Raw genomic sequence first — 72,089 nt, forward strand, 5'->3', positions numbered from 1 at the left:
AACATCACTATGGTATAATATATATAATGCAAATACTCTGAAAATGTGTCGACATGCACCAAATCTGTGTGGTCCTATTTTGCTTGGCCTGTAAAAGAGAAAACACATCTGGAAGGCTCATACATATTAAAATCCCCTAAAGTTTTGTGCTGTCTTTACCTGGCACATATCTCGAATGTCTTCTTGGGTGGCCACCCCTGGGTGTTGGATCAGGTTAATATATGACAGGTCCTCTGTCCATGGATTCCACCATGACATTAAAGACGGAGGTGCCCGGAGTTTGTCCCACTTCACCTGGACAGCATTGCCCTCTCTCCTGGAGTGAACAAACACAACAAATAATGATTTTAAATTAGACAGGTAGTGTGGTCTTTTGGTGACAGTTTGGAGCAAGTCATTTTCTGCCTCAGCAAAACTATACCTTGTGCACAAAGAATTATTGATGAGTTTTGTAAAGATTGGCTTGTATGGCACCGTAATTTCAATGCTATGCAACACCTCAGAATTGGAATGCTAACTGTGAGCCAGATCGTGCCTAAATATGTACCTGATCTCACAAGTTCTCTTTTCATTGATTGGACCCAAAAGTCTCAGAAACACACCAGAAACTTGTGCAAGTCTTTTCAGAAGAATAGAGGTTATAATATGTGCAAAAGGGGAAGGCAAATCCATATCATTGCCCATGGCTTTGGAATGAGATGTCTAACAAGCTCATTTAGGTGTGATGGGCAGTTATTCATAAACTGTTGGCAACATAGTATAGTGATTACAACAATATTTAATTATCAGTTGTGGCAAATTACTTTTGGCCTTCAAGGTTTTGGTGGATCCCATAGACTTGAGATCATGCAACAAAAAAGTTCATATTAACCAAGGGTTATTATAGGTTTTTAAGTACCTCCAGAGGGAACCCACAATACTCCAATTACCTCCTGGTGGAAATCCAATTCGAGACACATCGCTGAACTGTTTTAAAAAGTAGTTTGAACATCAGTCTACGCAAGCCGAGGCCAAGACTGCAAGGCTTTTACTCCCGCACACAATAGGCCTAGGTCTTTAGCTTGTAGAGCAGAGCTCCTAAACCAGGGTTCCTCCAGAGTTTGCTAGGAGTTCCTTGAGCAATAAGCAATTTGTGCCTCTCAGGTCCGTTTTAAGTGACACCAACGATGTTTTTGGTTATCTAGAAGGGTGACATTCTTCCTAATCTCCAGCAATGTAAGTTGCTTCCCAATTACCACCACACTAATATATTGTGAGCTGTTGATATATTAATTACAGTAAGGGTTCCCTGGTGACCTGAAGGTTTTTAAAGGGTTCTCCCATCATAAAAAGAGAAACACAGATGTAGAGTGCCATTGTCAGCAAGCTTTGTAAAAAGCCACGTACCCTTTCTTGATACTAATAACACCCTTTACCTCTGGATAAGAGTGCTTTATACAGCTTTTTATAGTGTATACAGTTAGCAGGCTACAGACTTTTAGTGGATTGGAATCATACCATTTAAACTCGGGATTGGACAATGTCACGATAAAAGCAGCTACAGAGGTAAGTGAGGGTTGGCTTGTTCTTCATAGTTTGGGCACTGGTGGCCCTTGTTTTGGTTTTGTTTTGTACTTACTTGTTAAGCGCCATCTTGGAGTAGGACAGAGGTCCCCATATCACTGTGTCAATGTAATTCAGAGGGATGCGAAATATACGGCAGCTGCCCATCTCTAGGAAGTTATAGTAGCAGATCAGAAGGGAGCGCTCACATAGGAAGGCAAGGACTTCACGTTCTGTACCCCAGTGGCTCATCCTGTAACAGACAGAAGATCAACGAGATAAACAAAAGACCACAAAAATACTGTTGCACTTATCTTTCCACTTACTACATACAGAAGAAGGGTCATCGTGGGTTAGTAGCTGCCCATGCCAAGACCTAGCCAATGGTATCCTTAAGCCTTTTGCCATAAGTCTGATACAAATGGAGTTATTATAGAGTTAAGGTAGCTTGGTTTTGGAGTCAGGGGGTATAGACGGTGCCTTTTGTGTGCAGTTTTGATGAATGATTTCTGGCAGACACAGTAGTCCATTGTCCATCTTAGCTACATATTTTTTTCCAGAGCACTGGAGCTTATTTATTCTTTATGACTTGGGAAAACGTCCATAATTACACAATATATGTTCTTTGAAGTACTATTCAGTATAAATAGCAATGCACATTTATTATTTATTATATATGTAACCCACTTATCAACACATGCACAGATGTGCAACTATGGCCCCTGGGGCCCTTAGTAATGTGGAACATGGGCATCCTGGGCTATTACACAATGGGTCCGATTTATTAAAGCTCTTCAAAGCTGGAGATGATACACGTTTATCAGTGAAGCTGGGTGACCCAAGTCATTTCAGCGAAGCTGGGTGACCCAAGTCACAAACGTTTTGAATCCTGGACCAGATCCATTCCAGGTTTGCTGGATCATCCAGCTTCACTGATGAAAGTGTATTCTCTCCAGCCTTGGAGACCTTTAATAAATCAAGCCCAATATGTCTACCCCAAACTCCAGATCTGAACTGAAGCATTCAGATTAAAGTTGAGATATAATCTGATCATGGCTTGTAAAAGGGGCAGTAGGGTGCTCGGTCAAGAGCTCCACAAGCAAGTGAGAGAAGATAGATTATCTCAGGTGAACCCTGGTGAACCAGCAAACATGGAAAATATTTGCTTCAGGATTAAAAACATTTACCAATTATTAGCAAATTATTTTTAGGAAATCCATGCTAGGTTTATTGGGTCACTCATGATTGTTTATCTTCTTCAGTCTTGGAGAGCTTTTATTATTTAGACCCCTTATGTCCCACTTGTTCTCCTTTATCAATCCTATTCATGGCACAGATACAACAGGGCTATAATGTTTGATGATACTCAAATTTACAAAAACCCAATACTTACTGAGCCAGGATCCAGGAGCTATGAACCTGCCCATCCTCATCTTCAGAGAAGAATCTGCTAACATTCTGCACCGCCTGCTGTACAACTGAAGGCTAAAAGGAGACAAAATAAGACATCACAATATTGGGGGTTTGGTATCCCATGGGCACAGAAAAAAAATCAGTGTGTAGATTACAACACCTAAAAGCTTTGCTTCAGGCACAAACTAATGCATTCGTGTCAACAGTGATAAAAATGTGTTTAAATGCAACTAATGAAATCACCGGCATCGGATTCAATCTCAGACCTTTGTAAGATCCTTAAGGCAGGAAAGGAAAGGGTGGGTCAAGGAGCCAATTACATGAGCTGTATAGAAATTCACTATTACAAAACATGCTGATAGGAGGAGATGATAAATGCGTTTAATGGCCATCTGCTAAACCTCATTGTCCAATCACAGGCTTGGGACAACCTAATTGTATGGCTTAACCACTAGAGAGAAATATTTAGGTCACCATCCTGGCTCTGCTGTGTGGCTGGAGTTCAGCCTTCCCCTAGGGGGACAGCAGTTGTGCATGGTAAATGGCATCCAGTGTTGTCATATGGGCCTTGATAAGAGTACATTGATAAGAGTCCATTGTTCAGTGTAAGCTCTGACAAGCATTGGCTTGGAACCTAATTAGGGGTTGCCAAGTGAGTTCTTGCCAGGGTTGAACAAGGTGTAAAGGAAGGCTATGTCATGGACAATGCAAAGATTTATTTGAAGACATCAGCAGATACTATATACTGGAAATAGCAATAGGCCGATGGACTTACAATGGTTCAACTGTCTTCTGTAACCCCTGTTGGAAACTCTGGATCAGGGTTAGGGGCTCCTTGAGCAATGAGAAGTTTGTGCCTCTCAGGTCAGTATAAGTGACACCAATGATCTTTTTGGCTATCTGTGAGGTGACATTCTTCCCAATGGCCAGCAATGTAAGAGGGATTCTTCCTACTGACTACCACACTAATATACTGTGAGCTATGGATATAGTAATTATAGCAGAGGTTCCCCGAAGACTTGAAAATTAGTTCAAGGGGTACCTTTATCCCTAAAAGGTTGAGAAACACTGCTCCAGATTGTTATTTTAGATAGGCTTATCACAGGATATGGACAAAAGTTTGTTGGCACCTAATCATCACACCTACCGTATATGAGCTTGTTGGACATCCCGTTCTAAAACCATGGACCTTTGTATGGAGTTGACTTCCCACCACCACCAACATCTTCAATACGTTTGGGGCTATACCATCCTCCACTCTTCAGGAAATGTTTGCAGGACCATTTACTGGAAACACCTAAATGTAATCATTTGAAGGGGGTCTACATTATTGTGACCATATATGTAGGTGTGATGGTCAGGTGCCCCATACATGTAGCCATTGAGTGTATATCAGATGGGTTGTTGAAGTGCTTGGATCTTTATATTAGAAAGGGTAATTATGTCTCATCCATGGAGACTTTGGCCTTCTGGTGAATTGTTGTATAATGTATGTAATAATGTATACAAAACAGACTCCACATAGTGGCAACAACACTGGGATATAAAAACATGGTGGTTAGTTCTGGTTACAGATATCCACCTGTAGGTTTTGTAGGTCCTAATAGCTTTCAGCACTGTCTATGGTTGTGACTTATCTATGCAATATACAAACCAAACGAAAAACAGCACAGATTGCCATTCACAAGGGCCACACATGGCAAACTATGTTACTCTAGCACACTTGACTGATTCCACCTGCACAATTATCACCCCTTTCAGTTGGTTGTTCTACAACTTTAGGTAATTGAAAGCAGTAATGGGTTTACTTTGTTTTCCCAATTACTAGTCAACTGTACCCAGGGGCAGTCATAGGAAGGAGCAATAATGGCCCCAGGCTCACCGCAGACAACAGGAAACCTCAGCAGGGGGCCCGAGTAAACTTGGCTGGGCAGCCCCAAGTCAGTTTTGGATGGGGGCCTACTGTTGGCTACGTCCACTACTGACTGTACCAATCACCAGACAAAAACAAAAAATATAGTTTCATGTTAATTGAGCAATAAATACCCATCAACATCCCCTGCACCCCCTGGCCCCAGAGGAGGATAAAACGTTATCACAACTTGTACATTTTGAGGCTTGGTGTCCCCTCTAAACTCTGCTGCCCCAAGAAGAGACCCAAGTGTGCCAGTAAGGCAAGAACATCCCCTTATGATGGCCCCATTCAGCAGGCTTACCCTGAATATAAAATACTCCTCAGGGGGGTTGCTTTTCTTTGTTTCAGGGTTGATGTATTGAGGGGTAAAAGATGCCCTGGGCTCCATGGTGTACATAGGGTGTGATGGTAGTTGGGGGTCCTTGGTGTCAGTGACTGATGAGGTTTCTGAAGACATGATGGGTCTTCTGATCTTGTTGACTGACCCAAAAATTCCACAGGTATTTGTCCTCTCCTGTTCTGTGGTTTATACCTTGTTTGGCCAGACTCTTTGCTTTTTTCCAGAGTGCTTTCACTTATATTCAATCATAGGCTTTCACCCATCCGTATTGTCCGTTCCTGAGAGTTGCAATATCTTGTTCCTAATTGTTGTCTCAGTCTTGGTGTCCCTTGATATTTGTTTGCTCTGTGCTCCTTCTTCCAGCATACAGCTGTCTCTTCTCACATTGACTGTCTTGTGTACATTGTAGTCTCTGTTCCCTTGGTCAACCTCTTTTGCACAGTTGATGTCTCTGCTGCTGTTCTATTGTTGACCTGCTCTCACTTTTCTACTGCTTGTAATGTACCTGTTATTTTCTCTTTTTGCACTCTCTTCTTGTTACTCTCTTATTTACTCCCAAATCAATCCGCTGTTTAAGTTCGCTGTCTCTTTTTTCTCCTCTTCCTTTGGCACTCTCTTGAGTTAGCTAGCAGTCTCTTTTCTTCTCTGTGTTGGTTACTCTCCTCTATGTGCTTGATGTTCCATATCTCTGCTCTGTTTGAGTTATTCCTTTGTTTACTAGCTGTTCTTTTACTTAAGCACCGTCCTATATCTGCTAGCTGTCTTTTTCCTCCTCTCCACGCTTGGCACTCTTTTCTTTCCGTTATCTCCTTCTACCTCCTTTTCATACCTGCTGTCTCTTTCCTCCTCTGCATTCAGCACTCTCCTGCACAGGCTTGCTGTCTCTTCCTCTGTGTCTGACAGGGGAAGCAGGAAATGATTGTAAGAAATGAAACTGGTTTATCCAGTACTGGTCATTCTCTGGTGTTTGCAATCTGTCTCTTAGAGACCTCACCCCCTGCTCGCATTCAATGCTCCATAAACGAGGAGCCATGTAATTGCAAACTATACATTTAATACACTCAGGAAAAAAACTTTTCAGCTACAAAACCAGTAGCTGGATGACGGCCAAAGCTTGGTTAGTGCACAGGGCCCTGGAGATAAGCACATTGATCCTCAAATGTCAACATTAAAGCCGTGTTAACACATTGGAACACTGCAAAAACGCTTTACAAAGACGTCATAACCAAAAACATCTGTGCACACTGAAGCCTTGTAAAGACGCCCCATAATTGTCGCCTGGAGCGATCATTTCAGGTGACAGTTTTTGTACAGAGGAGCTGACGGAGACATCCCGTTGTGACTACAATAGTCCTTGTGCTTAGTACACACTGTCGCTTGAAACGTTCTTGATTGATCGCGTGACAGTTTAGGAACAATGGCTGTACAAATACACCGCTTGGTTTTCTGTTAAGCAGCTCATTCTGTTCTTTGGAGAAGGGAAGGGGAGGACGGGGAGCGAGCTGACGGTTGTTAGTGCTTAGGTGCAGCAAATGACTAATGACGTCCTCAACGACGTTGAAGACACCTGTGCTAACATTAGATCACAAACTATGGTGTCTCCATAGACAATGGGCCTGGACAGTTTTGTTGAATATTGATACAGTGCCAAAAAAAATCTCCATTATTTTTTTGATAAAGAGAGGGGAAGGATAGAACCCACCATCATATTGCCGTCACAACCACTTTTTGTATCACAATCGATATTTAAATACAATTAGATCATTATGCTTGGCATGTACTTTAGATCAGTGTTTGCCAACTTTTTAGACGTCAGTGACCACTATTTTCATGGACTCCGAACTGCGCATGATCAGGTAGCCGTGTGTCTCTCAAAGGGGAGGAATTTTTCCCCAGAGTGACATCATGATGGCAGAACTTGTCCACTCTGCCATCGCAGGCCCAGTCCAGAGACACAACCCGTCCACCACCCTGAGCCTGTGATCTACACCGGAGACATGGCTTGCGGCTCTGGCCAGTGTGCCCCCCAGCGGGGTCCTTCTCCTGACCCGCTGGGGAGTGCACAGGCCAAAGCTGCGGACCTGCAAAATTGACGACCGCTCAGCTTTTTGACCTTTTTAACATGGGGGAACCATTGAAATAACTTTCAGGGAACCCCCTGCTATAATTACTATATACACAGCTCACAGTATATTGGTGTGGTGGTCAGTGGGAAGAATGTCACCCTTACAGATAGCAAAAAAATCATTGGTGTGACTTAAACTGACCTAGGAGTCACAAACTGCTCATTGTTCAAGGAACCCCCAGCAACCTTATAAGGGATCCATTGTCCCCTATTTGAGAAACATTGTTTTAGATGTTTATTTGGCCCTTCAACAAGTTTCCAGAACTCAGAAATCATATAACATTTGCACAACTCAAGGTTTCAGCAGAAATCTTATCAAAAATCGATTGGAACGTTTAACGGCTATCTTTGCACAATGAGGTACAGAGCAATACATCAGCCAATCCCCCACTATGCTCGGCTGATTAGAAGAACAACCTTTTCCAATCAATGTTCGATTTTTCCACCCCAAATTCCTTGAGAAAGGATTTAGTATTTATTAGAATTCTTTTTAGTTTATTATTTGTATTCATACCAACATCTAATCTAAAAAAATTGTTGCATAGTGTACGGCTAGCATTAAAGTTCAACATAAAAAGTCTGAAGCCAGGCAGAGATTTATTTCAGAAAGAGATAGGCGATGTCCCTTTAGCAATAAAACATACTCACCTGCCTGATCACCTTTTTCAACTGTCAATGTCATCCCGGCCTGGCCAACCAAGATGGCTGAAGATCAAAACATGGAAAAGAAGAGAAGATGGTGGCTCCTACAATGGTACAGGTACTGTACTGCTCACCACCACCCCATCCAAGAACCAGTATTATCTCCCCAGAGGCAGTGGTTCTTGGCAGGAAGAAGCAGAAAATTCACCGCCACCTCATGCCCAGTGAACATAGCTTTATCCCAAGCCCTGATGAAGAGGAAATGGGTTGTAAATCTACCTAAATTCTACCTAGACCAATCCTTACCACTTAAATTCTCATTACTGTATTCCACATAGGCCCATTCTATAAGGACGTGCAATGGACAATCCCAGTATCCTGGCTTAAGTAATCTATAGCAACCAATGAGATAACGAGTTTGGGCAACTGCCTTGTGTTGGCCTTGGTAAAAAAGCAAGGTGATATTATAATTTCATCTTCATAAAACTAAAACAAAAAAACATGCATGCATCTTCATCTATGTTGATTCATTTCCTTTTAGTAATTCCAGCATCCATCCCAACATCTCCGCTGTCTGCCAAAGCCTATTTTGAAATACGCCTATAAAGGATATACCAGGGGGGGGATGTAAATGAAAGCAATAACAGTTACCCTTTCCAATTAGCAGATTTGTAATTTAGCCCGATTGTTCTAGAAAGACGCCATCTGAAATGCCAGGACTTGGGTCCAGAAAGCGCATGCCATGATAGGCGATGCGGTGAGCAACATATTTGGTCAGCAGATTAAGTGGACGGCAAACAAAAACGATACATTCCTATTAGTTGTGATAGGACATATGCTGCTTAATTTAGTACACAAAAATGTTGAACTTGAAATGGACTTGGACCAAACCCATACTGGGCAAAGGCGTCATTATAATTGGAATGTAAAAGTGTAGGAATATCGGTTTAGTAAACTAAAAACTCACATATGGACTCTCTATGGAGTCTCTATACCACGTTTACTTCTTCTATGGACAGAATAATTTGAAAATTATAAATTATAATTCAGTTGGGGATCTATTAATCAATGCCTGCCCCTCCCAGAGGGAGCAGCTAATACCTTCACCTAGCAGCTCTGGTTCCTACTGACGATTGGGGTTTCTGGTTGTGTGATGTCAACTATGACATGGTGATTATGTCAAGGCTGGAGGCTTTATTAAAAAAGTGAGACTTTAGTGTGCAATGAAACACTGCCCCCTTTGGGCTACAGCAGGACCTGCAGTGATATGTAATTATTAGTGTAAATGTCAGATACCATTACATTATTAAAAAATAATAATTTAGAAGTTCCGGTGGCTGGATGCATAGTGGTTGCTTATAATTTACTAAAGTTCACTTGGCTACCATGTTCTTCTTTCCTTTCTTTACCTTCCATTCTCCTAAACTCCTGCATTACTCCATTTCACCTTAGAATTAAATTCAAGTTCTTGTGCTTTGCTTTCAAATCCCACCACAGTCCTTGCCCCACTTACCTTTCTGACCTGATAGAAAAATCCCCCCTAGCCCCTCTCTTCTCTCCTCCAATGACCTACTAATGACTTCCTGACTCATAACCTCATCACACGCACGGCTCCAAGACTTTTCAAGAGCTGCCCCGACTTTCTGGAATGGTCTTTCTCATCCTATTAGGCTTGCTCCTACTTTCTGCCTATTTAAAAGAGCGCTCAAAACCCATCTTTTCACACTTGCCTACCCGGCTTCTTCTGTCTCCTAAAACCCTGACTACTTCCCACCATTCCATATCCCCTCTCCTATTGTGTGCTATCTCCCCCACCTTCTAGATTGTAAGCTCTTCTGGGCAGGGTCCTCTCCTCCTCCTGTGTCACTATTTGTATCTGTCTGTCATTTGCATAATATCTCTCTCTAGCTGGGTTTCTTGCAATATGGCCAAAAAACTTTGCATTTTTTCCCCAATTTTCCAACAGACTCAGTTTGACTTTTTGCAGCACCTCTTTATTTGTACCTATTTAGTTGATTTTAAAGATCCTCTCTTAGCACCTATTTTTTTTTAATAAGGTAACATTTGTGATACATTTGTAGATCAACCAGACTCTTTTTTATTCTTGGAGATTGTTCTTTATCAGCTTTTTGTTTGGTCTTAACAATCTCCCCTGTGACATCATTTAGTTGTTTTTAGTTTATTATCTGTAATTTATTTCTGTATTTAGGAAGCCGCTGTTTCTGTCACCTGCAGCAGAAGAAACCCAGAATTGCCAAAACTATAAATAACTTTGTGGATTTGTAAGAAGCATGCAATGATGCTTCTAAATCCATGAGAAATTTGTGCTTTTATATCTGCGAGGAAATGGTCCGTTTTCAACTCAAATGCTAGACAAATCTCTAAAATTTCATGAGCCCTAACTAAATGGTTATTTTCCCTGCAGGACTTCGGAAACTGTGAGAACCGCTAACAGGGAGTCATTTTGTACAGATTTAAGAATGTTTTTGTAATGCTCTGGAGTAGGTTTGAACAATGCTGGAATCCAATCCCTCTTAGATTTATAAAGGAAGGCACTGTAATTTTATAACTAGCCAGTGAGTTGAACAGTTAGAACAAATTCATTCTTCATACATTATGTATTTACTTTTATTTTGATGTTTTGTGCTGCTTTGTATCATTTCTTCTGCTTTTTAAGGTGCCTGTTGCTTATCTGGATACCACTCATGCATATAAATGCTTCTTTGAAGTCTCCACCCCTGAGTTTCCTATTATTACCATGAAAAGGGATTAACCAGGAAAACAAAGGCAAAAGGAGAGATAGAGAAGGGAGAATTGTTTGTAAGAGAATGATGCTGTTGATAAGTTAAAGCGTACCCATACTCAGAATTTTAACTTTACATAAAAGGGTAGAGAACCTCTTTATAGTAGGTAGGGTAAAAAATCATTTATTTATTTATTTATTTTTTAAAGGTGCAGCACTGCTCCATAATTCTCAAGTGATTAGGCGGTCGAGAATGAATAGGAGCGCAAAGCCTCCCAGGATACCTACGTCAGGCATCTTGGGAGGCTCTTTGGCGCTCCTTCTAACCATGCCTGAGCATCTTGGGCATGCTCAGAAGGAGCCTTTTTGTTAAAAGAGAAAAATGTAATCTGCAAATTTTTTATTTATCCTACGTCACCCAATCTCGCCCCTGGGTCAGGTGACGTAGGATGAAGAACCCGGAAGAGAATACGAAGATGGCAGCACCAGAGCGCCAGCTCCAGGGCAGATGTCGGGACGACCACATGCCGTACACCCCCGGGGTGATTGGACTGCACTGTGGGATTGAAGGTAAGTGTATTTTTGTTTTTTTCATTTTTGATTATAGTTCCTCTTTAATGGTGCACTTCTGAATTTCACTATGCTTTTAAAAGTACCTAATGTAAAAAGCCAGGTTTCAAGTGTCACCAGTTGACTTACTTTTTCATACAGTTTATCAGAAAATGTATACACTGATTATTATTACACAGTATTTATATAGCACCAACACATTACGCAGTGCTGTACAAGGCCCATAGTGATATCACTAGCTGTCCCTCAAAGGGGCTCACAATCCTATTATAGTCATATGTCATTACCACAGTCTTAGGTCAATTTTGGGGGAACCAATTAACCTAACTGCATGTTTTGGAATGTGGGAGGAAACCAGATTACCCAGAGAAAACCCATGCAGACAGGGGGGAGGGGGGGACCTGCAAACTCCATGCAGATAGTGTCCTGACTGGGATTTGAACCTGGGCCCCAGCACTGCAAAGGCCAGAGTGCTAACCTCTGAGCCACCATGATCAGTCAAAACAATAAAACCACCTGACTTCTATGGTAAAGGTTCTCCTTATGTATTAAAACAGCTCTGGTCTATTGAGAAATGGACACCAGAAGACCTCCAAAGGTGTCCTGTTGTATCTGGTACTATGTCATAGCAGCACTGCCTTTAGGTCACATTGCCTCCATCACTACATTTTTCTTATAATGCATTCTGCTGCCATCTCTTACCCAGGTGCCAACACACCCAGCCATCCACATGATCAAAAAGAAAATTTGATTTATGTGATTTATCATACCAAGCCACCTTCTTCTTGGTCCAGTTCTGAAGCACACATTCTCATTTTCCAGCTTTAATGTCTCTATCATTACATACTTACCTTTCCTTTGTGCCCCCATGGTCAGCCACCTGGTATTTTTCAGTATGGAGGAGAATATGGCTCACCCCAATAATGGTACAAGGTGACTGGCCTGGTGCTTTCACATAGTGGTAGGTTGATCCCTTGCACTGTGTAAAAAAAAGGCTCCTCCCAAGGGTTGTCCCAAAAAATGTCCTTCATCCACACATAAATGGGGAATATGTCAAATGAACCAACCCGTTAGTTGGTTGTCAGTATCAAAGGATATTTTTAAAGTAAATCCAATGAAAATCTCAACTTTTACCCTCAATACTTCACAATTTTATTATTTTGCTTTGTTGACTTTCTTAAACATTTAACATGATTTCAATCATACTTTTAACAAATGACATACAAAATATAAAAAAGTCTTGTAGTGTATTGTTATGCTTTTTTCTTTCTCTGTGACTCCATCCTTTTCTTGTGCCATCATTCTGGTATTTTTGTGCCATGCTGTGCCATGACTTCAACACACAGACCGGTACTCAAATAACATTTTATTTATATTGTCTTTTGGCTCAATTTCCAGTGTATTTGTAGCGTGTCTGTGAGGGGGGAAAAGTGGTATCAAAGGAGGCTTGACAGGTAGAGGCAGTACGTTAGCTAAATGCCCCCCCCGATTCCCTTTGCCACCCCAACAAACATCTGGTATGCCTGAGAACAAAATATTTAAAGGGAGGGTCCATGTGCAACCATCTTGAAATCAGGGGTTGCTGATATAAAGGAGGTAAGCGTTATCGACCCTGTATGCTCTTCAAGAATTTGTCATTATGTTGCCTCACCTTTACAACCTCGTTCAGACAAGGAGGATCTACGGGTTTCAGTTGGGGCGAGAGGTGGGCTGCACAGAGATAGTCTCCGTTCTCCTAAAGCAGCCCAGGCCATGCCACCTTCATGTCCCTTTCTAGGGAGAGGTGAAGGTCTAGGGGTTGCCCGAACTCGGTGGGGTGTTCCAAGGGGTGATGGGCAGGGTGTATCATCAATAAAAGCAGTTATTTCATCTCGAAAGAAGGAATTATGGATGCCACTGCCCATTCCTGCAGATCCTCCAATGCCTCCTTGCAGGAATTGGTGCAGAGTGCTCAGACCATCATCTGAATCTCTTCTTGGGGGTGGGTGGCGGCTCCATGGTGGCAGGCCGTGACCCCGGCGGGGCGTGGATGGACTACTTCCACGCATTGATCCGGGCCCACCCCTGATGTCATCTGAGGAAGACCACCTGAGCAAAAGAGGTGTTGAGCGAGGGGGAAATAGGTCTATTTCATCATGTGACATCCTTCGTGAAAGGGGAACCTGTAGAAAAGAGTGCATTATATTAGTTTAATTGCTTTCATACTTGGGGCCCAAATTAGAGCTACGATCTACCTACTAAAGCACCTCGTCTTTGGGTTTTCTGAAATGATACCCATCAACCCAGAAGACTAGAAAAAAGATATGACTGCACGACATTGTGGTCTAGGCACGTGAACTTCTGCACTTACCATGTACTTGTTCAAAGTGTGACACATCAGTGTGGCTCCTGGCAATTAATCATTTACATCCCAGATGCATTTTAGGCCTTTTTTGCACCATATAGTCAGCAATCCTCATGAAATATACTATTATTGGAGTTTATTAGTTATTTATGTTTCAAAAATATCATATCAAATTTTTTTCTACATGGTGGGGCTACACTTATCTACCGGTATGTGCACCTTTACTACCTCATGATCTTCTTTTGTTTGCCTCTATTGTACATTATCTGACCAGCCTGACATTGCTGGGCCTGTGCTAGAATTGGATAGCCCCCGAGTACTAAGCATTACCTACACCCAGGGGCAGTTTTGGGTAGGTATGCAAACTGGGCATTTGACAAAAAAGCATGAATTCAATTTTGTGAATTTTGGGTATATCTTTGCTCAAGTACCCATTTTATCTAAAACCATCCCTGCCTCCATCATCACCTGCATGACGATTTTATTCTCAACAAGCATTTCCATTAGGTTGCACACACTATTTGTTTGGTCTCCACTGACCTTAGCACTTGAAAGCCATTTCTGTACATTGCTTTCTAATACAAATCATTTTTCATTGCTGCATATACTCAAAATAATGTCATCTTTAAGTACAGGATGCATAAGAGGTATGGGATGACCCCCTCGAAAGTTGAGCTTTGGGAAAAATCTCTTTCACATGTAGTCTAGGGCTAAAAAATATTGTTACTGCACTCTCCTGTCCTCCGCCAGAAACTGTATTAGATCCTTTGAACCCATCATCAAGCAGTGCAGTCAATGCACATTTATTTCTTAAGTACCAATTATTTGTTATTAGGTTTGATCTATTACTCAATAAGGATAAATGTATATTGATCAAAAGGTCTCAATAACGTTAAGTATGAACAATTTTCCAACCTGATTGGTTTAAAGATTTTACACAGAATAATGATCACTTTTGTTTGATCGACATGAAAATCAAGGAATTGATTTGCAGTTCATTTTATGAAATGACCGAATGGACCGCTCACTCAAAAGGCAAAACTGACCTTTGTATGGCCAATATAAAGGTGGCCAGATGCTTGCCAATGCTTTCCAAAGATTAAAGATTAGGCTTTATTAATAAAAATATTAATGAAAACTTGGGGACTCCCAATCATTGATTGATCGGGAATGCCAGTCCTAGATCACAGCTCTTCCAATGGAAAGGGTTCCCATTGGCAGCACCACTCGTAATCATAAGTGTGTTGGATTAAAAAGGGGCAGAGTAAAGTCAGGATGGTTGATGGGTGCATGGAAATTATGCCAGGTAAAGCATCAACATATTGATCATTTACCTAAATGTCCCTATTGAACAGTATAAAACCACCTATAGACTATTGAGCTGTTACTAGTATTTGGGTTTGTCTGCTCTACTAGATTGCTAAAAAAGCGAATAGCCCTATTTTTCTGTGCAGCCAAAGGTAGTCATAACCCTCGTTTATGGCCCCTGGCATTAAAGACATTGATCCAAACATTATATGAAGAAGATTTCTTTCTTGCTCTCAGTCCTGGTCTGCAGATGTGTCAATCAATATGATGAAATACAAGTACGTTTCAGTAGGGAAAGAAAATACCTCTTTTGACCAAAACGTTTTATTAAAAACACGAAATATGAATCATTGAACCAAGAATTAATTACTTTTATATTACAGAATTACACACAGTCATCTTAGAGGATATCACAGAAGCATTGGCTTCTGCTCAAATCCGATAAAATGATTGGGCTGATGTCACCAGATAAGCCAATACCTTTAATTAAAATGGCTAGAAAGTTGGTTTTAGAGCTCCAGCTATAAAACTGCCAAAGAAACTTTCAACCTGGTTGAAAAGTAATATAAGAGGTTGTATAAAATGTGATAAATGCACAGGGCACAGAAATACTAATAGAAAGCAGAAAACGAATACCATGATTTCCATTTCCACAAAAGAGGCTTTTTCCTATCAAACAATGAATATTTGCAATACAAAGGGGGCAATTTATGTTATACAAAGGCTGAGTTTCAAACCATTTGTGGGTCACGTGAAATGGATGTGGAGAACAGAATAAGAGACATTTTGGAAACATATGAATGAATATAGATAAACATCTTTTAGTGAAGCTTTATAAGGATTACTAAATTAAGGACTTTTTAGAGAAATAAAGTTATTGGAAAGAACTGGAGAGGAGGAAATGCTTTGAAAAATATGTCCCAGAAAGGAACAATTTTATAAAATGAATACAAGAAAGTGGACCTTCTACTAAAATGCCCGGTTCACTTATATGGCTGCCCCCACTCCCTGCTGTGAGAAGCTGCTAAGAAGACTTCTCTTACAGACCAACTGTCATCGAGCCAGCCCAGGGAAAGGTGACAACCACATGACTTTTTGTAGGATCTTGAGAAAGTTGAAAATTTCAAATCCCGTGGGAGCAAGCAGAATAAGATGAGTATTTGTATCTCTATCAAATGTATAATTTGTAAGAGATACTTATATAACAATCTCAGGAGAAGAGTGTTCGATCCCCGGGGCACTAGAGGCTAATTAACCTCTAGTGCCCGGGGGACGCAGAGAATTTCCAGGGCTGCATCATGCAATCCTGGAAGTCCACCTGTTCAGCGAGAGCTCGACCTCTCGGCGCATCAGAAGGCCGTTCTCGCTTACATTTTCGGTAAGCGAGAAAAGCCCGATTCGCTGTGAGATCGAACTTAATATTCTCGCTCACTCATTCCTATTTGTAATGCGTTAATTCCCAAAGTGTTTTTTTTTCTTTGTAGAGTTTTGATGGTTAGTTGGGAGGACAGTGGGTTGTACCTTCACCCCATATTAAAATTAAAATACCAAATTTAGGAGATAAAGCTGCTCCTAGCATCACCCCGTATGACCACACTGGGATCGCTAAACGCTATATATTCATACAAAGCCATTGGTTGCTCCTAGTCCTGCTCCCCAGGAACCACAGCTTGCTGTGTAGAGATGCAGTAACTCTGGTACCTGAAGTATTATTGGTGGTTTATGAATACAGTGCAGCCATGTACAATGATTCAGCCCTAGCAAGCAGTTTGAAGTGGGCCCCTATTGCCACTCCCAAACCCCATGTGGTAACAGAAGAGTTTGATATGCCTCTGTTGTCCTAAATGCTTTGTATAGATTGATTGTCATGCATTGCACTAATAATGGCCAACATTAGGCCCCACTTGTGAAATGAAGCAGCCATTCTGGATGCAGAGGTGGCCTAGGGGTGCCAACTTTAGAATTATTTTATCCACGATAAGGGAATCTCACCTGGTGTCGATGAACCTGCAGGTACTGGCTCCGGTCTGTGGGCAGTAGGACATGTCTCACCGGGAGGTACTTCCCGTCCCTCAGGTCTCCCCCCAGGTAGTGCGGAGGTCTCTTGATAGCAGCACCATTGGAATCAAAGCGGACTTCACACAATCGTCCATCTGAAAAGTCATCCCGAGCGCTGTCTGTGATGAATTAAATACAACAGTCAATCATTTTGCAACATCGACAAACAGATATGCGCATATCAGTAAAATGTTACAGCCAAGGATGGATTTAAAAAAAGGGAGATTCACTATAAAGTAATAAAAGGCTAAATGATCCATTTTCCAATGAACACCCATCGAATCACTCACTGTTGCTAGTTTTCAGCCCATGTGTTCTGATTCACTGCACATGTCAATTTCACATTCCTCAGAAAGAACTTTGCATGCTGCTAGACATGATCTGATCAAATTCCCGGAATCCACTAACTGCTAAGCTCATATAACTTCTGGCTACTGACCTTTATTTTACCCTCATCCAAAGCATTTCAGGAGTTTAAATTCACCACTTTTATCAAGGCTGATTTGCTTTTATGGCTGTTTGGTCGGTGAGGTCACCCTGAGTCCAGGGCATTGTGTATGGACCATGTTGGGAATGAATGTAACTTAAAGTCCTACTCTGAGCATTGACTTTCCTCTCCTAGTGATCCCCCCATCCCCATTTGGTGTTCTCAATGTGTATTTATTGGTTTATTTTTATAGATTCTTCTTCCAGATGTCTTTGGACAGGTAATGTGATATGTGGTATTTGCCCCCTGTTTCAGTAGGGAGTCCTCAGTGCTTTTCCTCCGCATCATTACATTGTAAGTGCCCATGATACCCCACATTCACAGTACGTACTCAGTCTCCTGGGCTGGGCATCATTCAAGATTGAGGGCATCTAGACATTGAGACAGAAGATGAATATTTCAGCCTATGTTGCTTTTTTATTTTCACAAATGCTGGGGGACTAATCCTTATTAAAAATATTAGCACAGAGGCTTTAAAATGTAGTCTACAGAATAGTAATGTTGGAAAAATGTGAGTCATACTAAGTTGCAGATTGCAAAGAGACACTAAAAAGCAACATTTATGCGAGGCAAGTGCCCTGCAATCAGGGTGTCAGTACTGCCATTGGTACAAAAGCAAATCACCCCTGAAGAAGGTGACGTTTGATTAACTCCTGAAATATGTTGGCTTTTGTAAACAATAAAGTGGAAATTTACACTGGGAATGTAAAATTCATCTCTTCTGGAGCTCCACGGACAATCTATATTTGGTACACCTGAAGCTCCATCTTACCATGGTGGTTTTGTTTTAGAAGAGGTCTTATCTATCAGGACCTCTATCAAGACACGTGTCAACTAATTTTGATGACTTGGCCCTGTCCCACCACCCCACACCGGACTTTAACCTACCTTCATCTCCCCCACTGTCAGACAACATGGAGGCACAGTGCTCCCACACGGTGCGCAGGTCAGCCCGATACCGTGCACAGGACCAGATGAAAGAAGGAAGTAGAAGAGTCTGTGCCATGGAGCACCATATGACGCACAGGACCATCCATGGAGGAGCGCTGTCATAGCGAAGACTTATAAAGCTTACCACCTACAGGGCAAAAAAAATAAATAATCAAACTCATGTGCCTTGTCTATCTAACTTGTGACAAAGGACCTGCACAGGAAATAGTTTTTGTTTTCAATATCAATCTTTCGAATGTCCCACTTTTATTGCTACACTATTATGAATTGGAAAATTCTAGTGGTTACAATGGACTGCGAAACTATTTTTACCTTTGGACCTGTGTTGATGGGCTTTTGAATCAGGTTGACATCAGATTGAGATGCTTCTGAGCTTATTTGGAGTTCGTTGACATTGTATTTTACCTGTAATTGACTTGTTTCTGACCTGCAATTACCTGTTTTAGAATTGAATGGGAATGTAAACCCCACTTGTACACAAACCATTTCTTTTATAATATAGGGGGAACACTCCTATATGTACAGATAGCACATACAGTATATATGGTTCATGATAATTAATATCAGGATTGTCCCTCACATATATGTAGATACCTAACCATTACACTTACCTGTATCATCAAAAGTAGGTGAACTATTCTCAAAATTCTGGTTATTCTAGTGTCATGGAATGTTACAGTGACAGCATATAAATTTATTTTTTGTTCTTTTAACCCTGTGACAAAATTTTAGGAAGAAATGGCTGGGCCCCTGTATACAAAACCGTTCCTATGGTTTTTCTCAAACTAAGTTCGTCCAGAGGTTACTAGGGGTTCCTTGAGCCATGAGCATTTTGGACATTCCAGGTCAGTTACCACTAACACCAATGATCTTTTAGACCGTCTATAGGGCTGATATTCTTCCCATTGGCCAGCAATGCAAAAATAAATCTTCTACTGATCACCATGCTGTGAGCTGTGGATGTAGTAACTATAGGAGTTTCTTTTGACCTGAAAGTTATTTTAAGGGCTCTTCCATCTTAAAAAGGATGATAAAGGCTGCCATTAGGACATAAGAGTTGATGAGTTTGGTGTAGGGGAACTCAAAGGTCCTGAACGAACCTGACCCCCACTCTACTGAACACCTTTGGGATGAATTGCAATGTCAACCATAAGCAAGGTCTTCTCATCTAACACCAATACCTGACCTTACAAATCTTTTTTTGGCTTAATGGAAACAAATTCCTACAGTAGTGATTTCTACGCATGTGGACCAGGCAGCTCTAGATTGGCAGTTCTCACGAAAAGTGCTGTCTAGGGATTTAGGTGCAAATATCTTACTTCATATGGTGGAGATACAGGGGTTGGAAGGAAGGATGGTAATAATTGCCTGGATGTGATCTTATAAAAAAAAAAAAAATATATAACATCAATATTTAGGTAAAACCCTGAACAAAGAGAGTGTTGGATCTGCCCCTGAGGAGCACCATGCCTCCAACCTTGGCTCTTAGGGGTGAGCACATTGAAACTCCCCAATAGCAATAAGCTTCAAGATTAATATTATTAATTATAATACTATTATGATTAATAGTATTAAACAGGATTTATATAGTGTCAACATATTACGCAGCATTGTGCAATAAATAGGGGTTGTATATGACAAACAGATACAGAGAGTGACGCAGGAGGAGGAGAGGACCCTGCCCAGAAGAGCTTACAATCTAAAAGGTGGAGGAAGTATCACACAATAGGAGGGGAGATATGAAATGGAGGGTAAGTAGTTAGGGTCTTAAGAGACAAAAAAAGACCGGTAGGCAAGTTTGAAAAGATAGGTTTTAAGGGCTTTTTCAAATGAGCAGAAAGTAGGAGCACGGTGAATAGGGCGAGGAAGACCATTACAGAGAGTCGGAGCAGCTCTAGAACAGTCTTGGAGCCGTGCGTGTGAGGAGGTTGTGAGTGAGAAAGTCATTAGTAGATCATTGGAGGAGCGAAGAGAGTGGCTAGGAGGGCATTTTTTTATCAGGTCAGAAAGGTAAGTGGAACAAGTACTTTGGAAGGATTTGAAGGCAAAGCACAGGAGCTTGAATTTGATTCTCCAGTGAAACGGAAGCCAATGAAAAGAACGACAAATAGATGGAGGAGAAGAGGAGCAGTGAAAAGGATAGATAAGTCTGGCTGCAGCATTCATTAGTAATCATTAGCAGAGGCAAATGAGTGCTGTACAGAAAGCTCTCTATTAAGAAGCCAGGTGGAAGGACTAGCGGGAGGCGTCCTGCTGCATCCTCCTTTATAGAAGACAGCAGCAGTTGGTTAGACAGATTCAGCAGGACAGATCATTTGACGACATCAATGCGACATCTAAAGACCCCAGATTGTTGCTCAAGACAATCAGAAGATCATCTTGTGTGATGAAGATTGAGCTTCTATATGTCACATAAGATTTCCAGATATTCCTTTGATTGCATTGTGTGGTTTGCATCAATCAGCACTGCTCAGCTATAGAAAAGCCATCACATTCAATGCCATAAAACATCCTTTATTATCGAAGTCTTTTTGACTTTTTAACATCATAAACCACAGCAATCAAAGTGCCACCTACCCACAATGAAAGGGCCCTAACCTAATTAAGGTAATGATATTGGAACCATCCAAATCATTCTAATGCTGTGAAGTGCGTGCTGGATTTATTAACAGAGACTTTTTTTTTTCTAAATGTAATTAAAAGAAAGCGTTGGATTTAAATTTCCCCTCGAGGCAGCGACGGATATTAAATCCTACCTGGAATTTGCTTGTAAACAAACAGGTTTATTAAATAAGGTTGCAGGGCCTACGTGCAGTCAGCAAACCTCAACTTTTACTTATATAAAGAATGTAAATATTAACACTTTGCGTACTTGTTCCGTTTTGGTCTGTAAAATATATCATTATATTTTGGTAAATTTTGTCACCCTAGGGCAAGAACTGTTATTAGAAGGATTTCCAAAGAATATGTTTTTAATGTATTGAGTCACGGCAGAGAGCCCCAGTTTAGACTTAATATCTAACTTTCATCCAAGTGTTATCATTCAAACCTTTATATTTCATACTGCTGCTATATAGAAACGCTATATTTAAAAGCTATAAAAACATAAGATCTATAAAATATGTAAGCTATATAAAAGCTATAAAAGATAAAAAGCTATAAAATATATAGGCTATATAAAATCTATAAAAATATAGAAAGCTATATAGAACTACTAGAAGTGTAGTAACGTGTAGAGGCTTTTACTGATGACACCTTGGAAATAAATCCAATGTCCTATGACTTTCTGGAAGTGAAATTGGGTGAGATAGACAATGCTTGATAAGGATTTAGGGCTAAGAGGTAAAAAGTGCAAGGTTCCCATTAATTTTTAAGGGTTTCTTAATGACAGATCCAATGCACCCCAGTGATTGTGCCAAATTGGGTCTTCACCATATGTGGTCAATGCATTGCTCAGGATTCCCTGTTCTAGCAATGTCCTGTCCCTAATATCTCTATTCTAATAATGTGATTTGGAATAGCAGCTGGTTAACAATGCTGGTTGTCAAATCAATCATGTGTACATTAAGACATGCATCATGATGCAGGTGAAGGAATCATCAATGCATCATCACATCAGAATGTATCATTGCATCTTAAAATGCGTGCCGACATTGAATACAAAGCCGTCAAATTGTCAGGATAACAGTCAGGCAACTAACATATTCAGAAGGAGTTTATTGATGGCACCAGCACTGGTATACCAAAGTATACCAGGGGACGGCCATACATGGAGGGGGCCCAGCAAGCAAAGACGGGCTGCCAGTGTTATCCTTACCTGCCAAGTGCTCCTGCACCACTCTGTGCTTCTACTGGCATCAGCGGCTGTTGCCCTCGTTTTATTTCTTCACTTTCCCCTCCACTGTTGTACTTGGGTAGCAGAGGAGGTGGGAAAGAGAAGATGTCAGGACAGTAGCCTGAAGCTGCTGATGCCAGCATAGACCGGAAGTGCTAAAGGAGCTCTTGGCAGGTAAGAAATATTGACAGCCCCTTTGGCAGTCACAGGTGATCATGGGCCGTGGGGATCAATGCAAAGTTTTGTTAGGGCCCCTTGATGTCTAGTAATGCCCCTGGGTTTTAGTTTATCCATATTAGTGTACAGGCCAGGTTCACTCTCTTATACCCATTTATTATCAACCTTATCAATATTATACTAAAAGTATGGGGCTCAGAGGTTAGCACTAGCTGGGTCCCAGGTTCGAATCTTGCCCAGGTGTTCGTAGGTTCACCCCGTGTTTGCGTGGGTTTCCTCCCACATTCCAAAAACATGCAGTTAGGTAATTAGCTTCCCTACAAAATTGCCCTTAGATTGTAATATTGACATATGACTATGGTAGAGACATTGGATTGTGAGCCCCTTTGGGGTACAGCTAGTGACATGAGTATGGACTTTGTACATGTAATATGTTGGCACTATATAAATAGTGTATAATAATATTACCCCACACCTATATAAAAGTTTGCAGCAAAATAACAGGTTCTCTTTGAAGCCTGACATTCGTAGGTATGATCCAGCCCTTGTAGACCTTCTCCGTTTCAGGTTTATATCCCCCTCTATGAAAGCTCCTACTGTGCCCACCGCTGTCCGCCCCTCAAGCTCACCGATCCTTACAGCAAAAGCATTTTCCTGATGCACCGACACGTTCCTATACGCTTCACAGCCCAGGACGCAGCTTGTTAAAGCCACGCTCCAGCAAGCATTCAGAAAGTGTCAAGGCCGCTTTAAAGGGCAGCTTTGCTCAGAGGACTATATGCACACTTGAAGAGCATGTGCTGAATCTGTCTTACCCATCACAAGATTTGTAAGGGAATCACTCTTTTGTGTACTAGCAGATGTTTTCTTAACCTATTAAGGCAAAGAAATAAAAAAATGTCTGAAAAATATAAAATATTGTAAAAGAAATTTGTTACATTTATCCAACACTTTTTAGCAATTTACCCCAGTATTCTAAGATGGTCTTAGGTAAAAAGGCTGCTGTTTACAGCTCTCAATAGCTAAATTTATATCATATAGACAAATGAATGAACATGACTCTAATGTGCTAATAACACACTGCAAAGGGAGAGATAGAAAAAGGCCTTAACAAAAATCAATATTTTATGTCAAGGATTGCAAAGTTGAAATCATTTAAAGCAAAGCTGTGGAACAGAGGTAGGCAAACTCCGGGCTTTAGGCCAGATACGGCCTAGACAGTAGTTTGTTCTGGCCAAACTCCCCCCTGGCCGTTCCAGCCTAATTCCAAATGGCAACCCGTGCCAGAACAAACTGCCGGAGCCGCATGCGGCTCTTGAGCCTTCGTGTTGTGCCTCCCTTCCCTATTTACCGCGGCTGGTGTTAACACTCCCGCCACTGGGGTAAATAGGGAACATTCCCTCTCCTTCGTATGCATTGCAGAGGAGAGGGATTTCCCTTCAGGGGGCAGTCCTGGTGGGAGCCGAACCATTAGGTGGGACTCAAGAGAGAGTCCGGCCTAGTGTGCTCCTGCCTACCCATGAAATGGCCTAATGGACAAAAAAGTTTGCTGACCTCTGCTCTAGAACATGGAGTTTGGGTCTCTCTATACCTTCCTTCCAAATCCCTCATGGCCCTCCCCACAGCCAGGAGGTAGCATAAAGCACAAAAATATATACCCTTTTCTAGCGATTTTCTACAATCTGATGTCACAGCACTTCCTCTTTTAAATACAGAGGTGGCAATGGGGCAGGCATTCTACCCTCCCATCCACCCCCAGGGGTGAAGTCGTAAAAAAAGAAGAGGGGGCACGTTAATAGTGAAGGCTATGCATGGCAAGTACGCATGCGCATCCTTGTTATGTAAACGCCTCATTCCTTAAAAAAGTAAGGGCACAGCGTGCCCACGCATGCCTGCCCCACTACACGGGCAGAATTACAGAATGCTGTTCAGCAGTCTTCTGCACATGTGCAATTCGCTTTACATTTTTGGTATTACCTAGACTAACTCCCTGCGCCCATGCGTGGGAGCTCTAACCTTGCCAATCAAAATGCAGCTCCTCCTTAGCCTTCACTTCTTCACTGACATTTTCACCCAGTCAACTTTGCGGTTCGGGATCTTTGGCCACTTTGATTGACCAGGCCAGAATGACTTTACTCCTGCACATGTGCACAGGGGTTCATTCATTCCAGGGAGCCAGATATGTTGGGATCACTCACATGCGCATAAACATTATAGAGATGATTGGGAACAGGTAGATATGTTTATTTTTTTGCAAAACGTGCATTGCTTGCTCCTTCTGCAATAAAGAACCTACAAGTTTGTGATTTTTAGATCAAATACATAAAAAAGGAACAAAAAAACAGCATATAAAATAAAAAGTATAAAATATATAAATTAAACTAAACTACCCAAAATACACTCCCTTAACCAAAAAAATATTCAAAATGAATTTCTTTTAAACGTCTAAATAAAAGAATAAAGAGATCTCTCGACTTTCTCTTAATAAGATAAATGGGATCTTTGTAAAATGCCCATGCCTACACAAAGCCCAACAACAACCCTGGTAAATATATTGAGGCGGCATGATGCACAGTAACCAATTATCATAGAAATAAGCACTATGCTTTTCTTTTTATTTCTTAAATGATTCCTGTTTAAGATTATACAGGTTGCCCAATAACAATTGCCCTCCCTTGTACCCTGTAAAGGAATACCTATTGAAGCGGAGTATTGGAAATGAGAAACCTAAAAACCTATTATGGCTGAGTCCGATGCATATATTATGCTGGGGAGTCAGCAAGCGGAGGTCTGTCTAGACACTGGCGCATTTGAAACACTTGACTGCACCTGCTCACCCAGCAAGACGGCCCGGAAAGGACCCTCAAATGGTGACAAATGCAGAACAAGCAGCAGGGGTATGACAAGTGTTTGCACATACAAGCTGCGGGAATCAGAATCGAAGCCAAGGCAATGCACATTTCCCCATTTTATGTCATTTTGAAGAGCCTGCAAGAACAGAAACAATTCCTGTTGATCTGCCAAAAATGCATTTAAGTGTTGTGAGAAATTTTTTAAACTGAGTGGTCGTAACCCTGTCCAATAAATTTTAATAAAATACCTAATCACACTCACTTTTTTAATATAAAAAGTATGGGCACTCATTGATTTGTAGTCCAAACTAAGAATGCAAAGGGCTTATTAAACATAAACTCTTTGAGATAACTCATGGGGCACCTCTGAATTATTATTTTTTTTTGTACTTATAAAACACATTAACAAAATGCTTTCAATGACATTTACCAGACCAAAATACTTATCAGTCCAGCAGGTGGAAACCATCAGATATTTGCCCCTTAACACCCTATCTGACTAATCTTTGGCATTCAACAGTGTTTTAGACACTTGTGTACCCCGCTGCATGCCGTGGTTCTTACCCCCCACCAATAGGTCACTATTGTGTCCCTGCAGAGCTGTAGTGACCTAGTGACCAATGGGTGGAACTGAAGAGGACACAATGAACTGAAGAGCAGGGGTCACAAGCAGGGACACAATGACATGGGGTGGCGGGAGATAAGGGGTTTTTCTGTAACGGGTCTAGACCTTGGTGTTTGCAATGCCGGGACTTTTAGACAAAGGGTAGGGGGCACATAAAGTTTATCTAGTATGGGGCCCAGAACTGTTAATGGCAAGCCTTGTCACAAGACATGATCCCACCTTCCTCCCAGCTCCTATTTATTGAATGTCAGGGGGTGCAGGAAGCTTAAACACTGTGCATTTGGGGCCCCCATTCCATATTTGCCCAGGGACTCATTTTGTCTAAATCCATCCCTGCACCTAGAAGGGTCGAATGTGAAAATATTTGGGCTGGTGAAGCTCTACAAGAGAATGAAGTTTGGATTTCCTGCCCACCAGACAGGTAAGTGTGATTTCTTGGCCATACAAAATGCATGGCAGTAACATTGTCATGAGTTGTATTTTATAAACTGCAGGTTATTTTTTTGTTTAAACTTGACCTCACATATTTGGATCTGTGTATACAATGTGACCAGACTTGGGGCACAAAATCACTTCATTAACTTGTCAGGCCGGTGTGTGGTTAAGGACCTGCAAGCTTTGGGCTTGTCTTGTGGGCAATAATTTGAGTTCATTCAGAACTCAATGTCAGGTGCAGTTGACCTGCATTGAACCTGTTTCAATCCACCTTTGTATATACCATGGTAAATGCTGCAGGTGCCAAACTATCAGGACAACCGCAGTAACCGGGAGAGGTTTTCTAATCTATCCAATTATCGTTTTTACCCTGACAATGGAAGACCACCCATCGACATAGATATCATCACCTTATTAGGCAACTACAGCTCCACATCTTAAACTAATTGCATCGGATTTGTCAAGCCCTGGCTACAACTAGTTATATTTTTCTCCACCGATAAAAATAGCCGACGTCCAGAGGGGCATCTGCTTACCAAGATAAAGCCTATTTATTCCCAAGGCCCAGGGCGGCATCAGTACAGAATATCGCTCTGTGTAGCAAAGGGCCCTGGGCTTATCATCACCATTCGTTGGGCTATCCTCGCTGTCACATGTCAGGCTGCGCCGCGTCTTTCGGTAATACTGCCGCAGTAATTAAACTGCATCTCCCAAGATGGTCACTGGGGTCAAAGATCTGCATCCACAGCAAGATTCATGCTGGCAGCCTGGGCGGGTGCAGAGAACAGCACGCGTCTGGTTAACCGATACACAGCGGCAGCTGCTTGCAAACTGCTAATTAAGTGAAACAGATTATTACGATAATTGTTAAAATAATTAAGGCAGTTGTGAGGTGGAAGAGGAGACAAAAAGGGAGAGGGAGGGCTAAGGGAGGGATATTCCACAGGTAGCAAAGGACAGGAATAGAACTTTAAGGCATATTTATAAAGAAGCAGCAATTGGATGGCCATATCTTTGTTCTTTACATAATATCAAATTTAGAATAATTTAGGGGATCATCAATTTTTATATGATGGTGATCCGTGATTGATCTCCATAATATAATTACCCAATACTGTAAATCAGATGCTACATTTGCTTGAATAGAGTAACTAATCTGCACTTTTGACAAGCCTATCAGTGGTCCTTTATTGTGGCACCATTGCCATCTAGGCAAAGGTGTGGATTGGGACATTTAAAACAATCACTTTTAAACTCCGTTGTGGCCTATAGCTTTTAACACCTCCAAGAGGGCAAAGTAGGACTGACAATTGAGCCGATTCTGATTTTAAATATTGTGATCACTAAAGAAAATGCAATTTGCATGTGATTTGCAAAAAAGTAAAATCTTCTGCATTTTTTTACCATCTTTATTGATCACTATCTTTCTTCCAGCCAGTTAGGTTGAAAAAAGACATAAGTCCATCCAGTTTATCCACTATAGAAATTAACATATCCCAGATAAAACCCTATGGACATAGTTGATCCAGAGGAAGGTAAAAAAACCCTGGTACAATTTGCTCCAACAGGGGAAAAAAATTCCTTGAGGCAAATTGATGTTCCCTTGATCTCTGATATCTTTACTTTATAGCCTTAATACCCAATATTATTCTGTGCTTCTAGGAAACATCCAGCTTTTTCTTAAATCAATTTATAGTAGTTGCTGAAACTACTTCCTGAGGGAGCCGATTTCACATTTTTACAGACCTTACAGTGAAGAATCCCTTCCTTATCCGGAGCTTAAACTTCTTTTCCTCCAGACGTAAAGAGCGCCCTCTTGTGCTTTGTAATGATCTTACAGTGAATAATGGGGAAGAGAGTTCTCTATATGGACCATTTATATATTTATACAGGGTGATCATATCCCCCCTTATAGGTCTCTTCTCAAGGGAGAATAGATTCAGTTCAGCTAATCTCTCCTCATAGCTGAGCTCCCTCATTCCTTCCTCTGCACACTCTCCAATTCCACAATGTCCTTTTTGTGAACTGGTGCCCAAATTATGCCTACTATTATAAATGCAAAAAACTGAAAAATCACATGGTTTGCTTTTAAATTGCCACATTTTGGTCTATGAAATATTATTATTGATCTTGGACTACAGAATATATAGGATCTATGTTGTAAACCATAGGAGAGTGGGAGGGTTTGAGTAGTTTAGCAAAACAAAATACCTGTATAGTGCTGATGCCAATCAATCTATACAAATGTTGACAGAAGAACACCGCACACCAAGCTGCAAAGCAATGTTCTTTTTTTGAAAAATATCAAGCAGGAACAAGCTTTATTTTGACACATCTGACGCTAGATACAGTACCTATATAATCTTCGAGAAGGTGCTGTGCCTAGTGTAAAACAAGTGAGAAGAAAGTTAGTTCCCTCTTGCTATTTTTTCATAAAGGAAGAATATTGCTTTGCTTGCTGTGCAGTATTTTTTTTTTTTTTTTGGTTAGCATGGGGAACGATAAAGCCATTCTTCATCGGATTAATGCAGTCCAGTTGTCACAATAGTTCCTAATATTTTTGATTTCCCGAGGTGGCATATTTCAGGGAACATGAACAGGTTGGAGGCACATTAGGAGATAAGAGTGAAGGTGGAAAGTCAGTGGAGAAGAAAAGAGTGGGAAGACAGAAGATAAAGAACATAAAGGCAGCCTGTGTAAGAGATGAGTGGGAGTTACGGGGGATAAACACAAGTAAAAGGTAGGCTGCAAAATACAATGTAGCAGAATATTCACAAAGGTGATATCTGTACAGAACCTGCACCAAATGAATTAAAGTGGATATGAGCTAAAAAAGGGAAGATTTGCTATGTTATAGGAAACATCTAGAAATATACGCTGTACAGCTGCAAAGAGAGGTCTACCAAATTTTATTGCTAAGTGATTGGGAGTGGGATTGGGTTTTGTCACTTCTGTACCGCCCAATATTCTGCTTGTTGGAGAGGAAGCTGTAACTGTGAACCTGCAGTGCAAGAATCTCTCTGCTTTTATCCTACTGATCTATCACCTCCACTGCTGCTTCATTATCCCACTATTCATCGGGTGAGGGGGGAGCACTTTCAAAACAAAGATCTGTTCCTCCACCAAGATAGCCACTTTCATACAGAATGCAGAAAAAGGCATATTAATTCAATGGATTTGATCAGCTTTAGAAGTCAATGGCTTCAATACTTTTCGAGATACTGACCCACACTTCTTGACTTCTTGTGCTCGGCAAAGCGGTAAATATGATGGGATAGCAGATAAGAAATCTTGCAAGCTGTGTATTTCACACATAAATTTTATTTTTTTGAACCCATTCATGGCATGAATAAATAATCCCTTTTTTGAGACTACTTGCATATGATGATAAAAGAGGGGGAAGCTTCTATTATTCTAGTTTTGGCTGGGCACCAGTTGGTTGTTACAGCCCCAGAAGCCCCACTCAGGACAAGATTTCTTGCACTAGTTGTTCATCTCTCCCCTCCAAGTAAAATATACTGAAGGTGCTACTGTCCTATTCAGCCCTATGTATAGCCTATGGAATATGCATGACCCTACTTAGTGGCTGTTCAAAGGATGTGGAGTTTATACACTGGAATTGCCAAGGAATATAAAATAACAGCATGTTATCCACCCTTTTAAAAAACACAGAAATCTGAAATAAATGATTAAGGTTCACCCTTAGACCATATAATACTCAGCAAGGTAAATCCAACCCTTAGAGAACAGTCATTCATTTACTGCAAAATTCATATAGCAGTAATTCAAGAGCGCCAAAATATATCCAGTATGTTGATTAATGTGCACTTCAATCAGAACAGAAAACCTGGAAATGCATGCTAGCTGCCAAAGATTTGCTTTGTAATTGTGTTCTGGGGACAACATTTGCTGTGCCAGGTTAATGTGCAGGCAATATATTCTTAATTGGATGTTATGGGGCAACACAGATTCCTTTATTAAACAACCGTTATGGGAGGCTTATGGGAGGTTACTTATCAACTTTACTAAAGACAGTTTGGGGTGCATAATCATATTTGGCACTATGGGTTACTATGCATTGTGTAATGACCTTAGATATGAGCTATTCAGAAGTAACTGCAAATAACCTCTGTGCCATCAGTGCCATCCAAAACCATGTTACTATGTCCAAATACCTGGATGTTCTAATAGGTAAACCTCCAATGTGTTCTGGTAGTGATAACGCGTTCTTATCCCTTCCTACCTCCTGCATGTTGTTGCTGGTTATTGTAGAAGCCCATTCTTGGAATATGGCCAGGACAAGAAGACCTTCAACGATACTACAAAGTTTTTAAACATTACACCTATTAACTTCCTGGTCATCCCATTCCAAAACAATAGAATTTAAAAGGGAATTACCCTCTTCTCTTCATATAGACAACCTCCACTGTTCTAGGAAGGCTTTCCCCTAAATTTTGGAGTGTGTCTGTGGAAATTTGTACCAATTACATAAAGTATTTTTGAGGTCAGATATTGATGTTGTTTGAGAAGGTCTGATTCACAATCTAAGTCCCAAAGGTGTTCAGTAGGGTTCAGTTCAGGACTGTACAGAACATTCAACATCCAAACCAAATGCTCCAAAACTGGGAGCTGGGTTGGTGCACAGGTGCATGTTGGAACAGTAAGAAACTTTGTTATCACAAGATTGGAATTTACAATTGTCTAAAATACTTTTGTATGCTGTAGCATTAACATTACCCTTCAATAGAAATACCAGAACTTAATACTTTGGAGAGGTATGTAGGAACTTTTGTGATTGTCATGTGTCTAGATACGCTTATCCATACGTTTGATAAATGTGTATATACATTAGTTTGTAACATACAACATTATTTAAACAATTTGCTGATTTTTCAGTTTCAAACTTGCTAAAATTCTCTAAATCCAGCAATATTTGTTGTCACCTGCTTCAATGTGAAGACAAAGCAGTTAGTTCCTTGTCTACAGAGTCGCCCTGTAAATCTTATAACAAAACAAAATCGGAGTTTCACTTTACAGTATACCTGTTGTGGGAGAAACCTGAAACTTAACATTGCTGATCTCACCTTTCAAAATTGTTAGCTGCCTGGTTGTTATGATGAGTTTCTGAACTTCAAAACTTTGAGTGAGTCACCAAGACCAAGTATGAGGATTAGGACTTCTGACTTCCAGGTTGGTGACTTAAAACATATTAGGGGAACAAGATGGACATAACAGCAAGGCATCTCACATTTTCAGAAGAAGTCAAAGATGGGGACCCCTAAATTTCTCTAGTGACATTTTTTGAATAATTCAAAATGATTGATTATATCCAGAAGTAGATAGAGTAGAAGAGGAAAGAGTTAGAATAGTAATTACACAAAAATTATGAACATGGCAATTCACGTTGTCTCACCAGTATGGGTAGACCCGTCAGTGCATCATACAGCAGTACAATCCCCCCGACCAGACCGGTGACCTGCGCTGCAGTCCTTGGTGATTCTGTCCCATCCAAAGATGAGCGTCTTTTTCCCTGAGCATCTTGCACCACAATGGCTGGGACTTCCAGCATTCCCTCTGCACCACCTTCTCCTGTCCCTCCTCTCTGCCCTGAGGCAGGGCAACAGCAAGCATGGTACAAAGTCACCCCTAAACAGCCAAGTCCAGTGCCCACTCCTCCCAGCAACAGCAGCTGGAAACATAGGCCGAAGCCCAGACCTATCCGGCTGGCCAGGAAATGGCAACCACGGGTGTAGAATCTGCGAGCGTTGTCGTGCCACCCTATAGATGGCAAGGTAGACAGTACAAAGGAAGCTGCCCAAATCCCAAGTGCCCCTTGAAGGGCTTGTCTTCGTGCACCCCCCAGTCTATAACTGACAGGCCACCGCACCATCCACATCCGGTGGTAAGATAGGCAAGCCACAGTCAGGCACGTGGAAAGTGCTAGTGTGTAATATGTGGACACAAACACCTTGCACAGACCCTCATTCCACTCATAGCCTGGTGAATGCCTTCGTCTGAGCTGCACCACTGAAAACAAAGAGAGGGGCACAGCTGCCATGAGTAAGTGTGTTCCTGCCAGCAAGCAGAGGAGAAGTTCCAAAGGACGGGGGCGTTGACCGCTTCCTCCTCGGCTGGCCAGACTCAAAATGCTCCAAGCATTGGCAAGAAGCGAGAGGGCACCACATGCCAGCCAGGATACAGAATTGTTTTGATAAAGCTCATCGGCCTCATCCTGATCAGGGGTCCGTGGCATCTTCTGGATGTTACTTATTACTCTGTAATGCTGACTTTCTTTTATTTGTTTTTCCTATTGTACCACCTTGTGGTTCACTCTGAGGCCTTCAGATGATAGGATCTTTTTCTGGATTATTTTCCCTTGTGTCAGTTTAAAGCTATTCTCACTCAAAAACATGCAAAAATGTACTGCTTTTAGATGCCAACAAGACCTTATGATCTCCCACCTAACTATCTTTGACTTTAGCTTGACTCCACTAGTTGTTTCTCAATCTACTGATTAGTAGTCACATTCTACATCCCATTGGATACCCATACTCTTCCTTTCTGCCTCTTGAGAATCTCTTGTTAAATGCTCACAATGGCTTGGTGTTGCCAAAGACCTGTCCACATTCTTTCAGCCGTATATCCTTTTTTCTTTGGCTGTGTGTTCTTTCCATGCAGTGTGTACTTGATGTGAAGCTTCACCTACCTCACACTAAGTTGTTGTCTGAAGGTACAGCTCCTTGCACGTTGTCTAGAGTACTCCTTTTGAAACTTTGAAGGTATTGATTCCTACACCTTGACTAAATGCTACTTCCCACACTTTGACAGTGGATTCTGCTCTTTTTGGCTAAGAATACTATAGTCTACACTGCCCTTGGAACTTAACTCGGTATAGCACTACCTTCAACTTATTTACAGATACAACTTCCTACACATTGACTGAGGATACTACTTTCTACAATATGCCTTCTTTAACTAGGGATATTACTCCCTATACTTTGTCTAGAGTTACTACACTTTTAACTGAGGATACCGCTAATTACAATTGGCTACACCTTGACCTCAGATAATACTACCTGCAACAGCTTGGCATAGACGATACCTTCTAAGCTCTCTTTGAAACCTTTATCTTTCTACACACTAATTCCTATCACCTATCCTCCTATACCACTGGGCACCATCCACACTGGTATCTCCCAAGACTTCCCTCACTTTCTGGAACAGTTGAACGTTAATCCAACAAAAAGTTCAAAATCCATGATAATTAGAAAGCACAAAAGTGTTTGGGACTTCTGTTTCAGTGTAAAAATGGAGAAATGTCATGGTTTTTGTTTTTTAATTGGTAGATGTGTTTTCTTGCCATGTCTCAGGGTGTCAGTCCTCCATGCTGTCTCTGCACAATCTCTCCTTGGGAAGAATATTTCAGCAGTATATTGTGTTCTGCCGGGTGTCTCCTTCATGTAATGTCCTATTTGGTCTGTGAGGTCTGTCGGAGTCTCTCTGTGTCTGCTTTTGCTCTGCTGATTCTTGGCTGTGTCAGGGGAGTTGCGTACAGTCTTGTGATAATTGCAGTCACTCTCAGTTAGAGAGCTCATACCACTTCTGAGGGCTGACGTGATCTCCCAGAAGAATGGCTCCTGTGGGGAAAGAATAAGAAAAATATATCAAATGTGTGCCAGTTAATCCCACAAGCATTACTTGCCCAGAGAGCAACACCGGATCCATATTTATAACAACAGAGGATTATGGGCAAAATATTTGAGGAAGCAGCCATGATGCTTCACAAGTTTTATCCTAACTCATGATGGGCGCATTGAGAGTTACCAGCTGTCCATTAATATTACAAATATCCTTATTACAGCATTGTCTTTATTATTAATAAAACCATGCTTTTCTATTCATATTCCTTGACTTGCAGTTACCAACACATAAGTGTTGCTGTAAATTAAAGAATATCAGGCAGACATTTCAGTGCTTCATCACTATAACCAAATTGCTTTATTGTACTTTTTTAGAATAATTCTTTATTCTGTGAGCTCATAACCCATCATCGCTCAGTGTTACCCATCAGGTACTGTTTTTTTCCTAAAGGCTAGACCTCCATTCAAAGCTGAAGGCTGCCTGACCTCAGAAAATTATGTTAGTTTTGGAGCCAACCACATCTTTGCCTCACCCACAGGATTTAGTTTTCCAAGTATCCACCATGCCTCCAGGAAGAGGAGAATAGCAGCCTACATCACTGAATGGGGGCATCACTTGTGCCAGCAAACAGCCATCTTTAATGCAGGTATGGTCTCAGGTTTGTAGAGAATATTGTCATCCCGGAAAAAAACAGCCCATGCGTTCCTCAGAAAATGGCACCATCAATATGAACCACTGAGAAAGCAGCCTTTCCATTCACTAGAGACCAGTGACACCACTAAGAATGCAGCTTATCAATTCACAGGGAACCATGACAGCACTTAGAATGTCACCCATCCATTCATTAGGGACTAGTGACACCACTGAGAATGGATCCGATCAATTCTGCAGAAAACTCTAAAGATTGGTGACACCGCTAAGTAAGCAGATTGCCTTTTCATTATAGAAAGAAGACATTAACCTAAATGTCTTTTCATTCATTAGAAACCATTTGCATCAATTTGAATGCAGTTTATTCATTAACTAAAGACTAGTGGCATCAAATTGAAATCAGTCTATCCACCGATGACATCAGTCTATCCGTACACTACAGACCAATGACATTAGTTTGAAAGCAGCCTATCCATTAGATAGGTAACTTTTTTTTTACATAGATATGGTTACAATATTTTTTAACTCTTTCACCAAAACTTAAATTCTGTATATACAAAAAGCAGACATTCTCATTTGTTTCAAAGTTAAGTCATAGTAGAGACTTAGATAGGAATCTAACAGGCATTTAGCTGCTAAAACTATTATTATAATTGCACAGTATTTAAATAGCATCAATATATGTACGTAGTTATGTCACTAGCTGTCCCTAAAGGGGGTTCACAATCTAATGTCCCTACCATAGTCATATGACTTTAGTATAGTCTAAGTCAGTTTTGGGGGGAAGACAATTAACATAACTGAAATTGGAGTACCTGGAGGAAACCCACACAAAGAAGTGGAGAACCTGCAAACACCATGCAGATAGTGCCCTGTCTGAGATTTGAACCGGGGACCTAGAGCTGCAAAGGCCAGAATGCTAACCACTGAGCCACCATGCTGTCCACCAGCCATCCAATAACTGCAGGCAAACCATCTGTCTGATTCAGCCTCTTGGTCCCTTTCATACCTGAAGTGGAAAACCATGTAGTTGGATGCTCCTAGGTCCCTATCAAGCTTTTGCTTGCAGCAAATCAAACCACAGGTAAACATGTTTATGCACAGCTGCAGTTGTGGTTGTGGTGCAGTTCCTCCACCATAGAAGGAAAAGCAACCACATGGCCAAAAGCAACTTGTCTCTTTTTGGAACTTAACCTTGATCTACCCCAGCCACACGCAGACGCATGTACGAAATTATTCCCATCCACTCTTATGCACCTGAATTGGAGTGGTTGGGACATAGTGGTTCTAAAATGATCCTTACTCTGGTTATTTTTGCTCCATATTGCTCCATATCGTGTACAGGATCTGAGTGAAAATCTCACCAGAGGCCACACGCAGAAATAAAACCCTGACAGATGTTTCAATCCTCACCACTGAAAAACTTAAAAAAAGAAAATAATGGGCTGGATTGAGGCCCTAAATGATTCAGATGTAGGAAGTGATTTATGTATTCCCACAGTATTTTGTAAACTGGAGGAACAAATCAATCTGGCTCAATCACAGGAGACAATGATTTAGTGCGTGTGACGGAACACCTGTTTTACATAATGCATACTGATAAGAATGATTAGAGGTTTTTGGAGCAGCAAACTTGTTACAGCTCCATTTGGCGCTGTGCTGTTGACAGCTTTACCAAGAACTGTGCTATGCCTTTCCCGATACATTTGTTTAAAAGCTATTGGCACCCGGTATTGAACATTTTGTGCACAACTGCAAAATTATTTTGAGGTGTGCTAGAAATTGCAAGGAACAAGATTTTGTCTCTAACAATGATGCCAATTCCCAAACATCGGCACATTTTTAGGTTATCCGTTTCCCTTGAATACTAAGCGAGTAATTTTGTCAATGGGCCAAAATGCATCATTTACAAGCTGGTTTATGTAAAAGATGAGACTAGCAACAGCTCGGCTTATGCAATAAACTGAAACACTGTAATAATTAAGTGTGTGTATTTATGAAAGAGTTATGATGACTAATTTGATTCTGAATTTTCAGCTTGAGAGTAAGGGCTTAGAGATGGCAGAGTGTAACATTTGTCACCCTCCGAAGACTCATGTGCTGTCTTCTATCTATCACCTTTTTATAAATGTTTCAGAATATATAGTCCTGTGATTAATAAAATATCAAAGCAACAAAGCTCTTTTAGTTGATGGTATTATGCACTCTTAGAAGCTGGGAGATGGCGTCAGACTTCAATGGTCCCTAACCCTTGGCTCTGTGGCTGTGTACTGCAATCTTCAATGTGCTAAGTGCTCCTCTTAACCTAAAATACAATAATAACCTTTAAACAAATCCTTAATCTGACCATGCATTGTTAGTATTTCATCAGATACCACAGGGACCTGGGTGTGACTTAAGCTGCGTACACACTTCCAATTTTTATCGTTGGAAATGAACGACGAACGAACGACGAACGATCGATTGGTCAAAAATCGTTCGTAAAAAAAGTAACCAACGATGCCGACGAACGAGAATAGTCGCTGGAAATGAACGACCGGACCGGCGGATCGGATTGGACGACGATCGTTTACCATCTATCGTGTGTACGGTCGTTCATTGATCGTCCATGGTCTGAGCATGCGTGATGAACGAACGTTCGTTCACTTCCTGTCGTGCACGTCACTTCCTGTATCGCTCAAACGATCGCATCTATTGTGTGTACAATATCTGCGAACGATCGTGTCGTTATCTGCATGTACAGGATCGGTGCTATACGATCGTTCGCCGATATCGTGCAGGATGGTTCGTCGTTCGTTTACCAATGATAATTATTGGAAGTGTGTACGTAGCTTTACAGATAATTTAAGCCAAGATGCTTAACCATCACGCTTGCGAGGGGGTGGTGTGGGTTTGGCCATACTTTTTGATGTTGAAAGTTGGGACTGTTCTCAGCACAATATGTAGGTGGATACACTCCTGCAGTGCCCTCTCCACCCCTTCCCTAGGTATTTAGGATTTATTATGATTGGTCAATCCACCAGTCCTTTTATTTACCACTAATTTTCCTTTTTATGAGCTTCAAAATTTATTAAATGGAACAATTTTGGGGCTGGATAGGCTTAATGTAGTATTTTATTTTTCATACAGCTGGGATGAGAAATAAAGGTTTAGAGAAGTTCAGTTCCAAAAACCAGACAGTCCTTGTAAAGAGGGGACAACCGGAAGTTATTATTTTGGAGCAATTTGTAATGATATGGAGCACTTTATTTATTGAAAGAAAGGAAAGACCATGTAAAATCATGTATATATTGTCCTGTAGTTAATAAAGGTGATAGAGTAGGGGGTCGAAGTTATGAATTTGTCTGTCATTTCAGGAAAGTTTTTTTTGTAGGTTGGTGGTGTTTTTATAGGGCAGACAATTCAAATGGTATGGCTTCTTTCTACTTAATATATAATTTATGATTGTCACAGAAATGGGGTCAGGGGCATAAAGATCTCCTTTGTAAACCCCACAGTCTATGGAAGGCTTGGAGCCCGACAAACAAGAACAGGGCCATGGGGCTGCCAGGTTCACTCTAGTTTTCATGTAGTTTTGGGTTGGCTTGCATGCCCCTGTCCTTCCATGTTTTATAGCTCATCATCTCTAATTTTCTGTTTGGAAAGTGAAAGAGGGAAGGAAGTGAATATGCAAGGACAGCAGTCTTCAGGAGTGGATACCAGCGAACATATGAGCCAGTGCAGTAATGTTTGGCAGATGAGAGAACATGGCAGCCCCCTTTCCATGAGCTTTTAGGAAAGGGTCATTCAAAGTTGTGCTGGGGGATCCCTTGATTTTATTAAGCCCCCCCATGCCTAATACTAATGCTGTGTGCCTTTACTCTTGTTGGTGCCAAGGGAAAGGGTGAGCACATCCTGGACCATCTTATTACCTGCATTTTTAACTGAACAGGAAAGTTTCAGGACCTACCTGAATGTACAAATATGCCAACCAGTGGAAGATGCAGACAAAAGACAAAAACAAAATTCTGCAAAAATGAACTTGAGCCCAGAGAAGAAAAAGTAGCAGAGATTGCTGGGAAAATTTATTGACCTGTCACAGATTTAAGTCGCACACATTGCTTCCCTATCCGGGAGCCAAGGGATGGGTAGCTGGGCTGTGCAAATAGGGTTTTGAGGGTCTACAAGAGAAGAATGTCAGGATACAGGACCGTTCAAGCTGCTGGAGAGTACAAGGAGTGTCTGTGGTCCTCATGCGGTTTGCACATTGCTATGGTGCTATAGTACACCAATACAGTTCCTGAGTAATAAAGAAACTGATGGGTGTACTATTGTACATCCAAACCTAACCTATAAACCTATATATATAATTTTATGACTGATATAGCAGGGGTATATCATGTGTGTATTTAAACATTTTATGTTTTCATTAATTTCACATGTTGGCACAGCATTGTCTCTTCAAGCCATTTCCTTTTTTTTTCAATTAAACTTTGGTAATTGTAGCCAAAGTGCTCACACCACTTTGTTCCAAAATGCCTGTGGTTTATCTAAGTGTTTTGTTTACTGTTGTGAAGAGATTGCTAGTAAGGAAATATTTGTTGCTTTGATTTAAATGATATATATGGGAAGCCTGTGGTGGTGATGGTGCCAGGGAGGCTGGAAAAGGTTATACAAGCTGGATTTTTTTCTTCTTTAGAATTGTAAGGGATTCATTTCAAGTCCTTTATATGCTAAATAAAAAGTGTTCCTCTAGTATATTTGTCTTTCTTTAAAGACCATTGGAGGCAAAGAGATCTCTGAAATTTTATAATCATTTGGTCAACCAGGGTTAGGCAAGACAATGATTTATTAAAGCCCTCCATGAGTGGAGAAGATTGATTATGATGGGAGAATCTGAGTGATACAACAATGGTGGTCCAAATCTGGTCCAGAATGTAAAACATTTGCAAACTAATAACAAATGATTTTTAAGAAACCCATTCTAGATTAGCTGGATCACTCCGGTTACTGAGGTCATATTATTCTGTCTTCTCAAGTCTTGGAGATCTTTAATAAATCAGACCCACTTTTTTTTAAAGCCCCCCAATTACAGTATACCCCATTTGGAGGGACTTTCCCTCTTTTGGAACCAAATCCCTTTAAGCTCCTTCCTCATTCAGTGTCTTTTTGGTCTGAAGTATGAAACACAATAAAAATCAATGTTCAATATTATGCTACATTAAACATTTAATTTACTCTTTACCTATTCTATTTTTTCATTTTGAAAAGTCAATATAAAGGTAAAGCAGATATGAAGAAAATAATTGAGTTTGACCCATCATTTTTCCATACCTATATTTTCTGCACTGTGTAAGTAAGTTTGTCGTAGGGTTGTGTCTATTGGTGAGGTGACCTTCTTTCCCGTTTTAGATGGAAGAAGAACATTCAGACTGCTATGAGAAGAAATATAAGTCACTGGCCAGACTCTTCATTTTTGCATTTAATTTCCAAGCTTAAAGAAAGGTTTGACAAATCCTGATTTGTATACTGAGCCATTAGGCTCAGGGCAGACTGATGGAGATCCCAGATCTTCACTCGATAGGTAAGCGTTGCTGAGAATGAAATGAGTGAGAGTCTATTTAATGCAATAAGCTATACACGCCTAGAAGCCATCTCTAGTGCTATCACCCATTATCTTTCTTTGGATTGATGTATACAGAGAGGAGTTGGACAGACAGTCAACGATTAATGGTGGGGAAGGGTGGAAGCACCTGGAGCGGTGACATCTGTTACTGTCAAACTCCCGTGGTTGGGGTTGCTTAGCAAAGCTCCGAACAATATTTCAAGTGCCCACTTTTGAATCCAGTGGAGATTCACCCATACTGAAGCCTCATACACAGAATAAATACATGGCTGCATGCTTTAGCTGGAGTGTATGTCATTGGCACTTTAAGCTATGATAAGAAGCAATGTGTATTCATGATGCTGCCTGTCCAGTACAACGAAGCAGATGTTTCCAGGCAGTTACCAGGGCGAGACAACATGCTGGTTGCATGTCCAAACTACCAAAGTACACGCTTTAAGATTCACTGACATCAATAATAATATTGAGGGTATAGAGCTAAATGGTATTTTGATGCACAATTTAACCTTTTTCCCTCCCAGATCTCCAATAAAAGTCAAAACTGACCCCGGGCCTAAACTTATTCTTTTATCCAGCAAAATACTAAACCAAGAGGCAGCTTTAATGACAACTGGTATGAAAATAACTAGCATTTATGTAATGTAGGGTCAAGGTAGTCTGACAGCTGGGTAACACAGAAGTAAGAGGGAGGGGTAATGAAGGGTAATTGTAGGGTGACAGAGAGGTAATATAAGGTCATGGTAGGGTCATCATGGGGTAATGTAGAGTTGACGTTTAGTGGCAATATTAGGATAATGATATCGGGGTGATATAGGATCAAGTTAAGTAGTAGAGTAGTAATATAGAGTTATTGGGGACAGAGGCATATTGTTGGTTAATAGAAGGGCGGTGGGGAGAGAGGAGGTGGTAACATAGGGATATGATAGCTGTGCAAAAAGTAATGTTGGTGTAGAATAACAGTGTGATAGTGGTGGGTTACCATAAAAAGACATTGCAATAATGTAGAATTATGTACAGAATGTGAATTAGGATTATAGTAGGGTGGCTAAAGAATAAGGTAGGGTATATTAGGGTGAAATTGGGGTAACATAGGGATATAGTAAGGTGAGGGAATGGTAAAGTAGGGAGCAGCAGGGTGGTATTGGGTAATATACGGTTAGAGAAAGATGACAGTGAGGTTATATGGCGGGAAAGATTAGTAATAAAGGGTCATAGTATGGTGACAGAAAGGTAAGATAGGTTCTAGTAGTGTGACAGGGGGGTAATGTAAGGAGGGAGGGTAATATAACATAATAACCGGGTAATAAATTAATGTAGGATAATAGTATGGTGACAAAGTGGTAATGTAGAGTTACATTGGAGTAATGTAGGGTTATAGTACAGGGACTGACGGGAAAATAAAGTTTAGTAGGATGACAGATGGGTAATGTAGGGTAAAGGTAGGGTAGCACAGGGGTAATGTAAGGCTATATTAGGATGACTCAGGGGCATTGTAGAGGTATAGAAGATGACACAGGAGTAATGTAGAGGTATAGAAGATGCCACAGGGGTAATGCAGGGTTAGAGTAGGATGATACAAGGGTAATGTTGAGTTATGGCACAGTGGAAAATTGGTAATGTAGGGTTACAGTGGAATAATGTAGGTTATAGTTCGGGAACAGAGGGGTATTGTAAAGTTTAGTAAGATAAGAAATGGGTAATGTAGGGTGATAGTAGGGTAACACAGGGCTAATGTAGAGCTATAGTAGGATGACTCAGGGCTAATGCAGAGTTATTGAAGGGTTACCCAAGGGTACTGTAGGGTTAGAGTAGGATGACACAGGGGTAATGCTGAGTTTTGACAGATCGGCAATGTAGGGTTACTGTGGAATAATCAAGGGTTTGGTAGGGTGACAGGGGTGTAATGTAGAGTTACAGTAGGGTGACAGTAGGGTAATATAGAGTTTAGTAGGGTGACAGAGGATAATGTAGGGTTACATTAGGGTTACAGTAGAGTAATATAGAGTTTAGTAGGGTGACAGAGGGGTAAAGTAGGGTTACAGAAGGGTGACAGTAGAGTAATATAGAGTTTGGTAGGGTGACAGAGGGGTAATGTAGGGTTACAGAAGGGTGACAGTAGAGTAATATAGAGTTTGGTAGAGTGACAGAGGGGTAATGTAGGGTAAGTAGGGTGACTGAGGGGTAATGTAGAATTATAATAGGGACCAGAAGAATAATGTAGGGTATAGTAGGGTTTCAGAAGGGAAATGTAGGATTATAGTAGCATCCAGAAGGCTAATATAGGGTTTTGGTGGGTTGACAGAGGGGTTATGATGGATTATGGTAGTGTGATAAAGTAACAATGATATAATGTGGGGAATTGTGAGTGGGGTGAAGAGTTTGATGGGGTACTATAAATGATGACAGTTTGATAACCTAGCAGGGTGGTTATGTTAACATATCAGTAGAGTTGCATAGGGTTAGTATAGCAGTAGGGATGAGTAGAATTATAATACAGGATCAGTAGGTTTATATGGAAGTATGTTATTGTGGCAGTTGGATTGCAGAGTATTATGATAAAATTGTAGCGGGGTATGCAGGATTATATTTAATATAACATCAGGGTTATGTTGAATTATGTTAAAGTGGCAGTAGGTTGTTGTAGAGTTATGGTAGGATGGCAATTGAATTATGGTAAGGTAGCAGTGAGGTATGTAGAGTTATAATGGGATATTGGTTGGGTTGCAAAGGATTATGATAAAATGGCAGTTGATATACAGTACATGATCTTATCAAAGAACAACAATGGGGGAGAGGTTGGTAGGGTGTTATTAAAAATCTCAGGGATTATAGATGCAGTGGGGTTTTGTAGAATGATAGTAGGGTGACTCCAAGGTTCCATAGGGGTACTACAGAGTTTTGAAAATGTATAATACCAAAGTGCTACCCAATGCACAGTTATAGAGCAACAGGTGATACCACATATTGCAAAGGTGGCAATTTCTCAAGTTAATATCGACCATGGAAGTTATATAGGTCAGCTGACAGGTTAATCAAGGTAAATGAACAATGTTTAATGGCATCAGTATGCAACTACGAAAGGGTGCCAGGAACCAATGTGGGGGGGGGGGGGGGGCTTACAAAGCAAAATTCTCCTGTAAATTATCGCAAATAAACAGATCAGACAGATCAAGGAATTGCATTGTCGGGTTGTTAAATAGGATGGGGTATAACAGAGGTGTACAGGATTGCAGAAACCTTTTGAAAGAGGGAATATGAGGCTATGGGGAATATTAGGAAGTGACGGAAAAGTGTGGGACTACAGGGAATGTTAGAATGAAATTGAATGACAGGGTTATATAGGAAATATTAGAAAGAGGTTCATGGGTATTATACATTATAGGAAGCTATAACGGATGGATTTACAGGGAATATCAGGATTTTCTAGAGGTATATGGAAATATTAGGATGACATAAAGGTATATGAGTATATAGAAGATTTTACATTTTAGAGAATGTTGGGGTAGCACATGGATTTTTTTTTAGAAAGCTTTAGGAAGTAATAGGGGAGCAAAGAACCACAGAGAGAATTAGAAAGGGAGAGGGGGTAAAATACAGGTTTAGGTAGAATCGGGGAAGATCAAGGAGTAATGAGATGAAACGATGAAAGATGAAAGGGGTACGGAGGGATAAAGCAAAGCTTGAGGGGGGAGTGTCGGCGAATAATGAGGAGACTCAATGACAGAATGGGAGAAGGACAGAGATGGATGGGGGATATTGGAGTGACAGATGGGAGTCGGGGGAATTTATCATATATAATCCAGATGGAAAAGGGGACAATATTTAGGGATAATATGCGAAGACTGCAGAGCTGAAGAGACAGTTGGTAGTTTCTTAGTAAAAAAAGAGTATTTGATAGAGGCGAACGGGTACCTGATGGGGGGTCTGGTAACTGGCAAGGCGGTGGGTGGAGAATGGATAAGGGGTAAAGGATAGAGGGGTGCAACCGGGGAATTGGGGAGATGGTAGGAATGGACCAGGAGGCTTACCTTTGAGTTACCGCTGCCATGGAGACAGGAGCATCTCTGTGTGGCTCTCCGAGTGTGTCATTTCATAGCACGCTCATGCACACGCTCACACACACACACACATTCACACACACACATTCACACACCCCAGGGGGAATGCACACAGCCAGCTGTATGTGAACACAGGGTACAGGAGAGGGAGGAGGGACAGCAACAGGGCGGAGAGAGATTGGCAGAGGGATGGAGAAAAGAAGATGAAGGGGCATGAAAAAAAAAAGCAAAAGAATAGACAGATGCACGGAAGGATATGGATACAAAACAGTGGGAGTGAAAACAAGACAATGATCAGAAGAAGAATTTAAAAAAAAAGATGAAATAATAGGGAAGGAATAGTTGGAGAGAGAAATATATTACAAGAGGAGAAGCCTTGAAGGAAAGATAATGATATGGAAAAAACAGGATTGTAGCAAAATAAAACATAAAAGAAAATATATAAAAAAGAACAAAAAAGCAACACAAAGGGTGGGCTCAATAAGTAACCCAAAGGGACACTGAAAGCGGCACGGGACTGGAAGTCATGGGCAGATCTTAAATGATTGGTCAGATGCCAGATGGGGAATATATATTCTACAATTTAGGAGAGGTTGGCATAGATAATAAAAGGAAGAACATCTGTTGGAGTGCAGTGAGATTACCAGCAGGAAGCATATGGAAGTCGTGTGACCTGGGGGTCAGTATAAGCTTTTAACCCACGCCAGCGCTAAATGGTGGCTTGCGTGCCATTCTATAAGGCTGCCCAGCAGCGAAGGGGTGAAGTTGCCGGTAGGGAGTGGGTGGGAGGATTAGCCGGCTGCTGGGAGGGGGTCTCAGCGCTGAATTAATTTTCCCCCCTCTCGAAAGGATTACAGATTGATTTGGGAGAGCGAGCTTTTGATAAGCTGTATCTGGCTCTGTGTCATTTGTCACATGCATCAGACCTAGGGGTGGCGGCGCTGGTGAAAGGCGGATTTTGATTTTTTGCACTTTTGCCAAGGCGTGCACGCCCACCGCTTTGGTTTGCTGAGCGCGCCACCCATGACATCACCTGCCACCATCATGGTGATGCAATGGGGTGACAATCTGTCTCCTGCCCAATGGTGGATGAGGGGGGTGTTGCCTGAAGGGGAGGGCTGCAATCCTGAACATCTTCATTCTTAGCGCCTGGAATCTTGCTGAGAAGGAACTAGGACTCAAGGTGGCTTTAAGAGGAACTCCAACTGAGCGCTGCATCTAAAATGACAACAACACCAATTCAGGTCAAGTGGCCAAGACTACCCAAAGCTATCCATACATTTTTATATTATATTTATTTATAATATATATTATATTATTTTTATATTATACCATCAGTATGTTAATTCTTTTTTTTTATTATTGGAAAATTATCACGGAGATTGTTTCACCCACATCCATCATCCATCCAAAACAAGAACCACACCTTTCAGTGACATTATACCATAGCATGTGATCCCTGCATATTTATCCAAACCCAAATGTAATTTATTGCAGATGGCTGCTTTAGTTTTCTATTTTAAAAATACAGCAAAATACCTGTTGATTTGGCCAGAAATCTTGTGTTATTGTATCCTCCCAATCTCAAAAACACTGAGTTGCACATACACAGCTTAGCATTGGTGGCGAGGATCCCTGCCAATCCTGGCTTCCCATGCTCTGCATGGCTATGCAAGCGTTAGGTCATCCGGGCCAATCAAAATAGCTGAAGGTCACATCTAGAATGAGAAGAAGGAAAAATATGGCGGCATCCTGTGCTGCCACAGGGACAGGTGAGTATAGTGAGATTTAGTTCCACTTTAAATCCTATTACAAGATTTTTAATCTCTGATCCAAAAAAAAAACCAGATCCAAAACATAGCAATTTGTGTTTCCTATAGTATGTGGATGGACCTGACATGCTGGTAAATATCAATAAAAAGCTACAAAGGCATGATAAATCTAATCTGAAATCACTTCTCTGGGAATGACATGTGTAGAGCTTTGGGACTTCCGACTGACCAATTACTGATCTGATTGATTAATCCAATGCAAAATCAGAATTGGGTCTGCCTGGGTGCACTTGGTCTGAAGCTACACACAGGCGCTACCGATCAGCTGACCGATTTCTGGGTTTTTCTATAGGATTTGGATGGGTCCAACATGCTGGTAAATATCAATTAAACACAAAAGGCACAATCAATCAAATCTGATTGGAATTCCAATCACTTATTAGTGAAAGACGATCAGGGGGTTAGAATCTCATACACATGGTGCAGTGCTTTGGGACTTCTAATCAATCAATTGACCCCTGATCAACCCCATAGGACCCCAATTCTAATACTAGCTGTACCCTTGACTCCAAGACAATTGGCTTGGGTAGCACCCCTATCCACCTAGAGTGGCAAAAATCAAGGTGTAATACTCATCCATGGCATGGTCACTGCACTGATATACTTATTCTTATTTATTGTAAATGTTGCCATTTATGAATCATTCATTTGGCCCAGCAAACGCATCCGGCCGCCGGAGTCCATCGTAGGCGGAAAGAATCCGGCTGACTTAAATTTGGATTTTCACATTCACCCACAGCTAAAGTTTTTGTTGCAACCCGCGCGGCATTCTCAACCTCTTCAGTCACCTCAAGTACTGCAACAGGTTGATTCATATAGTAAGAGCTATTTCTGGATCTCCTACATCTTATTACCTAGGAATGCTCGGAAGTCATATTGTCATGGTAACTGCTAAACTAGCAACACCAGAGGGCTAAAAAAAAAAAAAAAAATTAAAAAATGGAAGAAAATTTGCTCCTAATAGGAGGAGTCATGCTGGTGTTGTCACCTAATTTTAAATTTAACCTAAAACTAATTTTAAATAATGCTTACACAATGCTAAGAACTTTCTCCCCACTCCGCGTGAGGGTGTCAAGTGCCTGAGCAACCAATCAACTCTGTACTTCCAAGTATCAGTAAGCATGTGACTTGCTTCGTTCCTCCCATGTGACCGTGCTAGGATTTGGTGATCCAAGGGGGCAGGAAAAAGTCCCCTGCACTGTGTAAGTTCTTTTTTTGCTCCTCAGCAAAACAAAGAGTATAAAGGGGGGGGGGTAACCAATCGAACTTGTCACTTTGGTGCAAAGCATAGGTTGACTTCTTCCATTGATTTTTAACATTTTGCAGGTATATACTATAGGTCTATGAATTTCAATTCCCAGTCTTCAGGTGGAGCACTAGGCTTCTTTTTATGTCATCTAAAGTCTCTTTATCTGCTTGTTGTTTACAGAGCTCAATAGCTCAGTCTGAAATGTACATATGAATGTGAATTAGGTCTTTTAGGGGTGCTCTTTACTGATTTTTTTGTGGTGCTACTTCTTTCAAAAACCTATGTGACCCCTGCTTAAATCTCCAGAATGACGGCACCATTTTTATTCGGGCCTCATTAAGGCTCGTCATTTATTTCTGGACTGAAATATCAACCCACAGATGATACAATAATGTAAACCCTGGTGCCTATACAATGTTCACAAATATCTAAATTTGTGACTTAATAGGTTTGAACATAAGAAAATGATTCTGCTGTCATATATTGTGACCTGTCAGGAATGTAATGCAGACTCGTGAAGTTACTGACAGGTCCACTTTAATAAAGCAGTGTGATGGATAATGATATGCTGTAACCCAAAGCAGCCAATCAGATGGGATTTTTATACACGTCATAGCAATGAATAGGTTGCTATGGTTGCAGGCCTCGGCTCGGTTATCTAACTTGTCGTAGCCACATCAGCTTTGATACGGTTGTTATAATTTGCCGCGTCTGTCATTAGCGAATCAATTCTGGCCCGTTGTCCTCCAATATAAACGTTCACCACAGAGGGAGGCTTTCGGCCTAGTCCATTCTGTATTCTCAGGCAGCATCAAGGTGGTCACCATGGCAACAGCGGCCATCACACTCAGCTGGCTTCCATTGTCTGAGCGTCTCTGGTTTCCCTGATTCTTAGTATCAAGAACGGGATGTGTCATGAGACTCAGGAGCTCTTTATTCACCTCATATCTTTGAGTTAAACCCTCAAGCCACAACCAGCCCCAAATTTCCAACATTTATTTTTAAAAATGACACAACAAGCCCCATTCACTGAGGGTTGTTTTCCATGACGACCGGTATAATTAAGTCACATGACTAGAAATAATGCCTATGAGGGGGATAGCACATTCATTACTACTTAACGAATAAGGTGTACATCCTCCATGTTGTATTACAGAGCTGTCCAAGGCCAGCCCTCGAGGGCCACATATATTTTTTTTTATAAAAATAAAGTTTTTTTTGTTGACAAAGTTGACTTCACCCTTTTTATATGCTTCTTGTTGCATGTCAGGCTTTGGTTTATGGTGACTGATAGTTTAAAGGGTGCATGGAAAGGGTTAAATCTCAATAGAAAGGTGGCATTAGAGCTGCAATGGCTCTGCAACAACCAATCAAATTGTTTTTTCTGGCGTATTGCTATTTTTACGTTGCCATTCACCACGTTCAATAACCCTGGCGGTGTCTTATTTACTATGGCTTATGGATTTATGTACAAGATCCTCGCCACGCTGCCCCGTCACCTCCTGTTATATGGGCCCAATAATCCAGCTACTCCTGACTGCTATACAAACACCAAATGCCGGAAATAATCAATGGGGCCTGGCCGGTCCTAACCAGAAGATGATGAACTGAAGGAAGCATGGTGACCTTGTCATAAATCTCATCTATTACTCTGCATTTCATTTAAAATGCTTCAAGGACAGCAACGGCAGCCATATTTCATGACATCTCTGCCATCAGTGTCAAAATGTAGATGTCAATGTAATCAAGATGTCTGTAGAAGGTGATGACCTTTCAAAAATTCAGGGGAAAAATATATATATATGTGTGTGTGTTTTATATATAGTATGTGTGTCTGTTATACAGTATATATTTATTGAATATGTGTAAATATTAAGTATATTTTGTATGTGTGTGTATGTGTTTTATATTAGTACGTGTGTGTGATACATATATATATATAGTATGTGTTTGTGTGTTAAATACATTTATATTGTATATGTGTGTGTCTAATATATGTAAATTGTATATATGTTATATATTTATATATATATATATATATATATATATATATACACGTGTGTGTTATTTTTACATTATTGTATATGTGTGTTTTTTTATGTCCTAGGGTGACAATGTTAATCCACCATAGATCATTATTACATGAAGGGAGTGATCACAATTTTGGGCAGGGTGTGTGTTATTGGGCAAGGTCACTGGCTGAAAATAAAGGGAAGATGTAAAATGAATGCAGCCATTGTATAAATGAAGTGGTAATCTATAATATATTACATTGTTTTTTTCTTTGGGTACCCTGATCCTGCATATTTAGCGCCTCCAGGCAGTGCTATAGCTATCTAGAAAATACTGCTACTATGCCTAAATTTGGGTTGAACTTTTTAAAGTTTTATAAAAATCAATGGATTAGAATTAGCAGGCTCTGTCTCTATGTGAGTATGTTCATTTCTAAGCTCAAGCAATAAGACTAAATTACCCCAAAGCTAACAATGAATACCAAAGACCATCCGATCATTTCCATGACAGATGTTTTTTGTGTGTTTACCATGCACCTTGTAATAAAAACAAAAATGTGCTCTGGTTGTAAAAGAAACCTCCTTCCCAGCTCTGTCATCTGCACTTATATGTATTGGCCTCTAGATGTCCTCAGCGTTCCTTGTGGAATTATGACAATCTCTTTTTAACCTGGAGAACTGAAGACATACAGTGAGTGTAGGGTTTTGTAGTGCAGATGGCAAAATGGTGTCAACACCACACCCTGTACTCTGTGTACTGATTCTTTGTATTCTGAGGGACTGCTCACCACTAGGAGAAGATCTGAAGAAGAGGGGGAACCATCATGTTTAATAGCATGCAATAAAAGTATACTAAAGGCAAATTCTCAAAAATAAAAGTGGGCTTGGAATCTGGCTTATCCTTTTTTAACTTTCCTTTTTTTTTTTCTAGTTTCCCATATAGAGAGAGTTCTTTACTGACAAAGCCCAAAGGTGTCATTCAGAAGCAAATCCACAAGATGGAGAACTTGAGCTGTGTAGCTGGTTCCTGCAGGTTTAATTTTCTATGCAGGTACTTTATTATTGGATTTTAACAATGTTCTTCATCTGATTTTATTGTTCATCAAATGAGAGCAAATAAAAATCGCCTGCTGCTGTAGTTAAGCATATCAATGAGACGTTTTTGTCTTCAGTCTGAGTCTGGGGCGTTAGTGAAGAGACTTCATCTAAATTAACTGGTTTTAAATTGTATTGGATTTATAGCCCCAGGGTCATAAAAATATATAAATATATGCTTACTTCTGTGTGTTTTATGTGATTTTTTTCACAGAAGGTACAATAAAAGTGAAAAAGTTCACCCTTTCTGCCCTCATTATGATCCAGGGCTTAGGCAGGTCAGGGGGGTTAATGGGGCATGCTTGCCTGGCCGAATGGACATCACAATACAAAGCTGGATTCTGTACAGGCAGGAGGTTAGCGCAGCCACGCACAGCTGGCGTTCTGTATAAAAGAGATTATCGTAGTAATAATCTGCAGATTCATGGCACTAGAGGGATTACATGGATAAAAACCTGGAGAGACATTCTACCAAGACATGGCAGATCATAGATAAACACAACCGGAATGCGAAGGGGGCTTAAAGAAAAACTCCATCTTTCCAACAGCTGGATAATAAAGGTTTTTGAACAGCGTTTATTATTATTATTATCAACATTATTATTAATATTCATAATAATAATAATAAACAGGATTTATTTAGCACCCACATTTTATGCAGCACTGTACATTAAATACGTTTATTACTCCTTGTATGCCATGAATAGCGTAGAATTAGTGTATGGCTAACAGCTCACAACTTACTGTTTTTGACTTCGAGTCAACGTATAATCCCTGTGCAGTCTTTTTTAAAAAGGAGCTGTTAGTTAGATGCACTTATTCTGACATCTATAGGGTTGATTTATTAAAAGAGTAGAGAATATTCACTTTGCAGTAAGTGACATGACTATGGACTGTAGAACTTTGAATATTATACAAGTGCTATGTCAATGTATCAATACATAATAACAAAATACAAAAACAAGGAACGCTCCTTGGGAGTGGGGCATATTGGCTGTAATTTCCTGTAGTAAAACAAAATGAGAAAGCTGCCTCAGTTGGTAAGGGTCAAGGAGCAATCCTCATGGTCTCAGTACCTATGAAACCATAACAGCCGTGAAAAAACTTCCTAAAAGTTTGGCAGCTTTATCAGTAGGGGTGTGGCCTATCATCAGGGGTGTGGTTTAACATTTCTTGTATTGTTTTCGGATTATTGCTTTATTTTGAATGTTGTTTATGAGGTTTATTACAGAATAATCAAACAAAATCCATGTTTTCTGTATTTCTCTTCAAGAATCAATATGCTTTATTGAGGCTGCCAACAAGAAATACAGAGAATGCTGCCACATGGGGTGCCCCATGCACCCCTAACTCCAAACCTTTCTTCATCAGTATAATACGGACCAGGAGGAGCCTTAAGGCCCGTCAGAGGAGGCTAGAAAGTATCCAGTTCTGTATCTTTTTTCACTTGAGATCCTTGGAGGTGTCTGATCTCTGATTGCTCCTTCCAGCATAAGAAGCTCTTGCATCTAGAAGTGCAACAGCCTGCATGGACAATCAGTGCAGTATTCTGCAAAATATCCAATGCAGTTAGATGTTTTCTCTGAGCCTTTTGGGTGCAAATCTGTGGGACAGAAGATATAAGAGGTCAGAATAAATGTACCTTATCAATATTTAATTTACTCAAAGAGATAAACTCCGGGTCCTTCAATACTTGGGGTACACAATATCATTCAAAAAATATTATGGGTCATATTTTACAGGTTTAGATATTGCCGGGGAAAGTTTATTCAGGTTTTTATTTGGGAGCAGCAGGGACTGCTATTTAAGAGGGCATAAAAACAAAGGGCTCTATTTATAAATTGTTCCCTTGTCAAATCTCCTATATAATTGGTTTCTTTCCTATTCATTTCCTCCTGTGACAGCTGTGCACTTTTGACAATTGGCCACTAGCTGGCAGAACGAGTAATTGTTTAAATAGGAGACCTGTAGAGAGATACGACCATCTGTCTGTGAATTTCAGAGGAATTGACTGGAGGGATAATTTATAAATGGAGCCCAAAGTATTTTTTTTTTTATCATTACGTATACCGAGCTCCTCTTACCTGTCAAATTGGCCACACACACGTCTCTCCTCAAATGTTTCTGTCTGCCATCAATTTGTAGGACGATCTCCATCCTATAGGTGCCATTTTTGGGGCTTTTGAGGTAGTAACTCAGGTTTTTACTGTCCCCTGACTTGGTGTCACATGATTTCTGCCAGCACACAGCTCCATTGTCTATCGTTAGTGGTTTGATCATCTGTGATGAGAAAGTAATGTTGCCTTCCAGGACTTTGGCATCTTTTTCTAAGGGAGTCTGACGTACATTAAAATTGAAGAACCAAGGGATGGTGACCGGACGTTTTCCTGTTGTGTACACAATTGACTGAGAATGGTAGAAACCTAAAAAAAATGTAGCGGGAGGATCCATTGATACCAATACCTCATAAATAAAGAATGTATGTATTAAATAGGTCTAATGATAATGCAAGTAATTACACAGCCTTGTTTGGCAGGGAAGGAGACCTGATTTCTTTATGCAGAAGTTATGTAAAATTTGCAGACTGATGCATGAATCTATGTAACTCTGCAACCTCTTCCTATCAACATGTCCCCTGTTGGCACATACCCATTGCACCACAGATGTACAGGGGCCATGAGCCTGACACCAGGTCAGATTCATGAATAGTAGTAGTAAACCAGATCATTGTATCACATGCTCAACCACGCTCTCAAACCCCCCCATTCAACTGTATAGCTTGGCATACAGTTGCTTTGTGGTAGTGGTAAGATTGTGGTGCAGTTCCTGGAAGCAACATTTTGTTTCTGCCCAGGTGGTTGCTTTTCTTCCTCTGGGGCAGTGTTTCTCAGGGTTTCCTCCAGAGGTTGCTAGGGGTTCCTTGAGCAATGAGAAGAACGTACCTCAGGTCAGGTTAAATTGACACAAATTATCTTTTTGGCTGTCTGTAAGGGTGACATTCTTCCCAATGGCCAGCAATGTAAGAGGCATTCTTCCCACTGACCACCACACTAATATACTGTGATTTGTGGATATAGGAATTATAGCAGAGGTTCCCTGAAGATCTGAAGTTATTTCAAGGGTTCCTCCATGTTAAAAACATCATAAAAGGCAGCCCCAATGCCGGAATAACCAAACCAATATTGGGCAAACAGTGCAAATAATTGACCTGTGGTGCAGCTCTTGGAGCCATACTAGCACTTTGCTCTGTTCCTGGGGGAGGTTAACCATGCCATTTTCACCCACAAGTCTGCAAAGAGGCTTTGGTCTTCCAAGGTCCCATGACTTTCATGGTTTACAACAAAAGCAGCAATTGGGCTGTATAAATTTATGAATATTATTATATAATACTTTTTTTTCAATATCCACCTGATAAAGGTTTTAAGGACATCACATTACCTTTAACTTCTATTTGTTTTTCAAAAACTTTTTCTTCTCCAACGCCCATTTTAACCCGGTATGTGTACATCCCGCTGTCTTCTATTTGCAGATTTTTCTTCTTAAGGACAGGTCCATCAGAAATTTTCTTATCTTTCCACCAGGACACAGTAAGAGGCATTTGAGAAGGATATTGAATGGTCAGGGTTAGGTCCTCAGTTGCCAGGAGGGTCCCTAAAGGAATGGCTTCCACTATTGAAGAAAACAGGGAGAGAGGGGGACAATGATTTTAAGAAAACTAGAATATATAAAATAGCAAGCCATGTCAAGGTACAAAGCTTTCATTGAATATTAATGATTTTATATTTCCAAAAAAAGAAAAGTGAAAAAAACATCCTAACAGCTTTTGGGAAAATATTTCTATAATTTTTTTTTAAAATTATCGATTTTTTTACTCTCACATGCTAATTATGTCAAAGCCAGGTCTTTTACACCATGCTCACTTTAGAAAAGCCATGTAGAACACTTGCCAAAATGTTCTGCCCACTAGATTTTCCAGGCACCAAAAATGGGCAACTTTATGTAAACATGAAACTACAGAAACTTATCTAATTCATAAAGTCACCCAATATGTTTTTAATCTTTGCCAAACCCCAATTGTCCCATCATCTAAGCTGTACCTTGAAGTACTACAAGTTCTTCTGTCCATGTTTGTGTGTCCTTCAGACAAGTGTAATTTCCAGAATCTGTGAGTTGAACACCAGTTATTTCCAAGTTGTTTGTAGAGCGGTCTGGGACCTTGAAACGTGATTTTTTGCCAAACGTGGCACTGTGCATTATGGTGAAACATTTCCCTTTTGGTCTTGTTTGTCAAAAGGACATGGTCCCACAACTTTGCAAACCTAAATCATACTGCCATGTTCATTTTAGATAGAACAGGCCTTCTCCAGGCAACCCTTCCAAACAAGTCATATTCGTTCAGTCTTTTTCTTATTGTACTTTCATTTCATTTCATTTTCTATTGTACTCTCATGAACTTTAACATGTAACATGCTATCTGAGGTCTGTAATATCTGAGATGGAGCATTTGGTTTATTTGCAATTTCTATGAGCATTGATTGGTCTGCCCTTGGGGTGAATTCCATTCCATTCAATTGGCCCTATGACCCTTCCCAGATTGATGGGCAGCAACAATTGGTAATGCCTTTTCTCTTTAGCATTGTGTTATCACACACCTGAATTCTCTAGACCAGCAAACTGCCAAAACTTCTGCCCTTTTAGAGGTGGTCACCCTTGCAGATGATCAATTAATTAATGCAATGAACAGCACCTGGCTGACACTTACCCTCTTAAAGCAGAACTAAACTTGAATAGGAAAAGAAAACTTACCTGCCTGATTGTAATTTGTTCTTCAACGTACACTGAACTGCACAAGGCTCTGTTTTGCCTATTGTGGTCAATCGCATTAAAGTTTCTCACCCTAATAATCTCTATAACTAAATATGTCAATGGGCTTTATTGAACAAAATATCTATCTATCTATCTATCTATCTATCTATCTATCTATCTATCTATCTATCTATCTATCTATCCCTCTATCTATCTATCTATCTATTTATCCATCCCTCTATCTAACTATCTATCTGTGCCCATATGTTAATAAGCAGAGATATATTTTGAATAATAAACCTGTTATACTGATAAATACATAGTCAGATCCTCCACTCCCTGAGTTATATTATATCATTTTGTCATTGTAGTCCCCAGCGGCAGATAAGAGAATATAAATGGAAATTATTCTGCACAGATTGCAGGATGATCACATTTCGGAGACGCTGTAATAACACATTGCTCAGTTACAATCTGTGTATTTTTCAGATTTAGGGAAGCATCAGAAATATTTACTGTAACTTTCTAGAAATAAATAATACAGCGAATGAGGAGACGCAGATTGTGCAGTTACGATAAGACGGGCAGACCACAGATTGTTTGGTGTGCCATGAAATATTGATTCTGGCAGACAGAGCTGGAGAACTGTAGGGGGTCTGAAGTGGTTTTGTGGGTGCCGCCCTCCCCCGTCTTCCGCTCTTAATATCCTCTCTCCCAGCACACACAGGGGTGAAACCATCGTACATTTCCTGTTGTTGTGGGGAGACCACAGGCATGTTGGGGGGGCAGGAGCGGAGACAATTCACAGCACAAAGAAATGTAGGAAAGAGAGGTGACGGATACCACAGACAGGTGCAGGTGGGGGTACGGTGAACGGAGCGAATATATCAAAGACACCCTTAAAATCTGTGCATGGCCTGTAAAGGAAGGTATACAAGGTGATACAGATTTATAAATGAGTCTGAGACATGCCAGTTGGTCAGAATTTACAGAAATTAAACTTGTGAATGGACAGTGAAAAGAGAAAAAGCACCATTATTTCACTTTGCTTTCCACTTTTATCAGCATGCTTCTGGTCATCCAGAGTTCTATTTTATCTTTTATTCAGCATGTGTGTGGTCAGCATACAAACTGATTGGCTCTTTGTGTTGCTTTTCCCAACCCTGGCTGACACAAGATCATAATCAAAAATACATTGAATGATGTAATATTATTGAATAAAAGATTTATGAATCACAGGCTCATATCATCATACCCCAATCATACCCCTACAAAATAATGTGGCATCACCCCAGTTGACACAAGACGACGTTGCTAACGCGTTTTACCCAATTGTGTAATCACCACATGAAATCTCTCTTGCTAACTTTTTACATTTGAAAGAATAAGAAAAAAAATCCACACTACATTGTATAAACTTTTTAAATGTAACCCCCATCCTCCTGTATTCAATAAAGCCGTGCCAATGTAATCGGAATTGGTAAAGTACATTACCTGTGTCAAGCAGATGCCAATCTATCTGATCAGAGATGATTTTTGATTGGCTAGTGGGAACATTTTGCACCTTCTCTCTATTTTCTGCCCTTCAATGAGCCTGCATGTCTATGAGTCGGGGGCTCGGTATATATGTGTATGTGTGTGGGTGGATGTAGAGCAGTAAATGGAGCTGTTCGGAGGGCTTGTGGTGGGTTCCTGGTAGGTTTGATCTTCACCAGAGATATGTTCTGATTTACCAGTCACTTCCGAAGTTAAATTTACACCTCGAGACCACTTACTGCAGAGATGCCGCAAGGATACATCACATGTCTTTTAGCCCAAATACAGCAACAACTTTTTATTAAATTTTCCATAAGCATGTAGGTAGCATAAGTTCTTCATTGAAAAGATTCTCTGGCAGGAGGTGAGGAGAAATGCCATAAGATGCCGGTAAGATCATCTCTAGCCTTCCCAATTCTATCCCAAAGGGGTTGGAATTTGTCTTTGAATATAGTTACATGTTGGCCTGCTGTGGCCCCATGCACAACAACATACAGATTTGACGATGAGGTACCGCAGTGCACATGTGCTGATAATAAATATGAATATATATGTGTGAGTGATAACTTTATCAGAGTTCTGATACTTCTTCATTATTCAATACCAGGTATGGGTGCAGGTCGGTGATTGCTAAACTGCCGCGGAGAAAAGTGAGGTCACTAACTACATCAGTGCAGAATTGCAAATCTTTCGGTAGGTAAAAAAGTTCCAGTCTATGCATTTCAACCTCGTATGAAGTTTAATTGAAAGCAAAATAAGAAGACACTGATACTCCACTAAATTGTATAATAATCAATGGCATATAAAGGGTGTCGTTCAAATCATGTAAATTGCTTAACTACTCCACAGTGTTTTTATTGTCCACAATTAGAAATGAAGGGATCAACTGCCTAAATGTTTATGTCTTATGTATATATATATATGATATATAAATACATATAAATAGGACATAAACAAATGATATATATATGATATATATGTTTATAAATTTTTCTTTTCTTTTTGTAAATGAATTTTTTTTTTGTAATAGAAGAAACTGAAATAAAATTATTGAAATACAGAATAAGTATCACTGCAGCACACCAATGCAAGTAATGTCCATGAAAGTTCAGTACAGTGCAGTTCTTACCCCTTGACCTTTTCATGGGTTATGGACAAACAAATGTATATATTTATGTACAATGTAATTTTGTGTTTATGTTAAATAATACACACTTATGAATTTAGCCTAGAATCCCCTCCTTCTTTTCTTTTTTTGCCTCTATTCACTATATATATATGTATATATATATATATATATATATATATATATATATATATATATATATATATATATATATATATATATATCAACCATGATATCATTTTTGTAGCTGTATAAAGCAGTCCGATGATGATTGATTTAGACCTCCATACTCCCTTGGAAGTGCAGAAAGGTGTCCAAACAATAACAGTGAAAACAACCAATGCACAAATTAGGTGAATTAATTTGAAATATGTAAAAAGGGGACCAACATGAAGTCTCACATGGAGTCTCATGCCTAAGGCTACGTATACACGTCAGATGATTCTCGACCGATAATCTCCTTAGGGCTGATATTGGACTAGAATCTGGCGTGTGTATAGCTTTGTAGTCTGCCGTCTGGACGACTGTCCTGGTGAATCCACAGATGAGGATCTATCGTAATGAAAGTGAAGGGAAGAGAGCGCGGTGGGGTGCTGCTTCCGTTGTTCTCCCTTCTCCATAGAGCAGAACGGCACTATATGTACAGCACTCGTTCATTCATTCTTAGGTCTTTTATCATTGGAAAGGATCGTGAAAGATCGTGTAGGTACGTAGCCTTACCAAGAATGATTTTAAACAATTATTATTATTATTAATATTAATAATAATAAACAGTATTTTTTTAGCACCAACATATTACGCAGCGCGATACATTAAAAAGGGGTTGCAAATGACAGACAGATCCTTGGTGACACAAGGCTCTGCCCCAAAGAGCTTACAATCTAGGAGGAGGGGGAAATAGGAAACAATAAGAGGGGTATATGGAATGATGGATAAGTAGTAAGGGTGTTAAGAGACAGAAGAAGATGGATAGGCAACTTTGAAAAAATGGGTTTTAAGAGATCTTTTAAATGTTCAGAAAGCAGGAGCAAGCTGAATAAGAGAGAGACGAGGAAAACAATAAATACATTTTGGCGTCTTTGTATAATATTGTGGCTTTTAAGAACGAGGCTCATTAAACTGATAAAGCTCATAATTGGGTGAAACGAAACAGAATGAGACAACATGTCCGGAAGGATAATGTCATGACTGTGTGCCTTCTATTGGAATATATTTATAGTTATTCAATAAGGTATTATTTACAGCAATTTATATTTTTGTATCTTTTCTGTGACACCACTTGCTTGTTTCACAATTAATGCAATCTTGTGCATGTGAAGTCAATAGGATTTCACCTTTCACATGATTGAATAATTGAAATGAATATTTATTTTAGTTTGTGAACTCTTTTAGTAACATATCCTGATTTTTTTTACATGCTCAGCAGCAATATATTGGAAGCAATGTTGTGCGCTGTGTATGACAAAAGCCTCTGCAGCAGGAGGCTTCTGTGGGTGAGATCTAAAAGAAACCATTTTACCCGTATAGGATCCGTTTTTCAATCCCGAACACACAGACATCTTATAAGATTTCTAATCAGAGCTTTGTCAACAGGAAGAGGTGGGAGGATGTGGGCAAACCAAATGGAATACTTACATCGAGACCTATTACATGTTCCAAGTATCCAAAGCACCTACATGAATTATAGAGCTTTACATTTCATCCGAGATTTGAGATTTTTAGTATTAGCTGAAAAAAAGTAACACAAAAGTGTGCATACAATGAGAATATAATACACACACCAAAAGCCCCCTAACATGAACGTAAAACTATTCAAAAGGAGCACCTATAAGCTGTAACATGCTGATGTATTTATAGAAGACTGTTTTTATTCTTTTTAAACTGCAGCTCTCGGAATCCTGCCTTGTTCAGGCACTCCCTGTAATAGGGTGACAACTGCCACCCAGTTTTCCTCCTGTTTTGTTACCCCGTGTCCCCAGCCTATGGAGGTGCGCATACACTTTGCACATGCGCGCCTAAAAAATGGGCAGCACAATGGCTCAGAGGTTAGCACTCTGGCCCGTGCAGCACTAGGTCCCATATTCCAATCTCAGCCACGACACTATCTGCATAGAGTTTGCCGATTCTCCCCATGTTTGCGTTTGGATTCCTCCGGGTACACGGGCTTCCTCATACATTCCAAAAACATGCAGTTAGGTTAAATGGCTTCCCCCCAAAATTGGCCCTAGACTTTATAATGACATATGACTATGGTAGGGAGATTAGATTGGGTCTTAGGGGACCCCTTCTACAATTTCTATATCCACTGCTCACAGTATGATAAAGTGTGTGGTGGTCAATGGGAAGTATACCTCTTCTATTGATGGCCAGTGGGAAGAATGTCACTCTTACAGATACCAAAAAGATCATTGGTGTCAGTTATACTGACGTGAGAGGCACAAATTGCTCATTGCTCAAGGAACCCCTTGAGGAACCCTGGGGTTCCGAGTAACAGTGGTGGAGAGACACTGATCTACCCCATCTCAATATATTATAACACTGCTCAGTGTTGGCTTAGAATTTACTTAGACATGATAAAAGGTTGAGTGTGTTCAATATTAGACACTGTTTCCGCCGGCGGTAATGATTCTCGCTGCATTCGCACTTTCAGTTCACTGAGCAAAATATCCAAGAGCCGTGTCACTTTCAGTCACAGTAACAAGTAATTGTAGAAATCATTTCAGGGGTTTTCCTCTAGAAGGATAAGCGGAGCTGCCAGCTTATGTTACAATTACATTAAAGGGTATTGAACAGTGTGACGCTCATCTCTGTACAACAAAATGCCACAGGGCTCTCCTAGAATTCCCTAAAAGAGGCCGATCATATCTCCTAAAAGAGATCTGAAGAGTCACTGTTGGTCACTTAACCACTTAAATTCCTTTAGAAATAGATACCCGTTCTTATAAAGTAGATTTAAAGGGAATCAGCAATCTTCTGGAAAGGTATTCCATAGGTATATTGACTGCCCAAATACCCTCATTCAAGGCATATAACCCCCAACCGTCTCATTTGCCCGCTCCTCTTTTGGGACCAAGTCTTAGTCCAATACATTGCCAGGACTATAGGCAGGTTAGAACCAAAGATGTCCATGCAAGCAACATTGCTGCATTGCATTTTCCATAACAGAAGGGAAACTAAAGGACTGCAGTGGGAGCATGCATAATAATACTTCTGTCCTAATAATCTGTTGGTGGGCATTGTTACCCTACCTATGAGTTAACTACGGATCACCTACCCTGGCATTGATAAGGCACAGGCCCAGTACATAGCACAAAGTTGTTGATCTATTCTAGCCTAGTAAAATTGCACTTTACCAGACACATGCCTACCTAATATTGTGCATGCATTCATTCAAGCAATGGGTTGCAGGACCACAATCATTGATCTGTATACAGGTTTGTGCATTACTAAATAACTATGGTGACGGTGAACGCGCCAAGAGTCAGCCCCCACCCTAGGTCAACCCCCCTCTCTAATCATCATGCAAACGTGCAAAAAATTCTTCCATCTCCCCCCCAAGCTGTGTCTCTATAAATGAATCCTAGGCCAACATATAACCACTAGTTTCGCAAAAAATAGCAATATGGTTTAGTATCATACTGGGTTAGCGATAGCAGTAAGGTCTCCCACCCAACACGTTTCGCCCGAACCAGGCTTCTTTAGGGGAGACTTAGTATTATTGCTGGGGCTTTTTACCGCATTGTGATACCGAATTGCTACTTATAAGTGATTTGATAGTAAGACCGATATCAGTTTGGACATACTGTTGGTGTTTCCAGATGTCCAAGTGGAGTGAACAGTGTGATAGAAGCTTGAAATGTTTATTCCAGGACTTTCATATGCACAATGATGCACGATTCGCTATCACAAGGCTCCCAATGCGGTAAAAAGCCCCAGCAATATTACTAAGTCTCCCCTTACCCCTGAGGAAGCCTGGTTTGGGCGAAGCGCGTCGGGTGGGACACCTTACCGCCATCGCTAACCCAGTATGATACTAAACAATATTGCTTTTTTTTTGTTAAACTAGTGGTTATATGTTAGCCTAGGATTCATTTATAGAGACACAGCTCTTAATCTTTTAAATTATGTTGTTGGAACACTAAAATATTGTGTTTTTTTTAAATTTAACTCTAGTTGCTGTTCAAAAGCTTGGCTTTCCCTCCCTCCTCTTCTTCTCTCCCTCCCACAGATACACGTTTTATTATAAAAAAATATTCATCGTATGTGGATTTGGTTTGCTGCTGGATCTTAAAACAAAACACCAGCCAAATACTACAACAACAACAAAAAATAATAACTTTTTTTAAGATAAAATAATAAAACCACTTTTGCTACAATAACGATCTTCAAGGCAGATTTTTTTCCTGTGCTACATTTTGTACTGAATCTGATGGCCGCCATCACTCAAACTACTTGCTCTGAACCCAGATAGTCCTGCACCTTCTATAGCCTGTTACTGGACCCTGAAATTACAACCAGTGATGGAATCATCCCCCCTATCACTTTGCTGTCTCCTTCTGTACTGATTAGCTTCTTGTACTGTTTCTTTCTCTCACACTCCAGCCCTGCCGTTTGGGGACGGCAGAAAGATGATGCCAGGTTGCACTAAGTTACCATCCTTGCTTGCATTTAATAATATAATAATGAGAGCTGCACTGTGTTGTTGTTTATATCTGCCTAGGGTTTGGCGTTAATAAAAGTATGTCAGTGACAAGGCTACCGAGCCACAGATAAAAGCTTTGACCTTGAAATGTTGATGTAAGCTGTCTGATTTACCAATTGTATTGTAGTATTTTTTTTAAGCTTACAATGTTGCAACCTTTTTCCTTTAAAAAAAAAAGCCATGTGGGAATCTGTCCAAGTAGTTCTGCTTGTCACTAATCTTTTTGCAAAATAAACCTGACAACAGCATTTGCAAGCAGTGGAATTATCAACTCTTCGTAATAACTACAAAAAGGGCATTTCTCTACAAAATATAAAAGGCCATGGCCTCAGATAGCAGACAGTAAACAAAATTAATTCAACCCTATCGGCCCAGGGAAGGTAGTACCCTCCGTACCCAATTGACCTAATGGTCTATTTGGCTTTTGTGGGGCTGCAAAAAAGCTTTTTAAATGAAAGAAAAAGTCAACTGAAAAATCTTAAAAGTAGCGAGCAAGCTGCTATTTATAGCAAAGGATACTTGCTATATCTATTCTTCAATAAAACAAATTGGCCTGCCTGTTCCCAGTCTTCTTTAGAATGTACATGTTCTCAGCATTCCTTAGACCCGAAATATTTTAAGCCATCCCAGCCCAGTTAATCAGGATAGTCAAAAATCCAGAACCTGGAAACCGATGGCCGGAGTTGTTGCCATTGGAGAGGTGCATTTAGTCCCGTTTTAAATAAAATAATACAAATGCATGATCATTGTTTAGAAGGCTATGAAAAAAGAAGGAACCGACTTTAGAAAAAAACAGATCCTACAACAGCTGGGGGGATGAGACACCCTTGTAGGGGAATGGAGAGGAGACTACAAAAAAGAATTCACGCTATTATATCTGGAGTCCATTTTATGACCCGGCTCTTCTTACCATATCCTAAAATATCATGGGCAAACTTTACACTATTCTATTTGTATCTAGTCCTACTATGTTGACCCTGCTAATGCGATTTCAGGGAAACATAGCAGAATGGTTGTTTGCCAGGTCATAAGTAGTGAAGAGAGGATGATTATCCATATGTTCTCACCTAGAAGTGGTGGACGATTTGCTCGAGTAGGGACTGGGAGCGTAAGAAGGAGAGGGCCAGTAGCAGCAAGTATAAAGAAAATTTTTTGTTTATGTCATAAAATGTGTTTCTAGGGTTCAGTGGTCCCCCATCATCAGGATTTGATACTGATGAATAGGGTGTGTACTCAAATGATAAAACTAAAGCCTTCTTGAGGAGTAATTAGCATGATCACCCCATGCTTTTTATGATTCCTAGGAAAGACCTCCCTTCACTTTTTGAAGATGTAAGAAGAGGAGAAAGAGCCCTTTCAGACCCCACGTGTGAATCCACGTGGCTGACAGCTCCTGGTCATCCAGCAAACTCTGTGGCCAGGAGACGTAAACCGTACCACGACCAACAAGATTTGCACAGCAGTCATGGTGCTGATCTCTAAACCACAACCATGTTGCGTTTTTGAGCCATGCTGCAGCCTTGGCTGCGTGAACAAAAAAAAGGGTCCCAACTGCTCCTATTCTCTTGGTTAAGACCATGCATGAGCCCAAACTAGAAAATGAAATAGTTGAAATGACCCTAAGCCTCTCCAGAGTCAAGGAATTCCATTTTTATATAGATGTTGCTGGAAAAGTTGGCCCTTGAAAGTTTTCCCCTCATCTTTTGCTCTGGGAACCATCATTTTTATTGGCCATGGGGACAAATAGTGATGCTTACTCCACCTGGTTGGACAGGGACAGCATTTAAACATGCACAGGGATTCTGTTCTTCTTCCACCCTCCAAAATTTCAAGAAAAAAAAATGGTATACTGGTTCTCTTTAAAAAAAAAACACAATTCAGTTACTGCACGATGTTCTCTTCTTACTGTTCAATGGGTAACCCCATGTCTGCTCCTCTTCTAAACCAACATGTATTATGTCTTTCTGTTATGTAGTCATCATTAGTATTAGTCATAAGGGGAAATACTTAGCAAAATATCTCCAGTTGACAATGTAGGGAACCGTCTACAGGCCTTTCTGTGACAACCGAGTTGCAAAGACACAAGGAGGAAGTTGATGTGCAAAGTGCAGAAACCCAAGGCAAAGTCAGATGAAACCAGACAGAGCCATGGTGGTCCATGTTCTGGATAAAAGGGGTCTCATTTATGGTCCCTGATATCACCAAATGGCCATACATAATATTCAATGAAAATAATGTTACAGAGATTGTAAGGGAGATGGCCAAAAACTATTATTAGGAGTTGTTGAAGATGAAAGACATACTTTAGGAGGCAAGCATTGACTACACACATTATATGAGCCTGCTTGTAGTCATTGATATTCGAGTCCCTTTACAAATTAATGTTTCCACATTTATACCTAATACAGTTTCTCTAGAAAATGACATATTCCATATTTATCTTTTCTTTGAGACAAATCTAATATAGTACATCCAGAAAATTGGATTCCTGAAACACTCAAAGTGCATTAAAAAAAATTAGGCTCGGGAAATTAAATGGGTTATTGGCATTTTCAAAGATCTTAGGAATGGAACTTTTGCTATCAAGTCTTTTGCCCACCTGTATCTATATTACAGCAAGGTCAATCCTAATTTTCTAGAACTAAACAATAATATTTTTCTTTTTTCAATAAATTTATTGTACAGTTCATTAAGAATGCGTCCACATGCTTTCATAGTACGGGCCAACATTTCTACATCAAAATTTCTATGTTCATCTCTAGGGCACTATAAGAGTGGAGATTTGGATTCTAACAAATGCGAATCTCTGATTGATTCACTTGTGGATAGAGGGCATGAATCTAAACTGTCAATTCACCCAAAGCTTGTCGTCAAAACACTAAATTTACATCCTTAAAGCCCATCTAGCTATTCCTCTCAGTGTGCATATTATTCTTCTTTTATATTTACCTATTACAGATGTCTTAAGGCCAGTTACAAATGACACTCAGGGCCCTCTTTTTCTTCAAACCTTCTATGACCCTTATTAATGAAGAAGACCTGGTGCGTAGCCGCACACCACCATACACATACCTTGCTGATTATCTAGCTCTTTCCCTTAGCACACTGAGCTACTCACCTTTCATTGTTTTAATGGAGATAGAGATGTACAGCAATGGATATGAAGAAAACCAACAGGCTCTCACTGTTTCAATAGCCTATAGGCTCTGTGTTGGCAAAGCCATATTTTACCCATCAGAGTTCCAAGATTGGCGTCTCCTGGCTATCGGCGGTGTGGAACATGAAAATATATTAGCATTACCAAAAGTGAAAAACCCTATTTTCAGTTTTCCAAGTCCTAATAAAGTTTTGATCCACCATTGCTGACACCTTCTAGCCTAAAATAGCAGTTGTCCCTTAATTTGGGCCCACAGATGACAAGCCAAATTTGACGGACCTTGTTGTGGATCTGGTGTCAGATATAAAAAAGAACCTGCAGCTTTTTAACCAAATTCAACCATTTCTTTTCTGATTTTCTGTTTTAACGAATAGACCATATAAAGGTTTTCATGTATGTTTAATAATCTCTGTTTCCAATATTGATGACTTTTCCTCATTATCAATTGTTATATGATTTATTTAGACCTGGTGATGTTTGGCTCATCTTGTCGTGCGGAATATCATTACACTTAACTGTGCTAAACACTAACTAGTCCATATTTAATTTAATTTAATATGAAATCCCCTGAGCATTTAGAAAGCACTATGTTCAATACATTTTGGAGGAGAACCACTGCAAATATTGCATTCTGATAATTGTGGTATTTTCCTTTACAGTTTTACATTCATACCAAGCAATATTTACAATGCTTTATTCACAAGGTAAAAGTCTTCCTGCTGCCTCTGCTCAAATTTGTTGCAATGATGCACAAAATGTTAAAGTTTGTCCTAAACGCTCTGATGTATATTTGTAAAAAAAAACAAAAATGTGATTTCTAAAAATTGCAGTTTCCAAAATCATTTTTAAAAGTATCATTTAGAATATTTTTTGATGAGTAATAAATACAGTTTTCCGTTGCTGAAACATATATATATATATATATATATATATATATATATCTCAACTATAAAGTTAATGATGATTTTTGGTTATTCATAAAGTTGCAATGAGCATTATAAAACAAAAAATATGATATTGTAATAAACCTTTTACATCCTAATCTGAAAAGACTTTTTCTATGTAACATTGAGCATTTGTATGTAAGGAATCTAAAAAAATTCCAAACTTCTAATTGTTCAACGTCTCTTTCAAAACCTCTGAAGGGTTAACTTTTATTTTCAAATGTTGTTATTTCTCTAATGCAAATTATATATATTTTGATTAAAACTATATTGAATTTTAGTAAGCGCTTTTCTTTTTCTAATTAAAAGTTTATTGAAAGAACTCAATTTGATAATTATTAGCTTTTCTTAATAACAGATACAAGCTAAACATCCTAACCCAATATTGTTATCATGGCATAATTTATAGTTATCTGTTGTGGAACTGACATCAGCTTCAAAATAGTATATTAAAAAAAAGTTCAATTAAAAATTACTCAAAATTCAAAACAGAATAGAATATTACCGGATAGATTTCCTTATAGTTGTTTGTTTTAAGTAAATACAGAGAAGAAAGGCGATATGTAACATTTATAGAGTTATGCATAAAGTTGCTTTGTTCAGCTATCACTGGGAAAAAATAATAAAACTCTTTAGTATATTTAAAAAATTCCAATCATACAGCTTTATAAATTACACTGTTGTTATTATGAATGAAACAGGACTTCCAAAGCTGTAAATTTAGAGCTATAGGTTTCTTATATCTCCGGGACTCGGGTGGTGAGATCTTTATACTTGAGTACCCGGCTTCACCCACTGGCCTCCAACATGATGAGTGCAGCTCATGTTTTATTGTTTCTATTTTTATATTTTCTTAAAGATTTAAAAACCAAATTGTTTACCACAATCGGTTAACCAGGATTTAGGAAAAACATAAATAATAATTTTGGGTGAGCCAAATATTCCAGCAGCACTATTCTTCCCATTATTACCTAAATGAATATTTTTTGCAATAAATATTATAATATCTTGCAATAATGTTGTAAGTAATAAAAATAAAACATTTTCTACAATTCTTTAGGTATAATGAAGCTGTTACTTACCAGTCTTGCAATATGCCAGGCTCACCACCAAAGTTTTCTTGCTTGTATCTGCACCCTTGCTTGCAGTCTTTGCTCTTTAAGTTTGCTCCTTGCGTTTCCTGCACGTATTTATAGGCTCACCTGTCAGGGTACACAAAAGTTACTCCCTCTTTGTATTGTCATTGGCATTTTCTACTCCACACTCCACCCATCTCAGCCCTTTGTCTTTCTAATAGGATGGCGTTCTTTCCGTAATAAACAAAAATCTATTTTTTTCTTTTTCTTTTTACATAGGACATATAGTAGTTAACTGAAGGAAAACCAAAGTTCAATCATTTTATGTCTTCTTAAAAAATAGGTAAAAAAATTTATTTAAATTTTAAATTAAATTTAAAAAATCCTTTTTGAGCATCAAATAAGTTTTCCAAGTCAACAGGATGAATTCTACTAATTATCTTGCAAAGAACGGCATCAAAACACCATAATAGTGACATTACTATGGGCTTTGTAAAGCATTGCATAATATGTCAGTGCTACATAAATACTGGATAATAATAATAATTTAAAATGAAACAGTGTCCTATAAACAAACATGTGCAAGCAAGGTTTCTTTTTACAGGGACAGATGCAGGTACACTTTGTCTTTTCTGTAATAAAATCTTCTTATCTTCCAGTTCTGCAATCATCTTTATATTGCTGCGTACTTGGATGCACATGTGCGGGAATTATGCCATTACATGCCCTTCAAATAAATGCTTAAGGACCCCTAACCTAATTCTACAAAGCTAAGTGGTAGAGGTCCCAAAAGCGAGGGGTTTCACAGCGCTGAAATGGAGGGAAGTGTACACGGATTTGGTTCCACTTCATGGCCTATCCATCTTTTTTCGTTGTGACCCCTTTTGAAAGATTTTTTTCTTACCTCCTCTACTTTCGACACATGCAAAAGAAATAGGCCCTTGGGATGTCACCAGTAAAGGGAAAATTTTATATCTGATAGGACTTTTTATTGAGGGGTTTTTATTTTCATATAAACATTATTGTTAACAAGAAATAGATATGAACTGTCTAAAAATAATATATCATATTAGAAATTTACTATGAAGTGGCACAATTGTGTTATCATTTAGTATTATCATGTTTGTTTTTTTGTTTTTGGTTCAGCGTTTTTTATGAAATTATGTTTTATTTATCAGTTTCAAATATATCTATTATTAGCCCTGGTGAGGGGACTGCAGAACCATGAGAAGTGTTGTTCCTAATTAAACCTTAAATAAACATTTTGCAAAGATTACCATTGACAACACGGAGCATTCTTTTGGACACAGAAGCTAGGACGGAAAGGCACGGAGAGTGATAAAGACCTTGTCAGATTTTTTTGCCCTTCTTATATCTATACTGTGGCCAACAACATCATCTTTGAGGAATTCCCCACCAAAGTCAAGAACCATTTTGTAAATGTCTCACCTGAATGCAATTTCTATTCACTTGAAATAGAGTTAAGGGGTATCATCTAAGGCAGCCTTTTAAACATGGAGGAACCCTTACATAACTTTCAGGTCTTCAGGGAACCCCTTCTATAATTTATTTATCCACAGCCCACAGTATATTAGTGTGGTGGTCAGTAAGAAGAATGCCTCTTACATTGCTGGCTATTGGCAAGAACGTCACCCTTACAGATGGTCAAAAAGAGACCTGAAGGGCACAAACCTTTCATTGTTCATGGAACCCCTAGCAACCTGTGGAGTAGCCATAAGGCTCCACAGAACCCTGGTTAAGAAACACTGATTTAAGGTTTAGATGTAGTTTTCAGTACTGGGTGTGAATTAGCCATCTACAGGTTTGCACATCCTCTGCAAACGTCTTCCATTGAAAGGGTATTGACCAGAAATATTCACCAAAAAGCTTTTGTTTCCCTCACCATTTTTTTTTACAAATCTATTGAGTTGTCTGCTATTCACATGAGTTGCATGAAAGAACTATAGGTATTTTGGAAAAACAAAACCACTGTCAACTGTATAGGTGCAGTTTTATAATTTTACAAAATACATGCCTAACCCATAATACCAATTATGAATACCCCTAAAAGTACCCCCCATAATAAAGACTGAAAAACATAAACATAAAATGATAAAAATGTTTAATGGCTTATATTGACGTCTCTTGAACATATTCTATCATTCATAAATAATCCCTAGAATTCCCATCAACAGAATAGATGATAATCAAATCAAAGCTACCAGCCATGGAGGACCCAGGTCCCCAAAAAGCTGTAAACCCCTCAGGTGAGTACTACATGATAAAGAAAATGAACTAACAGAATATCAGACATAAAAACAATATAAAAATGTTTCAATAATAAGACCTCTTGTAGAATCCAAAAATTGGCAATTATGAGACTTCTTGCAGAATGTTAACAATTCATGAATCTTTCCAAGAAATAATGCGTTGCAAACTGTATACTTGGATACAGTTAAAAAAAAATATAACATAAAGGGGTCTAATTATAAATCAGTGAATCTGATATTCATCAAACATTTTCTGATGGAGAATGTTCCATTTCCATGTGTTTTTAATGGCAGTGGCTGATTCTGCACCAGAGAATGTTTCAGCGAATGTCAGATTCACTGCTTTTTAAACAGACCCGTAGTAGTGTAGAAAAGAAGATACTACACCACTATGGTAGGAGGGCAACCATATGAAGTTCATAGTCATGTTTATGTATTATTACGGTACAGTGTATTTTAGTGTGATTTCTTTTTTTTTATCATTCTGATTAGGGGTTTTCTCCACGATGTTATTCGTAACATTTATACCCTTCAATATACGAGAATAGAATAATAATTTTTTGGTAATGCATTTCTTACTTTTTATGTTGGGTTCAACAGTACAATAATGCATTTATGAAATATCTGTTTTTTGTTGGACTTGAACTGTTTACTGTTTTGTTCGTTTTGGGTATTTTTAATATATATATTGCCCTGACAAAAAGAGTTTGGCTTCCTAAAATGTGTTGGCTTATGTTGGAAATTTTTATGATAAAAATAATAATTAGAATATATTATTGACTATTCTTTTGTCATCCTTTATGCCTTTTTGAATCGTCTTTATACTGCTTTTCGTGTTAAAGACTACACCATCCTTCTTTTAAAAAATAATCATATGAATGCATGTTTCCTACTAAAATCCTGGGTCTTTTCTCTGCTTCAGAATCATTTTAGAGTTGAATTTTCTTCTTTTATTCCTATTGTCTCAGCAATTAGAAAACAGCTCAAGCTTTGCATTTAGAAAAAGTGTTGTCATCCAATGGCTTCCATAAAAGTTCTGTAAACTGTCAACATTTTTGACTTTTGCATATTTGAATTAAGTAATAATAAAACATATGCAGGAAAACATAAATAAAATTGGATTTTCCTATGTGGATCATTGGATGATCATAAGCACAACTTCACTGGGCAATTTGACCTTTTTTAATCTTTTTAGAAAATCGAGCTATGTAAGTCATTGTTGAATGCTAAAATTACTCAGAGATTATGGAACATATGAATACACATATTTACTAACTGGGTGGCCTGGAACTACATGGAACTTTATTATCAGCATATTTGAATGTTTCGCTGTTTCATAGGAAAATTCAGTAATAAGCTTAAATAACTGGAAACCCGTCTTGCTGAGAGTTTGCAACATCTGAAGGTATTAATTGCCTGAGAAGACCTATTGAATGTATTGCCAAACCGAATCTGGGGGCTTGTGCATATGGAACCATTGTAAAACACATCAGGAACATAAGTCAGTGTAACCTATTCATGAACTATTTTTCCAAGTTTACAACTATCCATCTGTGGTACTTATTTGTGTTAAGTTTTTTGTATAAATAGATTTTGAGTAAATATGTATTAGTTTTATTGCCGTGCCACCTAATATACCAAAGAACCAATTGTCAATAATATAGGGTTGGCTCTTCATTTTGTGGATACAATATTGGCCTCCACTCTTCTGGAGAGCCTTTCATAAGATTTTAGATTGCATCTGGAGGAGTTTGCACCCCTTTCAGCCAAAAGAGCATTTGTAAACACAGGTACTGATGTTAGATGAGAAGACCTTGCCTTTGCTTTTGGAGTTTCAGATCATTGCAAAAGTGTTTATGTGGGTTAACATCAGGGGACTATGTAGTTCATATAAAGTCCTTCCCAACAAATTACCAAACCATATTGTCATGGTATTGAGTGCAGTATTTTCAGAACAGAAAATGACC

At 39.8% G+C, this 72,089-nt stretch overlaps 3 protein-coding genes across 3 annotated transcripts in view; all 3 read right to left on the reverse strand.

The window, feature by feature from the left end:
* The window catches only part of LOC140339391 (tumor protein p63-regulated gene 1-like protein), a 9,497-nt gene extending 3,298 nt beyond the window's left edge, over positions 1–6,199 (reverse strand). The window contains exons 1-4 of the mRNA XM_072424090.1: positions 5,172–6,199; positions 2,936–3,027; positions 1,619–1,795; positions 160–316 (exon numbers count right to left, since the gene is read on the reverse strand). Of these exons, the coding sequence (XP_072280191.1) occupies positions 160–316; positions 1,619–1,795; positions 2,936–3,027; positions 5,172–5,327 (582 nt within the window). The 5' untranslated portion in view covers positions 5,328–6,199. The remainder of the gene's footprint in view (positions 1–159; positions 317–1,618; positions 1,796–2,935; positions 3,028–5,171) is intronic.
* A 6,146-nt stretch (positions 6,200–12,345) lies between these two features.
* GPR162 (G protein-coupled receptor 162) lies at positions 12,346–44,799 on the reverse strand. Its single transcript, XM_072424218.1, has 5 exons — positions 44,288–44,799; positions 31,776–33,999; positions 18,376–18,565; positions 16,935–17,119; positions 12,346–13,452 (listed from the first exon to the last, which is right to left on the reverse strand). The coding sequence occupies exons 2-5, from the start codon at positions 32,613–32,615 to the stop codon at positions 12,928–12,930; spliced, it is 1,740 nt and encodes a 579-aa protein (XP_072280319.1). The 5' UTR covers positions 32,616–33,999; positions 44,288–44,799; the 3' UTR covers positions 12,346–12,927.
* A 7,214-nt stretch (positions 44,800–52,013) lies between these two features.
* LOC140339904 (T-cell surface glycoprotein CD4-like) lies at positions 52,014–54,759 on the reverse strand. The gene is made up of 4 exons (XM_072424817.1): positions 54,603–54,759; positions 53,944–54,174; positions 52,590–52,928; positions 52,014–52,108 (listed from the first exon to the last, which is right to left on the reverse strand). Exons 1-4 carry the CDS (start codon positions 54,757–54,759, stop codon positions 52,014–52,016), a joined length of 822 nt encoding a protein of 273 aa, XP_072280918.1.
* Between the last annotated feature and the right edge of the window lie 17,330 nt (positions 54,760–72,089).

This window comes from Pyxicephalus adspersus, chromosome 10 (genome assembly GCF_032062135.1).
Source record: "Pyxicephalus adspersus chromosome 10, UCB_Pads_2.0, whole genome shotgun sequence".
Taxonomy (NCBI): Eukaryota; Metazoa; Chordata; class Amphibia; order Anura; family Pyxicephalidae; genus Pyxicephalus; species Pyxicephalus adspersus.

What these genes read in the sequence shown, in the direction of transcription:
- GPR162 (XM_072424218.1), bottom strand. Translation starts at nt 32,615, where the DNA reads ATGCCACGGACCCCTGATCAGGATGAGGCCGATGAGCTTTATCAAAAC. An exon ending in TGACGGGTCTACCCATACTG is followed by an intron (nt 18,566 to 31,775) that starts GTGAGACAACGT and finishes TTTGCCCTGTAG; the next exon opens with GTGGTAAGCTTTATAAGTCT. An exon ending in TGCAGGTTCATCGACACCAG is followed by an intron (nt 13,453 to 16,934) that starts GTGAGATTCCCT and finishes TCTTTTCTACAG; the next exon opens with GTTCCCCTTTCACGAAGGAT.
- LOC140339904 (XM_072424817.1), bottom strand. Translation starts at nt 54,759, where the DNA reads ATGCACAGTGCCACGTTTGGCAAAAAATCACGTTTCAAGGTCCCAGAC. An exon ending in AAAACAAATAGAAGTTAAAG is followed by an intron (nt 52,929 to 53,943) that starts GTAATGTGATGT and finishes CATTTTTTTTAG; the next exon opens with GTTTCTACCATTCTCAGTCA. An exon ending in GTGTGTGGCCAATTTGACAG is followed by an intron (nt 52,109 to 52,589) that starts GTAAGAGGAGCT and finishes TCTGTCCCACAG; the next exon opens with ATTTGCACCCAAAAGGCTCA.